Genomic DNA, 72089 nt, shown 5'->3' with positions numbered 1-72089 from the left:
CTGCCTGGGGAAAGGCCTGGAACGTTGGGACCGGCTGGCAGGCAGCTGTGTTGTTGGGCTCTGGATCCTTTGGGGCACCGGTCTCCGCAGGGAGAGACGCCTCCATGTGGTGTCTCCACTCGGATCCATCGGCCAGTCCGACCCTGTAGGAACAGGGGCCGGTTATGGATACTATAGAGGTAGCCACCCACTTAGGTTCCCCCAAAAAGGACCATGCCCAGGCCAGGTCCCCCTGATGGAAAGAGCGGGGAGGGGTAACCCCCAGGTTGCATGGCTGATCCCCCGAATAGAGCGGGTGAAGCCTTTCCAGGGGGGTCCGCAGGCGCCGGCCCATCAAGACCTCCGCGGGGCTTTTGTTGGTCATTGGGCAGGGGGTGGAGTGTTGGCTTACCAGGTAAGCCGCCACCCTCGACTGCCAATCGCCCCAGTCCATTCGGCCAAGTGCCTCCTTTGCCGATTGGACCACACGCTCCGCCCGGCCATTGCAGGCCAGATGATATGGAGCCGTGGGCGCATGCCGGATTCCCTGACAGGCCAGGAATTCCTGGAAGGAATTAAATTCTTGGTGGAAGTAAATTGGGGCCCATTGTCAGAGACAATTACATCCGGCAACCCGTGGGTTGCAAACAAACAGCGTAGGGCCCTGACCATACTCTCAGCTGAGGTGGAGGTCATGAGAACCAGTTCCACCCAGCGAGAGTAGGCGTCCACCACAATCAGGAATGTCTGGCCATGGAAGGGGCCGGCAAAATCTACGTGTAGGCGGGACCACAGGCCTCTCGGAGCCTCCAACTCATGAGAAGGCCCGGCTGGGGGGTTAAGCACATAGAGCTGGCACGTAGTGCAGCGGCCCACATAGACCACAATCTCTGCATCCAGCAAAGGCCACCAGACATAGCTGCGTGCTAATGCTTTCATCCGCACTATGCCGGGGTGATCTTTGTGGAGCAGAGGCAGGACCTGGCCACGCAGCGTGGAAGGGATCACCACCCGATCCCCCCAAATAAGGCACCTGCCATGCAGGGAGAGTTCGGCTTGCTGGCCCTTAAAAGGCTGGAAGCAGTCAGCTATCTTCCCCAAAGGCCACCCCCAAAGAACCCAAGAGCAAACTTGGGCCAAGACAGGATCAGCCTTAGTGTGGGCCGCGACGTCCGTGGCTGAGAGGAGCAGGCCGGAGGAAGCAATCAGTAAAACGGACAGGGAAGGCACTGGGGCCGGGTCGGAATCCGGCAAGGGGCAGCAGCTAAGGGCATCTACATGCCCCAGCTGCTTGCCTGGATGGTAGAGCAGCGTATAAGAATATGCTGCAAGGAACTCCATCCAACGTGTCATCCTGGGAGAAAGGATGGGGGGGTCGGCTTGTCGCCCGGCAAAAGCCCAAAGAGCGGCTTATGGTCAGTGACAAGGGTAAAGTGCCGACCATACAAATAGTCGTGAAACTTTTTAACCCCGGACACTGCAGCCAGAGCCTCCTTATCTATCTGGCTGTAATTGCGCTCCGCTGAGGAGAGTGTCCGGGAGTAAAAAGCCACGGGGGCCTCTGAGCCATTGGGGAGGACATGGCTCAGGACCACCCCCAGACCGTAGGGGGAGGCGTCACAGGCTAATGTCAGCGGCAGCTTGTCATTGTATTGCACTAAGACAGCTACTGACGTAAGCGTGTCTTTGACAGTCGCGAATGCATGCGCTTCGCGGCTGCCCCAGTGCCAGGCCATGGATCGGTCTGGAAGATCCCCGGGGCCACGGAAACACCAAATTGGAGGTGGCGGCAATGAAAAGCCCCACGATGGGTGACGATGGTTTGGGCGGCTGCTGCATCATCATCCACCGGGAGCTGTTGGTAGGCCTGCACCATATCCAGTTTTGCAAATGTGTAGCCCCGCCCCAGGGAATGGAGCCAGAAGCTTATCAAGCTCGGCATCAACCTTGGCCCTCAAGGCAAAAGGCACCCTGCGAGCCTTCAGCCGAATTGGAGCAACCTGGTGGTCGAGGTTTAGGGAAATAGGGGTGCCCTTGTAAGAACCCAGCTGGCCATTGAAAATGTCAGAGAATTCTGTAAGGACATCTTCCAGGGAGGAGGGAACCACCCTATGGACCCCCCGATAGACAGCCCCAAGGCAGGGAACCAATCAAGCCCCAATAGAGCAGGCAGAGAGTTTTTGACAATAAGAACAGGCAAACGGCCGTGAAAATCCCCATAGTCCACCCAAATGGGAAAAGACCCCAGGGTGGGTATAAGAGTTCCCTGGTAGTCTGTGAGGGAAGTGTCCACGGGTTGCAGCTTGGCACAGGAGATGTGGGGACACAGGCGGGAGAAGGTGGCCCAGGAGAGCAAAGAGCGGGAGGAGCTAGAGTCCACCTCCATTCGGCAGGGCTGACCTTCCAGCTGGAATGCAGTGGAAACTTTCTGGGCCCCGGCGGACACTTGACTGACCGACTCCCCGGTGACTTCAGGCTGGTTAACAGTCTTCAGCCCGCCTAGCGGGCCACGGCAGCTGGTGGCGCAGCTGCGGTTGAGGTGTGGCAGGCTGCTGGAGGAAAGAAGGTGCAGGCAGGGAGGTGCGGCAGACCTGGGCGATGTGGCCCTTCTTGTCGCAACGGCGGCAAACCGTGCGCTTGAAGTGGCAAGCTGTGCAGGCATGGTGGCCGCCGCAGCCCACACACCCAGACGTGGCAGGGACACCTGGCGGAGGTGGTGGGCGCCTAGGCTGAGCTCGGAGCTGGCCAATGTGCTCAGAACTGGGGTCTTCGAGTGGCACCAGCTCATCAACGAGGCAGGCTTGAGCGGCAGGCGGAGGGCACACAGGGAGCACCGGAGGAGGCGGCGGAAGAAACTGCAGGCATTGAATGTCGGCCGTGGACTGCTCAGAGAGCTCAGCTGCTCTGGCAACTTCCACGGCCTGTTGCATGGTGATGTCGGGGTGCTGCAGGAGGCGGCTTCGTAAGTGAATGTCCTTTACCCCGCAAATGAACTGTTCGATGAGGTTCTCGTCCAGGTCGTGGAAGTCACACTGAATTGCCATTACGTGGAGCGACTCCAGAAACTGGCTGATGGTTTCTGCCGGTTTCTGGACACACCGGCGGAACGCGGAACGGTGAGCGATGTGGGATGGCGACAGGGCGTAGTGGTTCTTCAGCTTGGACATTAAGTTGTCCCAGCTGAGCTGGTACACCGGTCACGGAGGCTAAGGCTCTGGCAGATGCGAACATCGCAGGCCTGCAACAGCTCAAAAAGAAACTACATTTTTCTTCCTGGGGTTGGTTGTGGTTCTTCGAGGCTATGAAGTAGCACTCAAAGCGCTCCATGAAACCTTCCCAGGTTTCGCCAGCAGTCCCGAAGGGAGTGAAGGGCGGTAAGGCGGATGCCATATTTGCTGCAGGAGATCTCTCGGATAGGTAGAGCAAGAGAGGGAAAACGGAATCGGAGAAAAAAGTCAGCGGTTCACCGCACCGGCGGTTTGACCTGGCTTGAGCGGCTAGAGGCTGAATTTCTTCTCGCTCTGTCCTAGGCTCTGCAATCAGGAATCGCTGGATCCCACCTTCATCGCCAGTTTAATGGATCGAGGGTAGAGACGACACGAGAGCCAGGACTTCAACAACAACAACAGGTTTATTTGTGAGATGTTTGACAGCAATTCAAAAGTATCTTTTCCGCGCCAAGGTATTTATACAAGCTGTAGAATAGAAGGACCAATGGGCGCTCTAGGATTGTCTGGCAACTACTGACGCTGCGCCCCAACCAATCAGACTGGCTCGGGTGGCTAGCAACAGGTTATGCTGCGCCCCAGCCAATCAGGGCACAGTCTGGTCTGTTGCTGGCCTCCCAGTCTTAACTACAAGGACTTATGAGTCCTTAACAATATTCCTCTTTATCAAACCTTCTAAACAGACCTCTTTAGAAAAAACCAAGGTAGTAAGCATTTTCAATCTTATTGTGGTCCCACTGCTGAATCCTTTCATCTATACACTAAGAACAGAGATGTCAGAGATATTTTGAGGAATGTATTTAACAAGTGATGGGCAATATGCTGGTTCAACCTGAAATCCTCAAAAATAGTCCATGCTGAAGTGGACATTTTGAATTTGAACTCTTGCAGAATCATAACCCCTGTTTGCATCAACTAGCCTAATTGGATTTTCATTCTGAAGTATATGTTAACATTTTTATTTTTATTTTCTTCTGAATTTTTTTAATTTCAGAAATTAAATAAAAATGTTTTGAATCACTTATGAAAACCATGTGGAAATAAAAGAAATGGGATTATCCTTTTCTTTTTTATTTTCAATATCAGATTCCTGTGTTTATTTTCTAAATGTAAAAGAATCTCAGGAAAATAACCAGTTATCTGTTTATGAAAATGTTGCATTTACTCATGTATTAATAAAATGGGTACAGAACATGGGTACACCCTGCAAAATTCTGTTTACTTGATGTGTATTTTATTTATGAATTTAGTGTCCACATGTTGTTATACATATGGTGATACACTAAAAGAAATAGAATGATGTGTTAGATGTGATTGGCAAGCAATCGGCAAGCTAAGCATAATTATCAAGAACAAGCCTCCCTTTTCCTGAAGAGAATTTTTTTTTATCAGTATGTGCTTTAATATATGCCAGTACAACATGGACACAAACCTGATGCAAAGAATCATGGAAGGATACATGCTTGGCATTACAAGACAAGCTAGAAAGACTTACACACGGATTAGAGAACAAACAAAAGAATACAGTATCATCAAGAGAGTCAAAGAATTGAAATGGAAATGGGCTGGTCACATAGCAAGAAAAATTGATGGCAGGTGGACCAAGGCAGTCATAGAATGGATCCCATTTCATCAAAAGCGAGAGAGACCTAAAACAAGATGGATCAATGACATCAGCAAGTATTGCAGGCCCAATTGACAAAAGAAAACACATACCATATTGGTTAAAAACATGTAGAAAAGACCTTTATCCTGCAGTGAATATAATTAGAGAATGGCTAAGATGAAGATGATGATGATGATGATGAAGAAGAAGAAGAAGAAGAAGAAGAAGAAGAAGAAGAAGAAGAAGAAGAAGAAGAAGAAGAAGAAGAAGAAGAAGAAGAAGAAGATATAAGGATTTCTGCAATCATTGTTTTACAAAATGGAACAATATTTGTTCCTCTGATGGACTTCCCAACTCTTTTATTTCCTTCAGCATTTCTCTAACATAAGACATCAGGAAAGTTGCAAATGTTGGTCTATCAGATTCTCCCCTCAGGTTAGCTGATTAGATAACACTAAAACTACTAAGGAAAAACAGAAATCTTCAACTAATGTATGACTGGCATTTAAAAAATGTCATGAATATTCACAGAGAAATCTGCACACTCAGAACTTCCAAATGGAAATAAACAATTTTACTTATTTAGGTGGTAAACATTTCAGATTGCCCTCTGTCAGCATTTCAGGTACACCAGATATTAATTACCAATTCCCATAAAACATCCCGCCCCCTCACACAAACACTTCTGGTCATAGTTATGCTTCTAAATAAAAATATTACATTTTATAAATATTTTTGTTTTTATTTTCTATGAATCCATATGGGGTTTCTGATGCAATATGGGAATAAAGGATGATTCTAAATACTGAATATCCAACTTCAGTGGTTATTTAATTACTAGATGTCATTGTGATTGAATAGCAGTGATAGCAAGGTTCATCCAGATGAATACTGTATGTATCAGTTAAGGACTGGTAGTGCAAGTTCACATAGGCCAGCACACTTCAGACTTGTAAGATAAAATCACACATATTTCTGAAAAAAAATTAATATGAGGAAAACCCAACTCTAACCGAGGCTAATTAATTAATCAAAGCACTGAATGACACCAATCATATAGTCAATCTTATTAATTAAACTCTTTTCATTTACCAGTCTACCAGTATGTCAAAAACTATTCTCACCTTTTAAAATAATATTTTTGCAAAAGAAAAGCTTTAAAAAATCATGAAGTGTAGAACTGGAGAAGAGGAAATTTAAAGTCAGTGGAAGAAGTGGAAAATAGAGGTGTATCTGTCTATTTTACAGATACTTTGTTATTGCTTCATGATTATTATTTAAAATATAAGGTGAGTGTAATTTGAACCAAAATAATATATGCCACTGTAGAACTCTGGTACAATATATTAAATGCAAGGAAACAAAACAAATGAAAAAATATACAGGGAAATGTTCTGAGTGAAATCATTTTCTGCAACATTAGCAACAAGCTGCTACATAAAGAAGAGATGGGGGAAATATTCATTATTATTCCTTCTGGTACTTCTGTTAGGCCCATTTTTTGCTCTCCCCAGGCTCCAAAGGCTTTCCTCGAGCCTCTGGGAGGGCAAAAATGGCCTCCGCCAGGCTCCAGAGGTTCTCTGGAGGCCAGAAATGGACCCAATTCCAGACTTCTTGTACTTTAGTTTTTTGCCCTCCCAGAGTTTCTGCGTGGGTCCTGCACTTACCTGGCATTCAAAATGGGCCATGTAGAGATTCCTGGGAGGGGAAGGGTGGGCGGAGTCAGTCAGTCCCAGTAACCACTGGTTCAGCAAACCAGATTAAAATTAATATCTGTTTCACCTAAACGGTCTGAACCAGTGAATCCCACCCCTGGTGTGTGTGTGAGTGTGTTTGTGTTGGTGTGTTTGTGTGTCTGGCTATTTTAGGATTTTTAAGTCTTATCTTACCTAGACATCATTCTTGCCCTAGTGGTCAGACATTGATTGAATACAATTTAAGTTCTCAATGTTATCCTTTAAAGTCCTAAATAGCATAGAATTAAAGTATCTGAGGGACCACCTTTCCCATTAAAATATATCAGCCAGGTTCCCTTGAAGAACTCTATGAGGCTAGACCAGGGCCGGATTTAGATGAAAAGAGGCCCTAGGCTATTCCACTTAAGAGGCCCTTTCACCTCCCATTTTTAAGTTTGTAAATTACATGACAGACAATAAAATACATCATTACTGTGATATATATCAATATATACCAATATATATAGCTGGCCTCCTGACGGAGGGTGGCTCTGCTTTGCGGCAAAGGCAGCAAGGCCAGCCACCTCCCCTGCTGCGCTCAGCGGCCTGGCTCGGCCCCCTCGCCCTCACCTGCCTGGCCGCTGGTGGGCTCCGCGTCGACAGGGCGGCTACTGGGAGCGGCCACGCCTCTCACCCGACCGCCGGTGCCGGGAACGTGGGCGGGCTCCCCAACTGCTGTGGCGCTGGAATGAACTTAACCAATACATTTTTATGTTTGTTTATTAGTCATATGCGTAGAATTTCTCCTTATTTTCGGTTCAGTGTTTTAGTGTTCACTGTTTTTAGAATAGCGTAATTTTAATTTTGCTAACAATTTGAATGTAGGCCCCTCTTGATCTTGAGGCCCTAGGCTGAAGCCTAGTTAGCCTATAGGAAAATCCGGCCCTGGGCTAGATACTATCACTTAACACTTTTCTTCAGCATTGTTTCCTATTATGAAATAGACAGAAATGATGGACCTCTTTCATCAGAGTTTTCTTAATTAATTTTATCTTTGGGCTAAAAAATATATATTGACCACTTGGAATTTCCCTCTAAATACCACTAAATTTTCCTATATTATGTAGCATATTGGACTGTCTGTCTGTCTGTCTGTCTGTATGTATGTATGTATAGCAGGAGGGAGGGAATAAATGGAGGGTTTGGGAGGAAGGGGAAGAGACAGGAGGAGTGCAAGGGGAGGAAGGAGGGGCTGGCAGGGGAGGAAGCATGAAGAGAGAAAGTGAGAGGAAGGGGGGCCCAAGCCTGAGGGAAGAAATGAATAGGCTGGCAGAGGTTTCTTTGGGCTAAGCCGGAGGGGAAAAAGAATAGTATAGCAGAGGCTACTGTGGGCCAAGTCAGGGGGGAAAAAGAATAGTATAGCAGAGGCTGCTGTGGGCCTAGCCTGAGGGAAATAAGGGAATACTATAGCAGAGGCTTCTGTGGGCCTAGCCTGAGTGAAGTAAGGGAATACTATAGCAGAGGCTTCTGTGGGCCTAGCCTGAGGGAAATAAGGGAATAGTATAGCAGAGGCTGCTGTGGGCCAAGTCAGAGGGGAAAAAGAATAGTATAGCAGAGGCTGCTGTGGGCTTAGCCTGAGGGAAATAAGGGAATACTATAGCAGAGGCTTCTGTGGGCCTAGCCTGAGGGAAATAAGGTAATAATATAGTAAAGGCTTCAGTGGGCCAAGTCTGAGGGAGAGAAGAGTGAGTGAAAGGAGGCAAGCAGAGGAAACAACGAAGGAGCAGAGGCTGTGGAAGGAGAGCTCAGCAGGCAGTTCAAGCGAAAGTGAAGATAGAGAAAAAGGAAGAAGCTCCAACCAGCCACATGAATACCACCCTATCTGTGACCTGCCTGCTGAGGGGAGGTTGACCACCACCCCATCAGTTGACCATGGTAAGTAAAAGTGCATCAGATAGGCAACGTTGGACTGGCAGCCATACGAAGAGGGCCAGGAGAACCCAGACTCCAGCGGCCCTTGCGAGGGTTAGCGCTATATATATACATGTGCACACACTTGTGCACTACTGTCCTGTAATGCTCCAGCTGCTTGGCAGAATGTTGCGGAGGTGCCATATGCTGCGTGCCCATGAGCAAATTTTACCTGGTTGGGTAAAATACAGGTAAGGAGGGCGGGCGGGCCCTCCAAACCACCATACCAGAACGGTACCTGATGCTCCCAGCAGGCACCGGTATGCCCAAACCGGGGCGTACCAGCTGTAACCCACCACTGATATGTATGTATGTGTTTGTTCATTTATTTATATGTGTATATTACCTTGGTAATATATACTAATATAACCCAGTATAGTACATAGTATTATTAATGTTGCAATTATCCATTTCTAATTTGTAACTGTTCCTAGAACCACACAAATTAAGTCACAATCCCTTCCTCCTTGTTTCAAACTTGAACCAGAAAGTTCAAGTTTGCTATGGAATTAATACTTCATAATGCCTCACTTTTCTCAAAATTTCATGGAGTGTGAAATTGTTTCCTCTGTGTATTTTATCCTCTCTAAATAGTTTACTTAGATTGTTAAAGTGTCAATAGAAACATCTCTCAGCTGGGATTAAATTAACCATGACATGAATATTTTTAAAATATTTTTAGTTAATGTACTAGAATCCAGTTTGATAAAACACACCAATTCCAGTATTTCTGGATACTTTTGCTTTCCATTTGTTAATAAAATGCTAAGAAAGTTTAATGATCTGCAAATAGAAGAAAGATAAACTACAAATCAGTGTGCAAAATTTATATAGGTTATTTCATGGATTGTTGAAAAATTCACTCAGAAAATAAGGGTATCATTAGAAAAAGGGTATCATTAGGAAGTTTTACTGCTAAAATATACCAAAGATTTTGTGTGAAGGTAAGATAAATTTAATAATAATATTTTTCCATGTAACATTTTTTTCTGATTTTCTCTTATGTTTTATAGTTTCTGATTAGCTGTAGTTAATTTTAACAGAGAATTTCCATATTATATTTTTCTAAAGCAAGCAGAACTTCTCAAATGGAAAATTAATTAGGGAAGATATTCCTGACAGTTTTGATCTACATTTGAATGCCTAATTTATCTTTTCTGCACCTTTCTTCCAAATTTGTTTGGCTTCAATATATCCTGTCAATTGGGAAAAAGTGAATGATTAGGATTCTGAACAATCATATAAGGAGAAAAGACAGGAAAAAAAACTCTTCTCTACACTTCTCCCAAATCCAATAATATTGGTGTGATAAGATATTGCATTTATAGCCACATCAATGGACTTCTGTGTTAGAATTTAAACTTGTTTGGTGATGATGGTTACTCCATTGTTACCAGTGCGCTGCTCCAAAAGGCATTAATCCAAAACATATTTTCCCTGTTTGGAAATTGTATCCTCACTCTATATATCATGCATGCCTTTATTATCAAGATATAATTTCCATAAATTGTAGTCATCTTGAAGAAGCAAATTGGACCAATCTATTCATATTTCTTTTTAAAAAGGTTCTATTTTTTCCAATTCTATAATACACACTGCGCAGAACTAATCCAAGTGAAGAATGACAATAAATAAAATGATTTCTCCATGCATTGGGGTTTTTAAATTCAGGATGCTCAGATGTACCTTCTATGAGAACAATAGGATGCATTTCTCTGTAAGTGTGAATATCCGGATATAAAATGCTGCTTCTCTTTCTCAACATTAACAACTGCTGCCAGCAACATAAATCCATTGTTAGTTGGAAAATTCCCCCTCTCTTCTATAGCATTTAAACAATTTGTGAACATTTTCCTCAGTATTAAAGTTGAGTAAAAAAAAAATAGGACTCAATGTATGATGTCTATTTCCTGCCTATTTCTGCTTTTTTTCTATTTCTTCAATAACAAGAATGAATAGTTTAGACAGACTAATGATCACATTGATTGGTATGAAGCAGCTTTGTATTATTATCATCTAAGCTTGTCTAACTAGTAGTACGGCTGATAACCATTCTCGACAACATAGCTTGGTTCTTTAAACAAAAGGAAACTAGGTCAAGCCACTTTGTAAAAAGTAAATATTGCAAAACTCCATCTATATACATTTTTCCTTCCCATGTTTGACTCCTACAATTTTTATATTCTCACATCCGCAAACATCAACATTGGACTTGGCCTACTCATACACAATCCGTTAAAGAGGAAGGATGGAATACATTTTTGCATGTCCAATTTTTGTTTTATGACCATACTTTGACCTAGATTTTAATAAATTGTAAACATAATTTCCAGGTTTCTAGTTCAATTATGCATTACAAGGGATTTGTCAAATCTGAATTGACTATGAGCTAAACTAAGTTTTCTATAACTGATTTTCAAAGCTCCATATAACTGTTTAGTGGAAATAAGGATGATCAAGAAAAATACTTATTTTTGCAGTTGCCCTGGCTAAACCAAACCTAAACTTGAATTAAGCATTATTTTGCTTTTAGTGGATATATTCTGAAATGGGTTTTGATATTCAAGCAATTGCATGAGATATCCAATCTGAGGTTAAGGACTGAAATATGGGAAAGAACTAATCCATACATTTTGAATTATTAATGCAGCTTAGTGCTTTTTTTCCCCCTGAAAGATAAAAACTGATATATTGTATATGAGTTGTATAATTATGTTCCCTTATTTCAAAATGTAACCACACACTTGGAAAAGAGAGCTATGAATTCCTATTTTATTAAACCTTAGCACATGAAAATAATGAAATTGAATTGACAGTGCTAAAGCAACTTTTATTTCCTTAGCTGTTGCCTCTTTGAGTTCTTTGAATACAATTGCTTAGAAGAATTATTGTTTATTATTTAACTTTGGGTAGAGAAATTGGAAAAATTACGGGTGCTCCTTTTCCTCAAAGTTCCATGCTGTTTTTTTTGTTCCAGCCTACTAATTAACTTGATAAAAGACTAGGCTGAGATTAGTGTTCATTTATAATTAAATATATCCCACCATTCTTCCAGAATTGCCCTATACATTTTTAAGGATCTATTCACCATCCATTTTCAAATATTTCAGGGTATAACAATACAAGTGCAACCAATGATATTATAATTAGATAATCTTAATTAATCAATACATTTATACAAGTACTTCTAATTATCCATATATTTTGGGACCTCATATTGTGTTTTTAGTCTTGGTTTTTTAAATTCCATATATTTTCCAATTCATTCTTTCATTCATTCATTTTAGAGGATTTCAGTTCACAACTCTGGGCACATAGAAAACAATTAAGTGCATATTCACTCTCTCACACAATAAACAGAAAAACCAAGTGACAAGCAAAACACTAATAATCAATATACTACCATGATTCCTAGAGAAGTGTTCAGTCAACACTCTGACCCAACACCAAAGAGAACATCAGGTCTTCAGACAATAAAAAATGGGCAGTAATATTGGAGCCAACCAAATCTCGAGATTCAAGTTATTTCACTAGGTGGGCACCTTGGCAGAGAAACACATTTCTGGGCCCCTTCATATCAAGGCTGACAGATGCATCAGGGCAAGCAAAGCTAAAATGAGATAAGTGATTCTACTAATAACTCAAGCCTATGCTATGAAGTGCACAAATAATAAGAATATGTTGAATTGTACCCCGAAATTACTAGAAGCTAGTGCAGTTTATAAACTGATGGTGTCCTTCTCACCCAGATTCCCAAAACTTTTAGACACTCAGATAGAATCTGGAGTACATCACTTAGTTGAAAATAAACAGATAAATATAATTTGAGTATCATCATTAAGAGTACTATATAGATGATAGCTTAACCCCATAGCAGTGGAAGACCCAACCCACCAATTATTGTATTGTTGCTATGTCATGAGGTATATTAACTTTTTTGGCCAGTTTCTGACCTCATCCCAAGAGAGGAATATTGTTAAAATCTCTTCTTCAATTTTGGAAGGCAAATGTGCAAATGTCCCATATTCAGAAAAGCCATGCCATTTTATTGCAGGGTTGAGGGTTTTTTGATATACTATCAATTTTATTAAATTTTATTAAATATCATTATACTATATTGTCACATTTTATTGCATTATCGCAAATAAGACAGAACCATGTTATGTAAAAGAATTTCAGATAACTTGGTTGATAAATATATTAAGTATCCTTTTCTTTTAATGAAAGGCCTTTCATTAACTTTCATTTCAAATCCTGTCAATAACAAATATTACTCTGTTGGCATTTCTAAAAATCATTTTGCTTTTGCTCATAAAAATATCAAAGTGACTAATATAGATCATGATAAATTAAGATATCCAAAATGAAAAGTGCAGAAAAATGTAATATTGTAAAATAATTCATATTGGTGGTGCTGATGCTATAGCATAAATTAATATTAGTACTGTTACATTTTAGTGAAATCTTCTATTCATAAATTTGGTATTTTTTTTCCCATTTCAGATGGAAAAGCTGAACCACGGACAACTAAATACCACAAGGGTTACAGAATTTATTCTTCTTGGCTTCCCAGGCTCACCACATTTTCAGCTCTCCATCTTCATAATTTTTTTAATCATATACTTTCTGACCATCTTAGGAAATCTCTCCATCATCCTTCTCATAGTAACATATCAGCATCTCCACACTCCCATGTACATTTTCCTTTATAATCTTGCTTTATTGGAAATATGGTTTACAACAGCTTCCATCCCCAAGATCCTTGCCATCCTTCTAGGGGGGAGCAGAAGTATATCTTTCCCTTGCTGCATTCTGCAATTATATTTCATTTTTTCTTTTGGATGCACTGAACAGTTGCTATTAGCTGTGATGGCTTATGACAGATATTTGGCTATATGCTATCCTTTGCATTACAGCACTATCATGACTATCAACTTGTCTTATAAGATAGCTCTTGGATGTTGGTTGGGGAGTTTCCTTCTTATTTGCATACCCACATATATGGTTACAACACTGTCCTTCTGTGGGCCCAATGTTATCAATAATTTCTATTGTAACCTTGATGCTTGGATCATACTGTCATGTACAGATACACGTTTCATTGAGCTAACATTTTTTTTCATGGCTATTGTTGTTGTTATAGGCTCCTGTATGATGACTCTTCTTTCCTATATGTACATTATTTCCACAATCCTATGTATCCCTTCCACCAAAGGTCGACAAAAAGCTTTTTCCACATGTTCTTCCCACCTTGCTGTTGTGATCATTTGGTATGGTTCCACCATGTTCCTCTTTGTCAAGCCTTCTAAAGAAATGTCTTTAGAAAAAAATAAGTTAGTAAGTGTCTTCAACGTAATTTTGGTCCCACTTCTGAATCCTTTTATTTATACATTAAGAAACAAAGACATTAGGGATATTTTGAAGAATGTATTTCACAGGTGATTGATAAATTATTGACTGATGTAAAAGACTCATAAATCTTTAAAATAAATGTTCTCCTCTGCGCTGCTTGGAGAATCCAAGCATGGGTTAACACAGTCTATCTGCCCTAGGACTGAGTAGATTTTTCTTTGACCACACCTCCTTTTGCCTCATTGAGATCAGTTTAAAAACTCATTCTGCCCATTAAGACTAATTTTGGGGAGCTCCTCAGTTATAGGTCAGATAGATTGGACTCTCCAAATTGTGCATAGAGAATTATCTTCCTTTTTTATTTTTGTATAGAATTTTCTTTAGATAGATATAGGCAGGCAAAGCTCAAAGGAAAAAACTTATACCTTTGAATTGCTGAGGAAGGCTGCCGGATTCCAGAGAGCTGCTGGTCGCATGCAGATGAGAAAAAAGGCAGTTGCTTGTCCGGTGGCTGCCGGTGAGCAAGGGATGGTGGGAGGCTTCCTGTCCGTTTTTCCCCAGCCGCTGCTGTTAATAGTGCCACCTGGAGTGATTGAAGGCTCTGGTGATGTCGGCGGTTTCTCCTCAGCCTAGCAAGTGCGGTGGCCATTTTAAAGCATTTTGCGTGCTTTTTGCTGTTTGCTAACTGTCATCTTGAACTCAGAGAGCGGCGGCGAGCAGCAGCAGCCATTTTAAAGTGACAATTTTGCATAGATCGCCGTTTGGAGCCACAGGAAGAGGCAGAGCAAATCCCCTGAGCAGATGGACTCATTGCCATGTCCACCCTTGGGCCAGATAGAAGAGAGAGAACCTGGTTCAACTCAGGGAAACAGGTCCCCCTCATTAATTGGGGAGGAGTCACAGGAGTCTTCCCCCGATGCCTCCTGGGACTACCCTGAATCACCCACTTCGTCACTCAGAGAGGAACTGGACCCCTTTCAGGGCATCCTTCCAGTGGAGGAGGGAGCTGGCTTGGTTAGGAACAGGGGCCAGGTCGCTCTGTATAGGGCTCGACCCAGGGATGATAAAGGTCTGCAGAGATGAAAGAAGTGATTGCCCAAGCCATCTCCCAGGGCATAGCTGAAGGGATCCGGCAGAAAGATGCCCGCACAGAGGGAACATCTAAATCAAGCCCTCCAGTTCAGGTCAGGGAGCAGGCCCCAGCTTCTCTTGGCACCTCTGTTGCCACAGATGAATCGGTCTGGGAGGAGGAGGAGGAGGAGGCCGAGGAATTTGAATTATCTGAGAATAAGGATCTTCCTCCCAATAAGCTTGCCTTCACTGGGTTATTTAAGCCATCCTTGTTTAAGGCCATTCTACCCAAGGCCAAAGCATCCACCAAGCTAGGGCTTACTCCTAACAGTATGACCGTGCCATCCTCCTCCCCTAAGGACCCCAAAGAAGGTCTTTTCAAGGAGAATGTTCCAAATCGAACTGATTCCGGTTCCAGATTTATTAATGGATGTTGTCCAAAAATAATGGGCACAGCCTAGTACTTTGACCAATCCTAGCAGTGGGGATAAATCTCTGTATTCTGTAGAGACTAGGATGGAGGATATTTTGAAGTTACCTAAGGTGGATTCCCCGGTGGTGTCCTTGACTTCCAACTCAAACCTGCCGGTGGACCTGCTAGATGGTCTCAAGGTGGAAGACAAAAGATCTGAGAAGGCCTGTCATAAGATGCATCAGGCAGCTGCCTGGGCCATCAAGGCATCTACCTCTGTCTCTTTTTTCACCAGGGCTTCCCTCCTCTGGCTGAGACAATTGAGAGCCAAACCTCCCTCTGAGGGATCTTGACGGTGTCACGATCTCAGTAAAATTATCATCGCAGTGAAGTATTCGGCCGACCCCCTGCGCTGAACGTGGTGAAGTTCGTGTCCTGTGCGTTGGCTTCCAATGTAACTTCACGCCACCTGCTGTGGCTTTGCCACTGGCAGGTGGACATGAAGGCAAGTGGAAGCTTGCTTCTTCTCCCTTCAAAGGGGGACCGCTCTTTGGGGATGCTCTGGACAAATTTGTGATTGAAACGAAGAACAAACGGTAGGTCCTTCCAGCCACTCTGAAGAAAAATTACCCTAAAAACTCTGGTTCTTTTAGGAAACAGACCTTTTGAATGCAGGAATCTGCTCAGGTGTCCACCTCCTCTTCCTACCATAGACCCTACTCTCAGGCGGGTGACAGGGCTCAAGGCAACAACAGCATTCCTTTTGAAAGCCATTTTGTGGCAGTTCCAACTCCCGCCAATTCAGACATGACAAGTGACCATCACGGCGTCCTTCACATAGTTGGCCAGCTGCAACTTTATGTCGACAAATGGGAGGAAATTACCACAGACTCGTGGGTTCTCAACACAATCAGGAGGGGTCTAGTCTTAGAATTTCTGTCATTTCCCCAACGGACATTCATTCATTGTCCAACTCCCAAGAATCTCCTAAACAGATTCCTCATGCAGGCGGCGATTCATCACCTTCTCCAAATAAGGGGCCCTAGAACCCTTACTGAGGGATCAGGAAAAGCAGGGATTGTATTCCATTTTTTTCCTGGTCCCGAAAAGCTTGGGGGGGGTGGAGGGCCATCTTGGACCTGAAGCGCTAGAATCAACACCTGGCCTACAAGCAATTCAAGATGCAATCCCTCCACTCTATCCTGGATTGCATTGGTATTTGGTATTTTATTAATATTTATAGGCATAAGGCAAGGAAACCTGCTCACCTCCATAAACTTAAAAGAAGCTTATGTGCAGTTCCCATTCATGCAGCGCACAGGAGGTTCCTGCGGTTCCACTACAATGGGAGGCATTACCAGTACAGGGCTCTCCCCTTCGGCCTCTCATCTGCACCCAGGACCTTCACAAAGCTTCTGGCAGTTGTGGAGGCCCACCCTCAGTCCCATCTGATTCAACTGGAATGCTACCTAGACATCATCATTCAGTCCTCGAGCCATGACCTGGTGTGACGAGACGATACGCATCTTGCAACAGCACGGTTTTTCAGTGAACTGGAAAAACAGTCATCTGAGCCGACCACACGAATCCAGCACCTCAGCACCATCATAGATTCGGTTTCTTGCCAGGTGTTTCTGTCCCCAGATCGTCCGCGCAACCTCAGGAGCAAAGTACATCAGTATCGGCAGCTCAGGTCAGTGCTTTCACAACTTTCACAAGTTCTTGGCATCATGAACTGCCTAAAGGTAGTTCCTTGGGCACGTCTTCATGTGGTTCCTCCTGCCGATGCAGAGGTCAAAGGACAGCAACTCTCCAAGATGAGTCCGTCTGCTACAGAGGGTGATCCGCTCCCTCAACTAGTGGTGATCAGCAGCAGTATAGAAGGGGTGCCAGTTCAAGGAGCTCGAAAGAATCATGGTGACTTCAGATGCCAGCCTCTACGGATGTGGGGCACATTGTCAGGGTCAGCTGACACAGGGCAGATGGATGCAAAGGGAGGCAGCCCTTTACAAACATGTTATGTATAAAATGAACATTGCTGCATGCTATCATTATCAGTACATCAGAAATTAATTATCAATCTCCATTTATCCCAAAGGTGTTTTTTTTTTTTCAGGAGGCAACTTGACTTGTTTTTTGATGACCAGCTGTATGCAAAGAGTATAAACTCTTCCATTCCTTACTATTCTGTCAGAGCTGAAGAAACTTCTTGGATGAGAAGTGAAATGTCTTAAAAGAAGAAATAAGAAAGTTCAGTTGCCTCCTGAAAAAAGCACCTTTGGGATAACCATAACCTGGGTGACTGAAAATCTCTACCATTCCCAGTAAGGATATGGATAGCTGATGAGAGCTAAATTGCTTGAAATAGATATATACTAGTCTCCCTTTATTGATTTATCAGTGCAAATGCAATACACACAGAGACACACACACACTGTACATACATACAAACATACATACACATATACCATATTTTTCAGAGTATAAGACTCACCGGAGAATAAGATGCACTAAGGTAGTGCAAAAAAACGGCCCTATGGGCAAACCAAAGCTCAGGAACAGACTTCCGGATTGCTCTTAGGGCCAGTTTAAGCCGTCCGGAGACTTCAGGGGCCTTCCAGAAGCTTCCCTGGAAGACTGTTCTTGAACTTTCAATTTGCTGGTAGGGCCAGTTTTTTGTGCTCCGGGGGCTTCAGGAAAGCTCCCCAGGCCCCTGGGGGGAGGCTGTTTTTGCCCTTCCTAGGCTCCTATAAAGCCTCTGGAGACTGGAGAGGGCAAAAAAAATGGGCTAAAAAAAAAAAAAGGCTAAAGTCAGCTGGCCAGCACACGCATGTGCTCTGGGCAGCTGACAGGGCAACACCTCACATGTCCTGACAAATGGCTCTATGTGCCACTAGTGGCATGCGTGCATAGGTTAGCCATTCCGGCATTAAGGTTTTGAAGAGGCAATTTAAAAAAAAAAGTTTTTGCACTTTGCAAACCTCCCCAAAATGGCCCATTATTCATGAAAACGGGTCCGTTGTTTTTTTTAAAGGGCATGAGTAGCCTTTAGGAGGCTTGTAGAGTGCATCTGGGAGGGGGGAAAACAAGTAAAAATCAGCCCATTTTTTGCAAAAAATCATTTTTTGTCAAAAGAAAGGGCATAGATAGCTTTGGGGGGGGGATTGAGAAAAAAGTCAATTTTTTGCTCATTCCTGCCCTCCCCAGGTGCAAAATGGCTATGCATGGCCATTTTGGTGAAGGGAGTGGGCTTTTGGGAGGCCAAAAATGCTGTATTCAGTGTATTAGATGCACCCAGATTTTCAGCCTCTTTTTTGAGGGGAAAAGGGTTCTCTGAAAAATATGGTACATATACATATATGTATACATATATGTATACACACACACACACACACACACACACACACACATTAATTAATTACAAAATGTTGGTGTTGATTTTTAGCAACCATCTAATAGCTAGATCTATTCCCAACCTAGTCCCAACCCTCATTACGGAGTCCATCAACTTTCCTACTGGTCATCTTATTCTCTTTCTCATATAAAGGAAGACAGAAGAGATTGAAATAATGTGTGTAGACTTCCTCTTTCACCATTCACCACAATCATCTGTAAGGTATGCACTCATGAAAGATCACTGTCCAAAAACAACCCAGTAAATTTTCACAGAGGAGACCAGATTGGAACTAGAAGAGTCACAAACAAAGATTCAGAGTTATGGCTCTTGATAAATTAGTTTCTCAAATACACATTTGCTAATAATCCAGTACTTATGATTTATATTAATATTGATTGTTTCCTGATTGCTTATTTGTACCCTATGCCTATCATTAAGTGTCATACCTTATGATTCTTGATGAATGTATCTTGTCTTTTTATGTACACTGAGAGCATATGCACCAAAGACAAATTCCTTGTGTGTCCAATTACACTTGGCCAATAAATAATTATATTCTATTAAATGTGCTAATTATTAAATTTTCAGAGCATTATAATAATTTACTCTCAACCCAGTCCTACCTGATCCAAGCTTGGAGCAACAGTTGTAATTTCATGCTATTGTAATAATACTTCATAAAGTAAACTTTTTTGAAAAAGTTTTATGAAGCAATCAAATTTCTTTCTTCTGTTTATTTTCTCCCCGTGCCCCCAAAAAGTTTACTTGGACGATATGACACTAATTAGAAACAGCTCTCAACTGGGATTAAATTAATTGTACCATTAATGTTCTTGAAATACTTTTGGTCAGTGCACTAGAATCCAGTTTGACAATGCAGACCAGTATGCCCAATATTGGTAACTCTGAAAACTTTTGTGTTCCATTTGTCAATGAAATGCTAAGAAAATTAGCTTTTCTCCAAAAAAATAGATGGGGAAAATACAAATCAGTGGAAAGCTAAATATATCTTTATGGTCAGAGATTTTCATGGATGAAATGGGTTACTGAGAACTTCACTTAGAAGATCAGAAAGGAAAGTCACCAGGAAATTTTATTGCTGAGACATTTTATATGAAGGTAAGATGAACTTAATAATGTTTTTCCTTGTAACACTTCTTCTGGAGATCTCTTCTTAAATTTTATAGTTTCTTGGTATCTGTAGTTTCTTAATCAGAAAATGTATACTTATTTTGAAGCAAGCACAATGACTCAAATAAGGAAATGATTTGGAAAGATATTCCTGACATTACTTTGATCTAACTCCTTCCTTTGAATGTTTATTTTTTCCTCTTTTTTTACTTTTCTCAATCATCCCTCAAGATTTTTGGTTTCACCAAATCCTGTCAATTGGAGAAAGGTGAATCATTATGATTCTAAACAGTAGCATAATGGGGAAAAAACTCTTCTCTGAATTTCAGAATTTTAAATTCAATAAAATTGATATCAAGATGTATTGTGTTATACCCACAACAATGGATTTCCATATTAGAATTTAAACTTATATGGTGTTGAGTGTCTTCAAGGTCACTCAATTGCTACCAATGGTCAAAAAGGCATTAATTTAAAGTATAGCCCTATCTATGTTGAAACTATACCCTCACTTTGCATATCATTCATGCTTTCCCTGTCAAACTAGATTTTCCATAAATTGCAGTTCTTTTCTAGAAACAAATTACACTAGAATTATCTTGTTCACATTTCACTTAAAAATAGGTTTCCCCCAATCCTTACATATGTATGTATGTATGTATGTATGTATGTATGTATGTATGTATGTATGTATGTCTCTCTTTTTTTTCTCCAGTAGAAAGATATGCATATTTCTTCCAATGTGTGTACTTCTGTCTTTCTTTCTTTTTTCAACTACACAAATGAGTTGCCTACAAGGACTGCTGCAATTTCAGTATTAAACAGCATCTGTGTTATTGTCTTCTAAGCATGACTAGCTAATAGCAAGACTGATAGCCATCCTAGAAAACAAGAGTTTGGTTTTTTAAACCAAAGGGAAGCATGTTCTGGATGTTGTACAGAATAAATATGCTAAAAATATTTCTTGCCCTTTTAGGTTATTTTCCCCCTGATTCATACTATTTTGATTAATTTTTTTCCACTCCCACATCCCCAAACAGCAAAATTTGAGCTGGCCCACACTTAGGCAAGGTCTGTTAAGGAGGAAGGAGTAAATATTTCCTGGGAAATGGGGTACTCATTCAGTACTTATTTATGACTATAGATTGATCTAGATGTCAATTCATTTATCAGGTAAATTGCTAAATCTGTGTTGATTGTTGATTCTGCAATCTGGTTTGCAGAAATGCAGATAACTATTAGATAGTACCAAAAATGGACAGAAAAGATTAATTTGTGCAGTAACTCAAACTAAAACATAAAAATAGACTGGAATGAGGCATTATTTTGATTTTAATGGAAGTATTTGGTAAGTACGTATGACTAAAATGATCACTTAAAGGGTCAGGGGCTGGCTACTCTCAAACTCTTCATAAAGCTTAATGATTTTTATTTAATGATTGATATAAACTGATATATCTATGTGTAAGTATGTTCCCTAGTTTCAAAGAATAATCATTTGCTGGGAAGTTATCTATGCATCCAGTATTAATATTCTTTAATATATTCAAATAAAGACAGTCCTTGTTAGTGGCTATTCATTTATAATGACTGTTCAGTTATAATAGTGCTGAATGCAGAAGCTTACAGTCAATCAAAATTGTAGCCATTGCTGTGTCCCCATGATCAAATAATGATGATTGGAAAATTGGAAAATGGTAGGTTACAACTACTGCAGCATCCCAGAAATCATGTAATTGCAATCTGCAATCTTCACCTGGCCACAAGTAATAGTTTCATGTATTTAACACCTGCAACCAGGAATGCCAGAGCTATCATTGCACACATAACTAAGTTGCACAGTTATGTGACTTTGTTTTGTTTTATGATCATGTGACTTAGTGACAGAGTTCCCAAGTCTAATTATAGTCATTAACTGATGAATACCTAATCTATAAATCATAAATCACTCAATCCATGCCTGGCATCCCCTTTTTGTTGCATGTTGTACAATGTCAAAACATGGGCCATGATAGCAGTACCTATGAAGTGTCATTACAATGCTGGGAAATCATGGGATGTATTTCTTAAAGAAATAAAAGAAAATAGGAGCTGTTCATCCAATAGGACCCCAAATTATGTATCAGTTCATGCTCCATTCCATTAAGATCTAAGGGTAAAAAATCATCAGCCTCAGGGGAACTTAAAACTCATAACCATTCATCCTTATTAGACTTTACTGAAATGTGTTCATCTCCACCCAGACTCCCACAATTATTTAGGTATTGAGACAGAATCTTGATGGCATCACTTAGATGATAATCTGAAGATCATCAATGTGCTGATAATACTTAATCTCATGCCTAACCCAGCAGTTTAAGATAGATTAAATAGGACTGGGAGAGAGTAAAGTTTTGAAAAGCCACTCCGTATAGGACCTGGCAGAAGGCTAGAACTCTGCTCATCAATATAATGAAACAAGCTTCAGTGGAAAAAAGAATACACTGCTGTGAGTGTCATTTCTGTCCCTGAATTGATCCCAAAGAAAACTATGACTAATGGTACTTTTAGCCACTATTAGAAGTGCTCTCTGAATTTGGCTGTTTTCTTAAAGACAGTTCATTAACCAAATTAGGAAACATCATCTGTGCTAATAAGTGGGGTTTTCTTTCCGTTTATTTTCTAGTGGCATGCCCTGTCAGTATTGGTTGGGGTGATCTTAGAAATTATTTGCCTATATAAATCCCACCCTTTATTAGCACTGATTATGTTACCTAGTTTGAGTAATGAAACATCTGCAAGAAAACAACCAAATTCAGAAAGCACCAACCCTGAGCTACAAATATTCTCCTTTAATGGAATATTTGGAATTATCTTGGAAGACAGAGGTTTTCTGCCTATGTATTGATCAAATAAAGGAGGGAGGAGGAATGGGCAGAGAAATTATTTAGAAAATATTTTCTAATCCTCTCCATCACTAACTAATCAATTGTTAAAAAGAGAAGGCAGGAGATTTGACTTTCCAAATTTCTAATACTTACGTTAGCCTCCCAAGTAGACAGACAGAAAACACACCAATGTGAGATAATTGTATTTTATTATAAAGCTATATCAAAATCTGGGAATTTTGAAAATATAAATCTGTCGTATCTTTTTATCACCTGATAATTTGGGTGGATCCTTTCTAGCTTCTTTCACTCAAGTCCTCCCCCCTTTTCTTCCTGATTGTTATCTTGGCAGAATCTCTCCCTCCCTCCCTCCCTCCCTTCCCTCCCTCCCTCCCTCACTCTCACTCTCACTCTCACTCTCACTCTCCACAATTTCAAGGACTTTGTTTGCTTCCCCAGGACCAACAAGTTCAAACACCTTTTAGAAGAAACAATACAATATAGTCAGATTGTGTCCTATTCAACTCCATATAATCTGCACAACTAGAATCTATTGCAGTATGGACCTACCAGATGCTTCTAATGTGGCCTTGAAAATAGCTCTCCCTCCCTAGGATGGTCTGAGTGATCTAAATTGGCTGCCTAGCTAGGTTTTGTGAACAACATCTTGGAATAGTCTGACTTTAATTGCTGAATTTATTTGTTTGTTTTCATGGTTAATTACTTATTAAATTGCTTCAGTTGACATTTTGTTCCAGCCTCACCTGATTTAATTCTTTATTGATTTTTAATATATATATTTACATTAGATGTTTACTGAGCGACAGAGGAATGAAACTTCCATCACGGAATTTATACTCCTAGGATTTGGGAATCTTCATGGTCTACAGATCATCCTCTTTATGATATTCTTGGCTATATACATAATAACTTTATCTGGTAACATCCTCATTTTGCTTGCTGTGTCAACTAATCGAGGCCTCCACACTCCCATGTATTTTTTTCTAGGAAATTTCTCCTTCCTTGAAATCTGGTACACAACTTCTATTATACCAAAGATGCTGAGAACACTCTTAACAATGCATGAAGCTATCTCCTTCTCTGCTTGCGTTGCTCAATTTTATTTCTTTGGGTCTATGGCAGTCATTGAATGTTACCTTTTGGCAGTGATGTCATATGACCGTTACTTAGCAATCTGCAATCCGCTTCGTTATACAACTATCATGAACATCAAAATCTGTTTTCAGATGGCAGCTGGTTCCTGGATAAGCGGATTCCTGACTTCTATAGCCCCCATTGTACTCACTTTCAGTTTGCCATTTTGTGCCTCCAATGAAATTGATCATTTCTTCTGTGATTTAGCTCCTGTCACAAAGCTTTCCTGTTCTGACACTTATGTTGCAGAGATAACAACCTTCATTTTAGCATCAATGGTAACTATAGGCCCCTTTCTTCTCACAGTAGCTTCTTATGTCAATATTATTTCTACTATTCTTAAAATCCCCTCTGCCCAGGGGAAACAGAAAGCATTCTCAACATGTTCTTCTCATCTCATTGTAGTGACATTATTTTATGGTACTCTAGGTACCATTTATGCAGCCCCTTCAGCCAAACAGTCTCCGGTTCTCAATAAACTCTTCTCTTTGCTATACACTGTGATTACCCCCATGATGAACCCCATGATTTACAGTCTGAGGAATAAAGATGTCAAAGAAGCTCTGAGGAAGCTTATCTGTAAAAACTCCTATTGTACCTGTGTCAATAACACGGTGGATCAAGAAACAATGTTTAAGGAAATACCAATGGAAGTTGAGAAAAGCTGATACCTGAATGTTGAAGCATGATCCTATCCTTTAATTAAAGTTACATGTGTCTTTTATTTATTACTCTCACTATTTTAATGTGTGTATGGAATTAGCACATTTGCTGAAAAACGTTGAATGTTAATAATCACAATTTAATCTCTGGAAACCAGAGAAAATCATTTTTTTAAATTGCAACCAATTTCATTGTATTTAAGTACAATGACAATAAAGATTATACTTATACTTATAATTATGCAAGAACACCTATACAAGGAGTGTACCTGACATATAAATTATTTAACTCATATCAAAGTATTTTATATGATTATTCCAATCCCAACCAAATAAGAGGGATTATTATTATTTTTTTTGCCAAAAATGGGTCCTGGAATTCATTCAATTTCCTTAAAGTTTTATGTTGAGTCAAATGACTGGGTGGAGGTGATCCTAGAAAAAGGAACTGTCAAAGTTTTTCTTAGAGGAGCATATTAGAAATTTTTTTTTTAAAGAATTTTGGGGGTGCAGGACTAGATGTAATTTGGTTTAACTCTTCCCTTTATTTTTTTCTCAGCATACTAAATGTACTGCATCTTCCTTAAATTCAGTTAAATTACTATTGCATATTAATATAATGGCAAAATCCATATTTTTAAGATGGATTAGACAACCATTTGCCTGAAAATGTATAGGATTTCCTACCTGAACAAGGGGTTGGACTAGAAGACACCCAATGTCCATTCCAACTCTGTTAATCTGTATCCTGAGTTCTGAAAACAAAGGAGTACAGGGTCTGACACTGTTTTCTGTTCTCAACTTGGAGGAATATGTGCTATAATCTGTTAGTTTCTATAGTTCCCAATATACAATTCCTTCAAGATACAAATGTGTTTATTTTCTCAACCTGGGTCCCATAACTATTGTTAAAAATATCACAAGATTTCATCTTTCATTTTCTTTGCTGCTTTTAGGGTTCAGGATCAGTCTTTTGATCATGTATAATCAGCTGCCAATTCACACAGCTCTTAAGTTATAAAAAGTCACTTTGTGATATTTTGAATTTAAGATGGGCCACTTGAAAATGTACTTATAACTTGGTTCTGAAGTTCTGACTCTGCCTGTTCTATGGTAATGTGATCAGATTTCTGGAACTAGCCCATATTAATCTCCATTTGCAATCTCCTGCAGTCACTGCCATAAAGAAGCGTTTATTTTGCAAAAAATGCCACATAGTGAATATTTGATTCACTTAGAGATTGCAGTGTTCACTTAACTACCATAGCAGTTGCTTCAGAATCACAGTATTGGCTCTTGGCTACTACAAAACAGGAAGTCATAAAATCAGGTCAGTCATATGAAGACCCATATGTCAAGAACTATCTATACTAAAGAACAGTAATTGCCACTGATTGCTGAATTCTGATGGGCAGTGGGTTCAAGGATTGCATGTCTACCTCAGTTTAGTTTCATATAGCTCGTGGCCCATCTTCAGACTCTTCCAACTTGGCTATGGCTTAATTCATATTTTATACTGACTATGCTTCAATTGGAAGGTAATTCTCTAATTGGATTTATCTCAAATAAATGTTCTTGACTCAGAAGGTTTTCTACTATTTCCCTAGAATGCAAAAAGTTGCTGGCAGGGAAATTTATGTATTTATTTAATTTGTTTATATCTATCTATCTATCTATCTATCTATCTATCTATCTATCTATCTATCTATCTATCTATCTATCTATCTATTTATACACACATATACATATACATATATATATATATACATATATATATGACTGCCCATCTCAAGGTGTTATGATGCGCAGCTGAACACATATATGATGGCTGTCAAAAAAGTCAAGATGGCAGCTGCAGCCATGCAATTGAGACACTTCCTTCCTCTTTTTAATTTGGCTTATCAAAGAATTAAAGGCATGTAATGATAAATTGTTATGCTCTTGCACATTTACTGATAATTTCAAACAGATTTTCCTCTTTGAGGACCAAACCATCTCATGTTTGTTATACAGTGCATTCAGAAAGTATTCAGACCCCTACACTTTTGTCAATTTTCTTATGCTGCAGTCTGATTATATAGTTGTTAAAATTCTTTTTCTCTATCATTAATCTATACTTAATACACTATAATGAAAGTGAGAACAAATTTTTAGAAATGTCTATAAATTTATAAAAAAAGGGGGGAAAAAAACAACCATAACATTATGTTGGCATAAGTATTCACTTATTGTAATAAACTTGAAATTTAGCCTCAGGTGCCTCACAGTTATCTTGACCACTACTGACATGTTTCTGCACCTTGATTGGAGTCTACCTGTGGTAAATTAAATTGATTGGACATGATTTGGAAATGCACACGCCTCTCTATAGAAAGCTTCACAGTTGACAAAGCATACTGTAGCAGGGCAAAAGCCATGAGGTTAAAAGAACTGCTTTCAGAGTTCAAAACCAGGATTATTGCAAGGAACAGATTTGGAGAAGGCTAAATTAAATTTCTGCTTCACTGAAGTTGCAGAGCACACTGGATACCAAAGAACACATTGGACATCGTAATTCTCAAATGGAAGAAGTTTGGCACAACCACGATTCTTTCACGAGCTGGTCATCTGTTCAAACTGAGTAATCAGGTGAAAATTGCAATCAGATAAACTTGATTGTGCTCCAGAGATCTTGTGTGGAGATGGGACAGAGTTCCACAAAGACAACCATGTTGCTTCACCAATCTAGGCTTCATGCAAAGTGGCTGGATGGAAGTCTTTCCTCAGTGGAAAACACATACAAACCTGCTTGGAGTTTGCAAAAAACCAGAAGGATTCTCAGACTGCAAGGAGAAGATTCTCTAGTCTGATGAAATCAAGATTGAACTGTTTGGCCTCAATTTAAAACATATCTGGAGAAAACGAGGCACCATTCATCACCTGCCCAATATGATCCCAACAGTGAAGCATAGTGGTGGCAACATCATGCTGTGAGTGTGTTTTTCAGCAGCAGGGACTGAGAGACTGGTCAAAATTGAGGGAAAGCTGAATGGAACCAAGTACATTTGCTTCTTCTCTAAACAGCCCCTTGCTTTATCACTTCAAAGTACCGTATTTTCACGACTATAAGCCGCACTGAAAATCCTAAAATTTGATCCAAAACCGGCAGTGCGGCTTATAACCCGGTGCGCTTTATATGTGGAAAAAGATCTCCCAGCTGCTTTCGCGGTTTCCTGGAGCGCCAAGAACCTTCACGCTCTTCTCCGCTCCTCGCGAGTGCAATAGATGTCCAGAAGCAGCTTTTGGGGCTAATGGGGATTGGATTTCCAGCTCGATAGCCCCTGCCGCTTCTGGACGTCTATTGCAGTTATGAGGAGCCGAGGAGAGTGCGGAGAAGAGCGCGGAGGTTCTTGGCGCTCCAGGAAGCCGCGAAAGCAGTTGGGAGAGGCGCACGGCTTGGTTTCTCCTCCCTGGACGTCGCAGCAGCAGCCCCAAGCGCACCGATCTCAGTGTTTTTCGCATCGGGGTGTGCTGCAAGAGCATGCCCCGATGCGAAAAACACAGAGTTCGGTGCGCTTGGGGCTGCTGCTGCGACGTCCAGGGAGGAGAAACCAAGCCGTGCGCCTCTCCCAGCTGCTTTCGCGGCTTCCTGGAGCGCCAAGAACCTCCGCGCTCTTCTCCGCACTCTCCTCGGCTCCTCACAACTGCAATAGACGTCCAGAAGTGGCAGGGGCTATCGAGCTGGAAATCCAATCCCCATTAGCCCCAAAAGCCGCTTCTGGACATCTATTGCAGTCGTGAGGAGCGGAGAAGAGCGCAGAGGTTCTTGGCGCTCCAGGAAGCCGGGAAAGCAGCTGGGGGAGGCGCACGGCTTGGTTTCTCCTCCCTGGATGTCGCAGCAGCAGCCCCAAGCGCACCGAACTCTGTGTTTTTCGCATCGGGGCATGCTCTTGCAGCACACCCCGATGCGAAAAACACTGAGATCGGTGAGTTTGGGGCTGCTGCTGCGACGTCCAGGGAGGAGAAACCAAGCCGTGCGCCTCTCCCAACTGCTTTCCCGGCTTCCTGGAGCGCCAAGAACCTCCGCGGTCTTCTCCGCTCCTCCTCGCGACTGCAACAGATGTCCAGAAGCGTCGGGAAATGTGCGGCTTATAACCCGGTGCGCTTTATATGTGGAAAAAGTTTTAAAAATTAACGTTAATTGATACTGCGGCTTATAATCCGGTGCGGCTTTTGGTCGTGAAAATATGGTATTGTATAATTCCTTAGTTTAATTTTCTGTTATTTTCTGTAGTATACATTTGATCTTCAACTTATTTCTTTAGGTAATTTTCCATGTAGATCCTACTGTATTCAATCACTACTAAATTGGTTTATTCACCATGCAGTATGTCAATTGGGAAGGTGAAAGAAAGAAGAGGGTAAGAATGCAAATGAAATAGGGGAAAAACTGAAAATGAAAGAGCAAAATGCTAATGCTCTGAAAAATTCTCTCTCTCCCTCTCTCTCTCTCTCCCTCTCTCTCTCTCTCTCTCTCTCTCTCTCTCTCTCTCTCTCTCTCTCTCTCTCTCTCTCTCTCTCATACACAGATGTCTATAAATAATGGAGGAGAGACACAGATAAAAGAACATGTTAAAAACTATTAAACAATTAGAGATTAAACAATGGATTTTTTTTCAATGTAACTACAAGAATACTAATGCTTGAGTGTTCATGGTTTGTTTGGATATCTTAGTGAAGTGACATAAATACTGATAAATATATTTTCAAGGACACACAATAGATTTTATTCAGAAACTGTTCATACTAAAACATGTTTTTTTTTAGCCAACAAATAGACATACTTTAATTTCTATTTGTTGGTTACAAAAAATTAACCATTCCAATGCAATGAATGTCTAAATGTCCCCTTTACTTCTTCGTTCCTTAGCGTGTAAATAAATGGATTCAGCAAGGGAGTTACAACTGTGTTCAAAATGTTCACTAATTTGGTCATTTCTAAAGAAGTCCATTTAGAAGGTTTAACAAAGAGAAAAATAGTGGAACCATACCAAATAATGACAACAGCAAGATGGGAGGAACATGTAGAAAATGCTTTTTGCTGCCCTTTGGCTGAAGGAATACGTAGGATGGTAGAGATGATATAAATGTAGGAAAGCAGAGTTATCATACAGGATCCTAATATAACAAAGAGAGATATAACAAAAGCTGTAATTTCAACATCATAGGTACTGCTGCAGGCCAGAATTATCCAGGAATCAATGTTGCAATAGAAGTGATTGATCACATTGGGTCCACAGAAAGTCAACCTTGCGATCAGAAAAGTTGGTATGAAAATAATGATGAACCCGCAAAGCCAAGAGCTAGTTGCTAGCATGCTAGACAAATGAAAGTTCATGACTGTGCTGTAATGCAATGGATAACATACCGCCAAATATCGGTCGTAAGCCATGATAGATAGCAGGAAGTATTCTGTGCAACCCAAGGCAAAAACAAAGTACATCTGCATAAGGCATCCAATGAAAGATATGGTTCTATTCCATCCAAGAATGGTGGCAAGTGTCTTTGGTACACAGGCTGTTGTATACCAAATTTCCAGAAAAGAAAGATTGCAAAGGAAGAAGTACATGGGAGTATGGAGACGTTGATTTATAGTTACGATGATGATAATGGCAACATTTCCTAAAATTGTTAGAGTGTACATGATAAGAAATATTATAAAGATGAACATTTTTAGATAATGAGATCCAGGGAAGCCAAGAAGAATGAATTCCATAACTTTTGTTTCATTTTGGGCTCCTTCATTGGTCTTTTCCATTTATCCTCAATTTGTCTTTGCTGAAATTGGGGAAAAACATACTAATTGGATTCAGGCTTTTAATCTCTGAGACTTCCAAGATCTCTTTCAACCCTATGATTCTATGTTATATATTCTATACTTGAAACAACCCATTTTTTCATTATGTTAGTAGGTTTTTCCCTAAGTTTGATTTCACTTACAGTACATGAAATCACAATTATAAAATCATTTTAAAATAATGAACTCTTTCTTAAATTTGAATACTGGGATCACATTCAGCCTGCCTCTGTGATAGCTTCCTAAAGATATTGGGAAGATACTTTTACTATCTGAAATATAACTGTTATCTAGGGCAAATTCTCCATTCTACAGTAAGATGATTTTCCTAATTATGCTCTACCACAGTCTGATGTTCTACTTCACATTTTTAGCCTTCATTCACTAAATAGCCAAACTAACAGACAAAAACTTGTTGCATACAAACAGACAAATGTATATAGGCATTATTGTGTATTAGTATGTCTGTATATATTATATATCTATTAATATTTCTTTACAATTTAGGTTGTGTCACTTTGAAAGATTTGTATCCACTACATTGTAGAATAAATTTTATACAAACTATAAATTATGACATATAGAATATTTTCCTGTTTTTAAATCTATATCTATTATGTAGCAGGAATTGGGAAAAAATAAAATACCATATTTTTCCATAATATAAGACACTCTGGAGTATAAGATGCACCATAGTTTTTGGGGAGGAAAAGAAGAAAAAAATTCTGCTCTGTCTACCAGATATTCATCTGGCTAGCATCCTTAGCCTGGTCAGCTTCAGCACATTAGTTCGCTAGTTCTGAGCACCCACAGAAAGTATCTGTTGAACATGCAATTTTGGAATAACACATTTATATAAAGTTGAAATGTTCTAAACTTTTATTCTTTGACCTAAAAAACAAAGACCACTTATCAAAGTATTTGCTACTTGGGTTCTTAATCTGAAATGCACTTGTATGTCTATTTTAATCATTTGCAATTCCTCTTCTATCTAATAATTATTCATTTTTTTCATTATAAAAAGAAATGATGATATAATAGAGATAACAAGATAGAAATATGTAAATAAGCTTACACTTTTCCAATATAGTAAGTAGATTATTTTTTCATGATTTCTAGATCAAAATAATGTTTTTGTATATTGCAGTTTGCAACTAAGCTCTAATTTGAATGAATAATATTTATGTCATCATAATTTCAGACTTATTGAAATACTACAAGAGTTTAAAATATTTTCATATGTTTTATTTTGTTATCATTGGAAATAATCCCAAAGGTCAAATGTTTTCTTGTTCAACCTCCTCACAGGATTTATATTGCTCCCCCCCCCCTGAGATCACTCAGTAAAAGTTATTTCACAGAAACCAAAGAAATCTTCATAAGAGTAGATAAGTCATATGGGACCTATTATTTTTTATTTAAAATTTGTGATTGATTTAGTGTTGTACTTGATCATTATCAATATAAATTATTTTGACTGAGAGCCATACTTATGTCTCCTGGGGCCATACTCTGCACAGTGGGAAGTCCACTTTAAATCTGTAATATCCAGTATCATATATCACACTACTGCCAATAATAAATACATAAACAAACAAACAAACAAACAAATAAACAAACAAAATTATGATACATTTTTTCCAGTGAAATAGTTTTTTGTTTTCAGAACAAATCTGTTATCAACTTTGGAAGTGAAATTTTAAATATACCATACTTCAAGGAATAATAAAGGCAGCTATTTGTCCCATTAAATCTAAAATGGAAATTGAAGTAGAATAAGTGAATTTAAAAAATCATAAGATAAATATTAGTTGTGTTATGAAAGACATTCACTGACCAATCAGTCCGCAAGGACCGGTAGGAACCCACCCCTGGTTTAGATATATGTATAACAGTCAGGGGTTTCAAAATTTTTTAGAACCTCTTCTATAGATGTGGCCTGCTTTGTGGGAGTGGCTTGCTGGCCATGTGACCGGTGGGGTGGCTTGACAGCCATGTGACTGGGTGGGCATGGTCAACTTGTAAAATGTGATGAAACTCATTTAACAACACTTTTGCTTAGCATCCAAAATGTTGGCTCAGAAACTCTGGCATTTGAAGCACACAAGTCTTAAAACTGTCAAGTTACAAGACCCTTGCATCTCTAACCCTTTAGAAAAAAACCGAGGGGTGTTCAAACTTGACAGCTTTAAGACTTGTGGACTTCAACTCCCAGAATTCCTCCTCTCACTCTTCATCTTGATGATGTGCGGACGGGTGGGGGGCAGGAGCTGAAACCGGTTCTAAACGGCACTGTAGATTTGTGGAACCTCTTCTATAGAAGAGATTGGAACTGGCAGGAACCCACCCCTGATGTATAGACATGCACAGAAAGGAGTTTAATGCTTTTCAGAAAATGCATACATAAATCCTGGAAAAATCCAATTTAGTTTCTATAGTGATTTTTCTAGGGGATTTGTAAGAGGAAAGAGGGAGAGACAAAATTTGATTGGCTGCTTTACAGTATTTGGATTCTGATTAACTTCTTAGTTAAAAATAAATGTAATTAAAAATATAAAAGTATTTGTTGAGGAAAATTTTAAACAAAGTGCTGAGCGTCATAACTACATAAATTGGCATCAGAAACTATTTGGAATGAGTTTTCCTATATAGATCACTTTTAAAAACTGTTTGGGAATCTCAGATGTTTAAAGCAATTGGGTAATTACTGCACAACTCTAATTCACATCCTTTACTAATACTATTGTTGCAAGAACCTGTTCCAGCTTTACTAGCTTGATCTATGATTGAGCATGGGATATACATTTCTTAACTCCAACCAGTTCTCATAACATCTAATAAATGTATTAATATGATGGTTGCACAGTTAGCCAGATGTTTAGACTCAGTTTGTCATTTTATCTACCATTTTATTCTCCCCAAGGACCTGGGATTATTATTTATCTATTTATTTAAATTTATAACAATAGTTTTAATATAAAAAGTATTTCGAGAGCAAACTTACATAGAAATTCCATGTATCCTATTTGGAATTCGATTAAAATTGTGGAAATGAACTATAGGATAGATTAGAGAAAGAATGCCCCCAATAATCACTTCTTCTGGTCTGTATAAGTTGTCTTGCATACTCAGAGAGTGACTACACTTTTTGGTTACATTTTCACATGCAGGAGAAGGAAGCAGCAATACATCAGTAATAGCATCTACTAGAAGTTTCCATTCTTAAAGATGCCAAAGTTGTGCAGTCGTATCTTTAGTCATACAGAATGCTGCAATGCTCTGCCCATCAGGATTCCAAATTAGTAAAAAAAAAAAATTCCCACACACTACACACACACACACACACACACACACACACACACACACACACACACACACACACACACACACACACACACACACACACACACACACACACACACACACACACACACACACACACACACACACACACACACACACACACACATATATATATATATATATATATATATATATATATATATATATATATATATATATATATATATATAATATTGTGTCACAACTCCTGGCATACCCAAATATGGGAGGCAGCATACTGCTTCCATTTCTGTCTATTGGCTCACTCTGGGAAACATCCAGGCAGAAAGCCATTTCTTTTAATGTTGCCTTTGTTAGATTTGTGTTGCAATTGTTCGAATCCCAGTAAGTGTAATTGCTGTATATATATATTTGGGCATACCAGGGGTTGTGACACTAAATACATACCTATTTCCCTGGCTCAGCTGATAAAGGAGGAGGACCTTGTGGCTTAGTGGTTAACACATCTGCCTTAGATGTAATACAGCATAGGTTCTAATCCCAGTAAGGGTATGGCTAGCTGATGAGAGCTAAATAGCTTGAAATAGATCTATACTAGTCTCCCTTTATTTATTTTTCAGCACAAATACAACACAAATGTAACAAAGGCAACAGTAAAAATATTGGGTTTCTGTCTGGAAGGTCTCTTGTGACGAGCCAATACACAGAGAATGGAAGCAGTAAGTTTCCTCCCATATTTGGGCATACCAGGGGTTGTAACACTAAATACACACACACACACACACACACACACACACACACACGTATATAAAGATGGCAAGCATACATAAGACTCCTTCCTTTTCATATTTCCCCCCTGTGAAATTATTAAAGCTGACAGAGAGAGCAGTGTCATTCCATGTCAAGTCATATCATTTCAGAAAAATTTCCTGCTTGAATATCACGGATTTCGATGAAATTTGGTGTGAACAGGCATACACATCCTCAGTGAACATTGGTAAAGTGTTACATTTGCCAATGCAATACTTGCAGATATATAGACATTTGTTTGACCCCATACTGCACCCTTTACAGTATGACTCTTGTGCTCTGTTAAATAAATCAATAAAAAACATTCTCATGAGTGATCTCCATCTAGATAATTTAGAGCAAAGTTGGGTTTGCTTTGTTCGAGCTGTAGTAATTTTCAGCCAACTCAGTACAGAATGATTAGAAAAATGCTGGACAAAATAAAACTAAAGGGTAGTGACTAGATGGGATAAATGAAAAAAAAAAAAAAGGTATGGCATTGCACACAAGCCACATGTATTATTTCATACAACATCAGATCACTCTTACAAAAAGGCAGATTTTGCTCTGTAATATGATTCAGATTTTATTTTTTCCATTTTATTGCAGTGTGTACCAACCACCAAAACTTCCCACTCTCCTCCCACCATAGTATTTGTTCCTTCTTGTGGAAAGACTGGGACTGTTCACTCCCAGATGATCTGTGTGTCATCAGCTTGAGAAGAAACCTCTGTACTACTCAACCACTGGGAGGAAGGTAGAAAATTTTATCTTGTACAAATGTTTCTGTGCTTGTAGTACTTTAGCTGAAAATCTTTGATTTAACTGATGTGAGATCAAGTGACTCAATGCAGAAGTGTCAACAACACTGACACTATTTAAACAGTTCAAACAAGAAAATTGATGTGGTCATTAAGATGTTGTGCAATCCAGAAGTCTTGGATTCAAGTACAGGAACTAACTGAGTGATTATGACTGATGATTCATGCCCTGCCCAGGGTTTCCTCTCTATTCTACAGATATCCTACAATATTACAACTATATCTTACAATTGCGTTACAATATCAAATTGCTTCCATGAGAAAGTAGATTGCATCAGTGGTGGGTTCCAGAGCCCGTCGCAACCAGTATGCTGTGACAGGGCCAGGCATCCACCATGTGCATGCATGCTGTGCATGCATGCTGTGCATGCATGCACACCCACCACCCGAAACACTCCAGCTGCTTGGTGGAGGGTCGCGCAGGCGCCCCATGTTGCGTGTGCACAAATGCCCCATTCGGCTCAAATAGAGGTAAGGAGAGCAGGTGGGCGGGTGGGCTTTCCAAAGCACAGTACCTGAACAGTGTCTGCTGCTTCCATACCTATACTGGGGCGCACCCACCAGAACTCACCACTGGATTGCATGTCTGAGTCTAAACCTGCAGTCTGACATAAAACCTACATTTGCAACCATGACATTGTGTTCTCAATATGGGACAGGGATTAAAAATCCCATCCAAATATTTTTAAATAGACTATAACAGCAGATGAGAAATAAAGCTTTCTTCCTGTCATCGACTTTTAATTTTTGTCTTTCTTTTCTTCTACATTTCTATATTATAAATCCTAGTATCTATTAGATTATTAAAATCTCAATGTGGTTATTTTAAAAAAATGACATAAAAACAGAATTAGATGTAAACTGTCTATAAAACTATTCAAACTAAAACCTATTTTTATAACCAACAAATCAAACTTCTTTAATGGAAACATAGTGTATTTTTAAATGCCTCTTTTACTTCTTTGTTCCTTAGTGTGTAAATGAAGGGATTCAGTAAGGGAGTTACAACTGTGCTCAAAATGTTCACTAATTTAGTCATTTCTAAAGAGGTCCTTTTAGAAGGTTTAACAAAGAGAAAAATAGTGGAACCATACCAAATAATGACAACAGCAAGATGGGAGGAACATGTAGAAAATGCTTTTCGCTTCCCTTTTGCTGAAGGAATACGAAGGATGGTAGAGATGATATAAATATAGGAAAGTAAAGTTATAGTGCAGGGTCCCAATATAACAAAGATGGATATAACAAAGGACGCCATTTCAACAGCATAGGTGCTGTTGCAAGCCAAAACTATCCAGGAATCAATGTTGCAATAGAAGTGATTGATCACATTGGGTCCACAGAAAGTCAACCTTGCGATCAGAAAAGTTGGTATGAAAATAATGATAAACCCGCAAAGCCAAGAACTAGTTGCTAGCATGCTAGACAAATGAAAGTTCATGACTGTGCTGTAATGCAATGGATAACATATCGCCAAATATCGGTCGTAAGCCATGATAGATAGCAGGAAGTATTCTGTGCAACCCAAGGCAAAAACAAAGTACATCTGCATAAGGCATCCAATAAAAGATATGGTTCTGTTCCATCCAAGAACGATGGCAAGGGCCTTTGGAACAGAAGCTGTTGTATACCACATTTCCAGAAAAGAGAAATTGCAAAGGAAGAAGTACATGGGAGTATGAAGATGCTGATTTGAGATCACGAGAATGATGATGACAATATTTCCTAAAACTGTTAGAATGTACATGATAAAGAAGATAATAAAGATGAACATTTGTGTATAATAAGATCCAGGGAAGCCAAGAAGAATGAATTCCATCACTTTTGTTTGGTTTTGTGCTCCTTCATTGGTCTTTTCCATTTGTCCCATATTTGTCTTTGCTGAAATTGAGGGAAAGCATACTAGTTAGTCTCTGGCTTTCCTACTTGAAACAGACCAATTTTACATTTTGTTTAAGTCTTCCCTAAGTCTGATTTCCCCTACATGACATGGCATTATAATAACTTTCAAAAATATTTTTAAAAAATATTGTTTCTTGAAATTTGAATACTGGGATCACATGCAATATGCCACGATGATAGTTCCCAGGTAATATTCTATAAGTACAATACTTTTACTATCTAAAATAGAAGATTATTCAGAGCAGATATTCCATTCTAGTCTCTTGCTTCTAAAAGGCTTTTCTCAGCTTTCCAATGCCTGTCACACTCATTCAGATTTTTAATCTACAATTACTGAATTAAACCAGCAGACAAACACATGCAGCTTACAAACATAATTTCATGCTCAATCTTCTTGATAGATTTATGTTGCTATTTATCCAAGAACTCTCAATAGAAGTAGTAACCAAAGGGAAAAAGTATTATCAAATTAGATAAGGCATATGGGACTTATTATTTTTAATTTAACATTGGTGATTCATTAAATTTTGGAGTGGATCATTATACTTCATTTTAACAGAAACCCAGACTTGGCCTTTAAGTTTTTTCTCCTGGGGCCACACTCTGAAAAGTGAGAAGACTTCAACTGTACATAGGCTATTTACACTACTGCCATCAAATTAATTTTAAAGGATTTATTTATTTTTATTTGTTTTGTATTTGGTGGCTGTAGAACATGTATTAGGTGATAGTAGTAGAAAGGTTCATTTTTTTTGGTGCTTCTAAAATTTCAGTGGGAAAGGGAGTGACAATAGGGTCAATATAGTCTATATGAGTAACAATCTTCAGTTGACATTGGTAAGTGGTGCTTGATGGTAAAGTTGAAATTAGCAGTGACAATATTAACCCCTTCGACAACATTTTCTCAGCTGAATTCCTGACAGTCCCTGAGAATTTAAAAAAGAAAGCAATGGTAGTTACCATTGCCTGACTCTGGACTGTTGGAAGACTTCAATTGGTTCTGCAAGCTACTTTTGCAATAATGATGAAGTGATGTTATTGGAGATAGGAATGAAGAATTTGAAGTTATTTGAATGGGAGATAATGGGAAGAAACAAGTGTGTTATTGTTGTGGCCCAGCAGCTGCCACCAGACTCCGACAGCGAGGGGCCCTATGAGTCAGCTCAGGAGGATGTGGAGGACCCTGGACAGGGTTCCGACTCTGAACAGGGTGCAGAGAGATTGGTTGGCCTGAGCCTTGGACCAGTGGGGAGGAGACAAGGGAGAGTGATCCAGAAGCCAGCAGTGAGTTGTTCCTGGATGCACACCATTGAAGAGCTACTAGGCGTCAGGACAATTCCACAATTACAGGAGCTAATTGCGCTCAGATGGTGGTCATTAGGCTCCTCTCCAGACTATAAAAAAGACTGCTGGTACAACGGCCCTCTTGCAGAAGGCAATACATTGACTAAAGAGAACTGTTATAACTAACTTGGCAGGCTGGCTTGCTGCCAAGGTTTGTCTGAGTTGCTGCCAAGGGTTGTCTGAATTGCTGCCAAGGTTTTTATCTGTTTGTTTGCTTGGCTTTCAGCCACCAAGATTTTGGTCTTGCTATTCAAGGACATTTTAGTTAAGTTTGTCTCAGCTTTCGTTACTGGATGGATGAGGGGGTCAGAACAGTTATACCAATTTCATAAAATTTAAAATATTAAATATTATTAAAATATCATAAATTCATAATAGATAGATAGATAGATAGATAGATAGATAGATAGATAGATAGATAGATAGATAGATAGATAGATAACTTAAATACTTACTACGTTTGAGGGGGTGTACTCACATCTGTGATATACTGTATCTGTGTGTGGGGGTGTGGGGGTTTGGGTGTGTAAGTGTGTGCATGTGTGCTTGTATGTATAACTGAACTTCCAGTTTGCTCATTGGGTCATTTTTTAATGCTCCAGAGCCTTCAGAGAAGCCTCCAGAAGACTACGCAATGGGGGGGGGGGAGGGTCAAGCACATAGCATTATAGGTGTGGGCACACCTGTGTATGATTACTCTGCAGTCCCCCAACTTTTGGCACATGATCCAAAAAAGTTTAGCCATTAGTGGTTTAGATAATCATTTCATTCAGAAGTCTAACCACCTTCCTCAAAAAGGAAAGATTAAAGAAAGGTCAAAATTATCCAACAGGATGGAATACAGTGATGGCTTCTTAAGAAGATAGCATATCACAGCTTTCTTAAAGTACTAAGGCATTACCCCCTACTGCAAGGAATCACCACTGGAACCCAACAACTTCTCCCCAAAGGAAGCTTGCACAAGCCGGGAAAGTCATGAATCTAAAACAAAGGTGTTTGCATTCATAATCCCTAAAATTCAATTCCTTCAGAACAACAGGATGAAACTGTTCCCAGATAACAGGGCAAGGATCTACCCAAGGTGCCTCCATGCCCACATCTAACCTGGAACAAAGCCAAGAAATTTTGTGTTTCAGAATATCAGAAAATTCCTCATGTGCTCCTTCATGTATCTATATCCTCCTTCCTCAGGAGGAGATGGCACACCTTAAAGAGGGTTGGTTGATTATCTGCAGATGCAATTAGTATGGAGAAGTATTTATGCTTCATTGCCAAAATTGCCACATGGTAGGCCTTAATAGACGCTCTTATCTGTGTTTGATCAAGTTGATTATTATTTTCCACAAGTGGAGCTCTAAAAATCTCTTTATCTGTTTCACCCCTCTCAATTCCTCCATATACCATGGAAAACAAAGAGGTCCATGAGAGTCACATGGGTGTAATCCTTTCCAGAGCCCCAGTCACTTTCCTATTCCAAACAATGATTAAGAACATGACAGGTCCACAATTTCAGGTAAAATAGGCATTGCTCTGACAAAAACACAAATCCAGTGTGAGACCACTATTCCTAGTCAGGCTGCGGATCATCTGAGACAGGCCCATAGAAGTCATAGTTTCCATGAAATCCCAGACTGCCCATGACACCACCATACCCCAATCCCCTGCACATATGCCCATGACCCCCACATGTGCCCTGCCCCCCTGCATATGTATGCAACACCCCACATGTGCTCCAACCTTCCACATGTGTGTATGCCCCCTGCATGTGCCCCACCCCCACACATATCCCCCACATGTACTCTGCCCCAGCACATGTGCACATGGCTCCCTCATGCACCCCACCACCTGCACATGTGTGGCAGAGATCCAAAACCCAGCTGTTCAGTGAAAGGTATGCGCACATGCACGTTGAAGCTGAACTGGTATGATGGCTGGCCTGGTCGCAGACAAGACTGCGACCTGTGGCAGGCATGCCATAGGTTCACCATCATGGCCCTATGGGGTCAAAATTGCCCTGGAGGTATGATGAATGAAGGAGAAAGATCACTGATCATGAGGAACCACAATTTCCTCATTGATCTGAAGAAAACGGCAGCAGGGATGATGGCCATTTTTGGCATTTTATATATATTGACAGAGAATGGAAGCAGTTAGCTTCCTCCCATAATTGGGGTTTACCAGGGGTTGTGACTTTATATTTATATTTATATTATTTATATTTATATTTATATTTATATTTATATTTATATTTATATTTATATTTATATTTATATTTATATTTATATTTATATTTATATTTATATTTATATTTATATTTATATTTATATTTATATTTATATTTATATTTATATTTATATTTATATTTATATTTATATTTATATTTATATTTATATTTATATTTATATTTATATTTATATTTATATTTATATTTATATTTATATTTATATTTATATTATTTATATTTATATTTATATTATTTATATTTATATTTATATTTATATTTATATTTATATTTATATTTATATTTATATTTATATTTATATTTATATTTATATTTATATTTATATTTATATTTATACACACACACACACACACACACACACACACACACACACACACACACACACACACACACACACACATATATATATATATATATATATATATATATTCCATTCAAGTAGGTATACTGCAAAGACTTACAGATCACCAAATGGTGGTCCTATAATATGAACAACAACAAGAAAAATTCAATGGTTCCCACATCATAGAAAATGTATTGCTATATATGAAATTTGTCAGTGAAATAGTTTTCTGATTTTTAAACAAATCCATAACGAACTTTGGAGTGATATTTGATGTATTCCGTACTTCAAGAAGTAATACATTACTGCCCTCTCTCTCATATATATCTCAAAACAGTGGAAAGAATAAAAGTTGTAATTCCTGAATTACTGTAGATCAACAAAGCCAAGGAGCATTAACAAGTTTTGTGAAGCTCCATTTCTACCTCTAAAATATCCCATTTGTCAATCTAAATTTTGAACAAATGGAAGATGATGATGTAAAAATAATGCAATGTTATAATACTTTATATATATGGGACAAATTATTTAAATATAAATTTGAGTTGTTTAATGCAGTCTGAAATTGAAAATGACACAGAATGAGTGAATTAAAAAATAAAAGAAAAATATTACGTGAGCTTGTGGAAAACATAAATTTTATATTACTTGTTAATCAGCTTTTCTGCAGGGGCTTTTATTTCTATTATTTCTAGCTTCTTTTTGTTTCTTTTATAATTAGGATTTTTATCTCATATTTTATATTTGTCCATTTTATTCAAGTTTATTCAAGTTATACAATTTCATGGTAATGCACTCCTATATCAGATAGGACTTTTTAATTCAGGATTTATAAGAGTTGGACAAATTGTGTAAGAATTTTTCTCACACATTGTGCCTATCTAATTGCTGAAATGATTATAAACTGCTAATTAACAATAATTAACAGAAACTATAATAAATATATGGATATAATAAAAAGAAAGAAAGAAACCTCAAATTTCCATTCTGATTTAATAGGTCCTTTTTTCAGTGAACCTTTTTGGTATTGAGATCAGGCCTAAAAATGATGATATAACACTTTGGAAAGAAGATGCAGGTCAAGAGACTAGTATTGGAAGACAAGATAGCAAAAACCTCCACAATCACAATCTTCTTCCCAGTGATGCTCAGATAAACTGGAATAAAGGAGATCCAAACACTGCAAAAGACCAGCATGCTAAAAGTGATAAACTTGGCTTCATTGAAAGTGTCTGGTAGTTTGCGGGCTAGGAAAGCTACAATAAAGCTGATGATGGCCAAAAAGGCCAAGTAGCCCAGAACATAATAGAACATAGTGATGGAGCCTTCATGGCATTCTACGTCCATTTGCCCACTTGGTGAATCCAAGTTAAGATGTGGAAAAGGAGGGGAGATAAACAACCTAGCAGCACAAATAGCTACTTCAATGAAGGAGCAAAAAACAACAATGGCATTTGCCACTTTTTGTCCTAGCCATTTTGCAATCCTGTTTCCTGGTTTAGTAGCCATGAAAGCCAGAATAACAATGATTGTTTTTGCCAACACACAAGAAATTGCAATGGAAAATATTATGGTAAAAGCTGTTAGCTGAAGGAGGCAGGACACTTTAGTAGGTTTGCCAATAAAAAACAGGGAACAAAGATAAGATAGAAGTAAGGAAATAAGAAGAATCCAACTGAGATTCCGATTGTTAGCTCGCACAATGGGTGTGTTCCAGTTTTTTATGAAAACTATTATTACCAAGCCTGTGACAAAGGCAAAGGATATAGCAAAAGAAACTAAAGCAGCTCCTATAGGTTCATGGTAAGAAAGGAAATTTAAAATCTTTGGGATGCACTGATCTTGATTGATGTTTGGATATTGATCTTGGGGGCATGGAATACAATGAGTAGCATCTGAAAGGAAGAAAGAAATATGTTCCTGAGTCAGAAATGTCAATGCCTTTTTAAAGAAGTAAAGATTATTTTTATCAATTGGCTATCACAGGAAAAACTTCAAATGGATGACCAGAATTGAAAAGAGGAAATACGATCACAGCCATCATGCACATATTTTTCCCATCTCTCCATCCACCGGTGCAAAGATCTAAGAAAAGAAATATAGAAGAACCTAATGCTAAAGTATGGCTAACATTTTATCTATCTTTTTAGTTCATCTGAATAGATCCAATTTTATATTTAATATTACTAGTTCCTGAAATCAAGGTGCTTGATGATGCCTTCTATCTCAATTATTACTGCCTGTAAGCTACAGTGAATCTGTTTTCAAAGAATGTGAACAATAACATGCTGTCATATTAAAGGCATTTATCTCATTGATTGTAATATTGCAGTTTTACACCTGCACATATAATTATAGTAAGATAGGGATTAGAAGATACTGTTCACTCAGAAAGTATTCAGACCCCTTCACTTTTGTCAATTTTATTATGCTGCAGTCAGATTGTACAGTTTTTGAAATTCATTTTTCTTCATTAATCTTTATTCATAATGATAAGGGGAAAATTGAATTTAAAAATGTCTGTAACTTTATTTATTGAAAAAAAAACCTGAAATATCACATTGCCATAAGTATTTAGACTCTTTGCAAAAACACTTGAAACTTAGCTGTGGTGCATCCTGTTTTTCCTGGTTGTTCATCACAGGTTTCTACATATTGAATGGAGTTGACCTGTGATAATTTAAATTGATTGGATATGATTTGGAAAGACACACACCTTTCTATAGAAGGCATCACGGCTAACAATGCATCCTGTAGCACAGCAAAATCCATGAAGTGAAAGAAACTGCCTGAAGAGCTCAGAGACAGGATTTTTGCAAGGCACATTTCTGGATTTGTCAAAGGATACTTACATTTTTTTCTCAATGGTTTTTTTATATTACTACAACTGCCTTTGTATGGGTGCTTAGATTTGATGGAAAAACGCTAGGAGATTAATATTTTCCTTCTTTTTTTTCTGATCAGCATATCTTGCTTTCTACAAATTGCATTACTAACCTAAAAGCTATATATGTGCATAAGTACAGACTATATTACCAGACAATTGAATTTCTTGCTCAGATGTTCCCTATAGATGTTCAAATTTAATTAACAAGCATATGTAAGCTGTCACTTACCTGTTTGGTTAGAAATCATATCTTTTGAACATGGAAAGCAATCATAGCAACATATTGGTTTTCCTTCTTGAAGTATCTTGCATTGTCCAACATGACAACTTTCTACACATAATGAATGGGGAGGTACTTAGTTTTATATAAGATGTAGTAAGCATTATCATTATCCCATTTTAATCCTATGTATTTATGAACTTATTCAAGTTCAGGGGTTTCCACAAAGAAGAAGGAGTCAAACTATTTTGCAAGGCACCTGAGGATAGAACAAGAAGCAATGGGCGGAAACTAATCATGGAGAGAAGCAACTTAGAACTGAGGAGAAATTTCCTGACAGTTAGAACAATTAATCAGTGGAACAACTTGCCTCCAGAAGTTGTGAATGTCCCAACACTGGAAGTCTTTAAGAAGATGTTGTATAGCCATTTGTCTGAAATGGTGTAGGGTTTCCTGCCTAGGAAAGGGTTGGACTAGAAGACCTCCAAGGTCCCTTTCAACTCTGCTATTGTATAAGGTGGCTTCCATTTAGGGCCACAAGACTGTATAGAATATCATGGCTGTATAGAAAGCACTAAGACAGCACCTTTAGTCAAGACACTTGAGATAATGATGAATATTGCCACTCCTAGTAATAATCCAATAATATGAAATTCATCCCATATCTTATTGTATATGTATCTCAAAATCAAATCTGTACTTGCATTGTACAGCACAGTTCTTTATTTGTTCTACCATGCTATACCTGAATACATGTGGAATTTCCCCCACTGGAAAGTTATCAGAGAGAAACAAAGACTGAACAACAACACAAAAGCATCCATTCATTACTGATATTTACAATGTGATGCTTTTTTTTTTACCTTCTTCAATCTGGTATTCCACTGAATTGCATTTTCAGAGATAGTGAATTTTTGTGTTGATGAAAACTTTCCCACGGTGACTTTAGAGTATGTATTATTAGAAAAAGTGATCCAGTTGATGAGGTCCAAGCCAGCAAGGAATTCCCCCTGATCAAATGAGATTTCATGACCAGCACTATTGTTAAATTGGATATTTCTCAGGAAACTTTGGAGCTAAAATAGTAGAAAAAAATATATGAATAAAATGCCTTATCCTAGCACAAGGCTTAATACTTTCTTTAATTTCCCTTCCATTTATTATGCTGTAGTAAGTTAGCATCTGTTTAAATTCATTGCTGATAACTTCTAAAAAAGGAATATTTAAGAATATTTTTATCGGTGTATTCCTCATGTTTCTTTTATTGTAGGCTTACATGATCTTATCCCAGGAATGTGTGATTGAATAATTGAATTAGTAATTGAACAGTAAGCGTTTCTATGTGTATATGTGCCATCCTCTCTGAAATTTTAATAATGAAATGAAGTAATTTCCTTTACATCACACAAATAAAAATGTTGAATACACACAGATATTTACAATCTGTTATTTACCTGCCATGGTTGAACATTGAGATGCCTGCATTGGAATTTTCTACAGAAGGTTTTTTGCTTAGAGAGATATATGGCATGTAAGGCATGTGCTATACCATGAACAGCATTGTAGATTGTGTAGCTTTCACTAGACATAGCCATCTCAAATATATATGAAGGGAGTAGGTCCAGTTTCTCTTCTTCGCATTTTTTACAGGAACCAAATACAGCTTCCCAGAACTTACAGAAGAAGTTGTTGGATTCTTCATTTACGTTCATGTTGTCAAGGAACTCTTTAAATCCCGGCACAGTATTTGCTTGAACTGTGAAAGAGAAGGAACCATGAAAAATATTTCTGCCACGCAATTCATTTTTCTCTGTGATACTAAAATACCATTGGACTGGCATGATCCAAATTTTTCCCAAACGTCCTTTGATCATTAATTCAATGGATTGCTAGGATATTAATTACTTGAGTGCTCAGACTGAGAATAACTACTTTGGCATCTGTTGAGTAAAGTGTTATTATTAATTTTATATTTTTTTCACTTGAGTAAATGGTGTTTACTTTTTCTCTTTTCAGGAAGGCAATGCATATGCCATTCTGGTCCAGCATGGGTATCAGTTTTTCCGCATTCTCTCCATTATTATCATCAGAAACAAGGAGGCCAATCCATTTCCATTGGAAATGCAGGAGTAACTGGATTATCCCTTTATATTAGATTCTCTGGGTACCATCCAATATAAAGCTGGGAAATCAGATTTACTATTTGACTCATGTTGATATTCACCATAAGTGAGCTAGTGAAGGAAAAAAATAGAGAAAATAAAATTCCTGAAATAATGCACTCCTGATTACATGGTGCAGAAGTACCAAAATGAATTGTATTTAAAAGCCAATCTTTAACATAATTATTTCTTAAATATATCTCCACCAGACAAAGCACAAGGCATGTGCAATCATATAAAATAAAATATAACAATTAGTAAAACACATTGTCCAACAGATCTACATAAAACAGCACTTAGATCTCCAAATAAGATTTATGAATGCTTTGTATATTTATGGTTGTCTAAATAAAGTACAGCAGCAAACTGTTCATTAGAATCTCTCTCTCTCACTATAGATAGTATTCTAGCAAAATTACACTTTCCCCCCCAAATTATTTCACTATATATTGAAAACAAATTATTGAGTAACTGGTATAGACAAATTGTTCCTATTGTTATTCTTATTCTGATGTAATTTAAGAGAAGAATGATTAAATTCACATTTTTTGTAGGATTTGAGAGAGCAGTGTAGATTAGTAGGTCCAATTGTTAAACTGTACTATCCTGATAACTGATTTACATGAATCTCAAAATGGATTATTGTTAGTGGGACATTTGTAATTATATGGAAATTGTAGACCACCCAGATAGCTGATAGTAGTTTTAAAAGAAAAATAAGTGGTAAATGCAAAATTGAAATTCTAAACAAATTAAAAACTGAAGGTATATCAACATTAAGTCAACTACATCACACAATAAAAAAATAAAATAGCTTCAAATAAGAACCATATGCTCATTTTTACCCAGAAATAAACGTCTCAGTGCAATAAAACTTGCTCTTAAATAACTTTTTGGAGTGCATATTCAATTATTCTAAGCATTAAAATTCAGGAAAATGCAAAAAAACGCTGGAGCTAAATCTCTTCCATAGTAGGCAATAACCAAATCTGGACACAGAGGACATTCCGCATTACATTTCCTCCACCAAGACTCCACACCTTTTAATCCTTCAGCATAAAACTCCCCAACAAGAGTGTATTTTACTGATGAAATGGTTAAATAATCTCTCAGCCATCAAAAAATATTTTCATTTGAATATTTAAACCCAACTTTCCCATACAAAATCAAATCTAGTAAAATGAAGTTATGGTGTCTAGCTTCTCTGTGTTTATAAGTTAAAAATAATGTTTTTAAAATTAAAAGTCCCTCCCCATCAAGAGAGTTTGAACAGCATATAGTTAAGCACTAAGAAACTCTGTTCATAAAAAAGATATAAATATAATATAATTGATTCTGCAGAAACATACACACACCTGTGGAATTTTGTTGATACTTAATATGGTGGCCATCTGGATGCTGTTTTCAACAGTGAAGCTTCCAATAGCAGTTAATATAGTTTTTCTATCACATTTGTAATTGGGAACATTCTTTTCGTTTGAGAACAATAAGTCCAGAACCGTCTCATATGTTGTCTTTGAATCAAAGAAATTGTCATAAATATGAAAACCCAAAGTGGTGTTGGGCAGGAGCTCTAGATTCTTATTAATTTCATCAATTGCAAAAATCAGGGCAAGGACATGTTGGTAATGTTTCATCTTTACACTGCAAAAACATTGAGATTGAAAATCAGAAAAATGACCTCATGATCAATATATGATGGTTTATAACGCATAGGAAGAAATTCTGAATTTTCTTCAATGGAGGGAGATGTTCATTGTTTTGCCTGCTGGAATCTGATTGTTCTATTCTTGTGATTCTTCATTTGGCACCCACCTGGCATTTTTAACCTGTAGCTTGCAAAAATTCTAGTGCTTTTTTGGGTAGCTGAAGACTCACAAGCTGGAAAAAAAATGAATGGAAATGTTTTCTAGCGACTAGAAACATTCTAGTAAAATGTTTGTAGGACTTATCAATAAATAAGACTTTATACCCAAGTTTACCCATCCAGAGAATTTTGAACATCATATAGTTAAGCACTAAGAAACTGTTCATAAAAGAAATATAAATATAATGTAATTGATTCTGCAGAAACATACACACACCTGTAGAATTTTGTAGATACTTAATAAGGTGGCCATCTGGATGCTGTTTTCAACAGTGAAGCTTCCAATAGCAGTTAATATAGTTTTTCTATCACATTTGTAATTGGGAACATTCCTTTTGTTTGAGAACAATAGGTCCAGAACCGTCTCATGTTGTCTTTGAATCAAAGAGATTGTCATAAATATGAAAACCCAAAGTGGTGTTGGGCAGGAGCTACATTTCTGTCTGTAAAATTTTCCATTTATTAGTCTAAGTTTTGAAGAAATGGAAGATGATAATGTAAAAATAATGCAGTGTTTTATTATTTTCTATACGGAGGGGACCAATTATTTAAATATAAAAAGGCAACTAATTGTTCCATTCATTCTGAAAGTGAAAATGACATAGAATGAGTGTTTTTTTTTTAAAAAAAGATAAAATATTAGTGAGTTTATGGAATACAAACTTCTTGTTGATCAGCTTTTCAAATTTAAACTTTTTTTTCTGCCTGGTCTCTTATTTCTATTATCTTTCTTTCTTTTCATTTCTTATGCAATTAGGATCATTTTACGACATATTTTATATTTGTTCATTTTATTCAAGTCAGATCCAAAGCAACTTCAAAAAGGCCTATATCAGAGAGGCCTTTTTAATTTAGGATTTATTTCAAAGAGTGGGAGAAATTATATGAGCTTTTTTCTCAGACATTGTGTGTCAGCATTCCAAACATCATGCAGAATTAAATCAGAGTCCAAGGCAGAGCTATCTTTAAAGTTCCAATTTAATAAGACAGACATATTGGCATTTTGCTGTGAAATCCCAATTCTGAATAGCTTCCTGGGATTCCACCCAGTTGATAGTTCATGATCTTGTCCCCACACCCACAAATTAAACACATGGAGCAATATTCTCCTTCCATGCTGGCATTTCCACCCAGCTGGTTCCGGTCAGGTGTAGAGGTGCAGAGACAAAAGATGACCTTATGCTTCTAGAAAAGAATGACAATAACACATTCCACATTTCAACTCCTTTCTATTCCCCCCTCCCAACTGCTACACTAATAAAACAGCATAATGAAATAAGAGAGAGTGTGGCAGGCCAAAGTTCCTAAAAGGAATATAACTGCAGGCCTGACATTATGCCTATCTAACTGCTGAAATGATTATAAGCTGCTAGTTAAAATAATTTACAAAACTATGATAAATATAAGAATATTTTAAAAAAGAAGGAAAGGACCTCAAATTTCCATTCTGATTTAATAGGTCCTTTTTTCAGTGGACTTTTTTGGTATTGAGATCAGGCCTAAAAATGATGATATAACACTTTGGAAAGAAGATGCAGGTCAAGAGACTAGTATTGGAAGACAAGATAGCAAAAACCTCCACAATCACAATCTTCTTCCCAGTGATGCTTAGATAAACTGGAATAAAGGAGATCCAAACACTGCAAAAGACCAGCATGCTAAAGGTGATAAACTTGGCTTCATTGAAAGTGTCTGGTAATTTGCGGGCTAGGAAAGCTACAATAAAGCTGATGATGGCCAAAATGGCCAAGTAGCCCAGAACATAATAGAACATATTGATGGAGCCTTCACGGCATTCTACGTCCATCTGCCCACTTGGTGAATCCAAGTTAAGATGTGGAAAAGGAGGGGAGATAAACAACCTAGCAGCACAAATAGCTACTTCAATGAAGGAGCAAAAAACAACAATGGCATTTGCCACTTTTTGTCCTAGCCATTTTGCAATCCTGTTTCCTGGTTTAGTAGCCATGAAAGCCAGAATAACAATGATTGTTTTTGCCAACACACAAGAAATTGCAATGGAAAATATTATGGTAAAAGCTGTTAGCTGAAGGAGGCAGGACACTTTAGTAGGTTTGCCAATAAAAAACAGGGAACAAAGATAAGATAGAAGTAAGGAAATAAGAAGAATCCAACTGAGATTCCGATTGTTAGCTTGCACAATGGGTGTGTTCCAGTTTTTTATGAAAACTATTATTACCAAGCCTGTGACAAAGGAAAAGGATATAGCAAAAGAAACTAAAGCAGCTCCTATAGGTTCATGGTAAGAAAGGAAATTTAAAATCTTTGGGATGCACTGATCTTGATTGATGTTTGGATATTGATCTTGGGGGCATGGAATACAATGAGTAGCATCTGAAAGGAAGAAAGAAAAATATTCCTGAGTCAGAAATGTCAATGCCTTTTTAAAAAAGTAAAGGTTATTTTTATCAATTGGATATCAAAGGAAAAACTTCAAATGGATGACCAGAATTGAAAAGAGGAAATACGATCACAGCTATCATGCACATATTTTTCCCATCTCTCAATCCACCAGTGCAAACATCTAAGATAAGAATTATAGAAGAACCTAATGCTAAAGTGTGGCTAACATTTTATCTACCATTTTAGTTCATCTGAATAGATCCAATTTTATATTTAATATTACTAGTTCCTCAAATCAAGGTGCTTGATGACTCCTTCTATCTCAATTATTATTACTGCCTGTAAGCTACAGTGAAGGTGTTTTCAAAGAATGTGAAAAATAACATCCTGTCATATTAAAGGCATTTATCTCTTTGACTGCAATATTTCAGCTTTACCCCTGCACATATAATTACAGTAAAATAGGGATTAGAAGATACTGTCCACTAGGAAAGTATTCAGACCTCTTCACTTTTGTCAATTTTATTATGCTGCAGTCAGATTCTACAATTGTGGAAATTCATTTTTTCCTCATTAATCTTTATTCATAATATTAAGATAAAAACTGAATTTAAAAATGTCTGTAACGTTATTTATTATAAAATAACTGAAATACCACATTGGTTTAAGTATTTAGACTCTTTGCAACACTTGAAACCTAGCTCTGGTGCATCCTGTTTTTCCTGGTTGTTGATCACAAGTTTCTACACATTGAATGGAGTTGACCTGTGATAATTTAAATTGATTGGATATGATTTGAAAAGGCACACACCTCTCTATAGAAGGCATTTGAGTCATTTGAGTCATTTTATTAAGACTTATAGGCCGCCCTTCTCCCTGAGGGGACTCAGGGCGGCTTACAATCATAAGGGAAGGGTGTGCAGCAACAAGGGACAAACAATAAGTGACTAAAAATAAAATAAAATAGTAAAACCACAACATGCATTCAACAGTCAACACTCGGGCGGGTAAATTAGAACCTATCCCCAGGCCTGCTGGGAGAGCCAGGTCTTGAGGGCTGTGCGGAAGGTCTGGGTGGTGGTGAGGGTACGAATCTCAACGGGGAGATCGTTCCACAGGGTCGGAGCTGCAACAGAAAAGGCCCTCCTCCGTGTGGTCGCCAGTCGACATTGACTGGCGGATGGAATCCGGAGGAGGCCCAGCCTGTGTGATCTAATCGGTCGGAGGGAGGTAATCGGCAGAAGGCGGTCTCTCAAGTATCCAGATCCACTACCATGGAGTGCTTTAAAGGTGGTCATCAGTACCCTGAAGCGCACCCGGAGACCGACAGGTAGCCAGTGCAGCTCGCGGAGGATGGGTGTAATGTGGGCGAACCGCAGTGCGCCCACTATCACTCGCGCGGCTGCATTCTGGACTAACTGCAGTCTCCGGATGCTCTTCAAGGGCAACCCCATGTAGAGCCCCATGTTAGCATCATGGCTAACAATGCATCCTGTAGCACAGCAAAATCCATGAAGTGAAAGAAACTGCCTGAAGAGCTAAGAGAGAGGATTTTTGCAAGGCACTGTTCTGGATTTGTCAAAGGAAACTTACATTTTTTTCCTCAATGATTTTTTTATATTACTACAACTGCCTCAGTAGGTGTGCTTAGATTTGATGGAAAAACTAAGAGATTAATATTTTCCTTCTCGTATCTTTTTCTGATCAGAATATCTTGCTTTCTACACATTGCATTACTACCCTAGAAGCAATATATGTGCATAAGCACATAATTATTACCAAACAATTGAATTTCTTGCTCAGGTGTTCCCTACAGATGTTCAAACTAAATCAACAAGCATATGTAAGCTGTCACTTACCTGTTTGGTTAGAAATCATATCTTTTGAACATGGAATGCAATCATAGCAACATATTGATTTTCCTTCTTGAAATATCTTGCATTGTCCAACATGACAACTTTCTACACATAATGAATGGGGAGGTACCTAGATTTATATAAGATGTAGAACGCATTATCATTATCCCATTTTAATCCTATGTATTTATGAACCTATTCAAGTTCAGGGTTTTCCACAAAGAAGAGGGAGTCAAACTATTTTGCAAGGCACCTGAGGATAGAACAAGAAGCAATGGATGGAACTTAGAACTGAGGAGAAATTTCCTGACAGTTAGAACAATTAATCAGTGGAACAACTTGCCTCCAGAAGTTGTGAATGCCCCAACAATGGAAGTCTTTAAGTTGATGTTGGGTAGCCATTTGTCTGAAACGGTATAGGGTTTCTGCCTAGGCAGGGGTTGGACTAGAAGACCTCCAAGGTCCCTTCCAACTCTGCTATTGAATAAGTTGGGTTCCTTTTAGTGCCACAAGGCTGTATAGAATGACATGAGAAAGCACTCAAGACAGCATCTTTAGTCAAGACACTTGAGATAATGATGAATTTTGCCACTCCGAGTAATAATCCAATAATATGAATTTCATCCTATATCTTATTGTATATGTATCTCAAAATCAAATCTGCTACTTGCATTGTACAGCACAGTTCCTTATTTGTTCTGCAATGCTATACCTGAATACATGTGGAATTTCCCCCACTGGAAAGTGATCAGAGAGAAACAAAGACTGAACAACAACACAAAAGCATCCATTCATCACTGATATTTACAATGTGTTGCTTTTTTTTACCTTCTTCAATCTGGTATTCCACTGAATTGCATTTTCAGAAATAGTGAATTTTTGTGTTGATGAAAACTTTCCCACTGTTACTTTAGAATATGTCTGATTAGGAAAAGTGATCCAGTTGATGAGGTCCAAGCCAGCGAAGAATTCCCCATGGTCAAATGAGATTTCATGACCAGCACTATTGTTAAATTGGATGTTTCTCAGGAAACTTTGGAGCTAAAATAGTAGAAAAAAATACATGAATGAAATGCATTATCCTAGCACAAGGCTTAATACTTTCTTTAATATCCCTTCCATTTATTATGTTGTGGTAAGCATCTGTTTAAATTCATTGCTGACAACTTCTATTTTTATCAGTGTATTCCTCATTTTTTTTTTATTATAGGCTTAAATGATCTTATCCCAGGAATGTGTGATTGAATAATTGAATTAGTAATTGAACAGTAAACTTTCTATGTGTATATGCACCATCTTCTCTGAAATTTTAATAATGAAATGAAGTAATTTCCTTTACATCACACAAATAAAAATGTTGAATACACACCGATATTTACAATCTGTTATTTACCTGCCATGGTTGAACATTGAGATGCCTGCATTGGAATTTTCTACAGAAGATTTTTTGCTTAGAGACATATATGGCATGTAAAGCATGTGCTATACCATGAACAGCATTGTAGATTGTGTAGCTTTCACTAGACATAGCCATCTCAAATATATATGAAGGGAGTAGGTCCAGTTTCTCTTCTTCACATTTTTTACAGGAACCAAATACAGCTTCCCAGAACTTACAGAAGAAGTTGTTTGATTCTTCATTTACATTCATGTTGTCAAGGAACTCTTTAAATCCCGGCACAGTATTTGCTTGAACTGTGAAAGAGAAGGAACCATGAAAAATGTTTCTGCCACGCAATTCATTTTTCTCTGTGATACTAAAATACCATTGGACTGGCATGATCCAAATTTTTCCCAAACGTCCTTTGACCATTAATTCAATGTCTTCTATATAGATTGCTAGGATATTAATTACTTGAGTGCTCAGACTGAGAATAACTACTTTGGCATCTGTTGAGTAAAATGTTATTATTAATTTTATAATTTTTTCATCTATGTAACTGGTGGCAAGATGACTGTTTACTTTTTCTCTTTTCAGGAAGGCAATGCATATGCCATTCTGGTCCAGCATGTGTATCAGTTTTTGCACATTTTTTCCATTATCATCATCAGAAACAAGGAGGCCAATCCATTTCCACTGGAAATGCAGGAGTAACAGGATTATCCCTTTATATAGAATAGATTCTCTGGGCACCATCCAATATAAAGATGGGAAATCAGATTTACTACTTGACTCATGTTGATATTCACCATAAGTGAGCTAGTGAAGGAAAAAAAATAGAGAAAATAAAATTTCTGAAATAATGCACTTCTGAATACATGGTGCAGAAGTACCAAAATGAATTGTATTTAAAAGCCAATCTTCAAGATAATTATTCCTTAAATATATCTCCACCAGAAAAAGCTCAAGGCATGTGCAATCGTATAAAATAAAATATAACAATTAGTAAACTACATTGTTCAACAGATCTACATAAAAGAGCACTTAGACCTCCAAATAAGGTTTATGAATGCTTTGTATATTTATGGTTGTCTAAATAAAGTACAGCAGCAAACTATTCATTGGAATGTCTCTCTCTTACTATAGATAGCATTCTACCAAAATTAAACTTTTCCCCCCAAATTATTTCAGTATATATTGAAAACAAATTATTGAGAAACTGGTATAGACAAATTGTTCCTATTGTTATTCCTATTCTGATGTAATTTAAAAGAAGAATGATTAAATTCACTTTTTTTTGTAGGATTTGAGAGGGGAGTGTACATTAATAGTTCCAATTTTTAAGCTGTACTATCCTGTTAACTGATTTACACGAATCTCAAAATGGATTATTGTTACTGGAACATTGGTAATTATATGGAAATTGTAGACCACTCAGATAGCTGATAGTTGTTTTAAAAGAAAAAATAGTGGTAAATACAAAATTGAAATTCTGAACCAATTGAAAACTGAAGGTATATCAACATTAAGTCAACTATATCAGACAATAAAAAAATAAAATATCTTCAAATAAGAACCATATGCTCATATTTACCCAGAAATAAATGTCATAGTGCAATGCAGCTTGCTCTTAAATAACTTTTTAGAGTGCATATTCAATTATACTAAGCATTAAAATTCAGAGAAAATGCAAAAAAGCTCTGGAGCTAAATCTCTTCCATAGTAAGCAATAACCAAATCTGGACACACAGGACATTCCGCATTACATTTCTTCCACCAAGACTCCACACCTTTTAATCCTTCAGCATAAAACTCCCCATCAAGAGTACATTTTACTGATGATATGTTTAAATAATCCTTCAGCGATCAAAAAGTATTTTCATTTCAATATTTAAAGATAACTTTCTCATAGAAAATCAAATCCCGTGAAAAGAAGTTATGGTGTCTAGGTTCTCTCTGTTTATAGGTTAAAAATAATGTTTTAAAATATTCCCATCCAGAGAATTTTGAACATCATATAGTTAAGCACTAAGAAACTCTGTTCATAAAAAAGATATAAATATAATGTAATTGATTCTGCAGAAACATACACACACCTGTAGAATTTTGTAGATACTTAATAAGGTGGCCATCTGGATGCTGTTTTCAACAGTGAAGCTTCCAATAGCAGTTAATATAGTTTTTCTATCACATTTATAATTGGGAACATTCCTTTTGTTTGAGAACAATAGGTCCAGAACCGTCTCATATGTTGTCTTTGAATCAAAGAGATTGTCATAAATATGAAAACCCAAAGTGGTGTTGGGCAGGAGCTCTAGATTCTTACTAATTTCATCAATTGCAAAAATCAGGGCAAGGACATGTTGGTAATGTCTCATCTTTACACTGCAAAAACATTGAGATTGAAAATCAGAAAAATGATCTCATGATCAATATATGATGGTTTATAAGCCATAGGAAGAAATTCTGAATTTTCTTCAAGGGAGGGAGATGTTCATTGTTTTGCCTGCTGGAATCTGATTGTTCTATTCTTGTGATTCTTCATTTGGCACCCACCTGGCATTTTTAACGTGTAGCTTGCAAAAATTCTAGGAACATCACAGTGCTTTTTTGGGTAGCTAAAGACTCACAAGCTGGAAAAAAATGAATGGAAATGTTTTCTAGCGACTAGAAACATTCTAATAAAATGTTTGTAGGACTTATCAATAAATAAGACTTTATACCCAAGTTTACCCTTTAATTTTCTGGCAAATTTCAAATTATTCAACTTTGCCTTATACTGTTTTAATAACTTCATTTTTTAGATTCATCTGCTGAAATATATGTAACAAAGATGTTATAAAATGATAAATAAGAATGGGATAAATGAGGAAATAATATCTATGGAAAAATTAAAGGTGATTTGTTTTATAGGAATTGTTATAAACACTTTATTTTAAAAAAGAGACTACTGTATCTATATTTTCACATCTTAATGACCTAAAATTGAAGTTAATACAGGACAGTTTTGCATATACAGTGAATGAAAAACTAGAGCTCTATTGTGAGTTAAAATTATGGGGAAGCTGCAGAAATTAAGCTAGATATTTTCCCATAATTTGACCACCCTAGCAAAGATAGTGGAGCACTCACTCCGTTATGTATATAGATATGTGCATAGAGAAATGCACAGAACAGGGTTTAACATTTCACAAGGATGACTATAGGAACCTTGAAAAAATGCAATTGTAGAATGATCCTTCCAGGGGATTTGAAAAAGGAAAGAAGGACAGAGCAAAGGTTGACTGGCTGAATTACATTGCCTTAATATGGAGAATATTTGAAGCCAAATTGAAATGAGGGGCCTTAGTGCCCTCTGAGCTTGGTTCTTTTCTTGAATCTAGCATCTTGCTAGAACTGAAAATGTTACCTAGTTTGCATAATGAAAGTTGTGCAAGAAAACTACCAAGTTCAGATAGCACTCAAGACACCTCTATAATGAGCTTGCATTCTCATTAATTTGTTAATTTAAAAAAATGACTAAATGAGAAAGATGTTCATGAAGAGAAGGAAAAATAGAGTTATGGAATATAAAAACCATCAACATTGGCCCAGGAGCAATTTAAATGAGTTTTTCCTACCTCACAATTAAAGCTAACTGAGATCTCAGATTTTAAAGCTGCTTGGTAGTTGTTGCACCACTTTAATTCCCGTTTCTTTATTAATGATATTGCTCGAAGAAATTTTTCAAACTTTCGATTATACCTGGCTGTTGTTGTTGTTGTTCATTAAACATGAAAGTCCATCAACGGAACATTTAAAAATGTATCACTAATATCATTGACTAGCTCTAATAGTTGATACCGGTTGCTACCAGCATCTTAGGTATCAACCAAGTATGTTCTTAAAATTTACATTGTATCGAGTAGCGGAGTCTTTTGCAGTCTGCTGGTGTTATTGCATGGTTTATTATTGTTGTTATTGTTGTTGTTTTGTTATATTATTAGTACTATTAGCATTGTCATTATCATTATCATTTTAAATTGATTAAAAGAGTTTTTATGTTAAAAATAATTTAAGACAAAATTAAATTATAAGTTTTGATTTGGCATTCTTTTCCACCTATAGTGTCCTTACCCTGCACATTTGCTTGATTGATTAATTGAATGAGTGACTGTTTATTTATTCATTATAGTTTAAATTGAAAAAAAAAATAACTTAAGAGAAACTTACCTAAAAATCTTATATATCCTGCTTGGAATTATAGTAAAATTGTGGGAATGAATTATAGGATAGAGCAGAGAGAGGATGCCTCCAACTATTACTTCCCCTGGTCTGTATAAGTTGTCTTGGATACTTGCATAATGACTACATTTCTCTTTTCCATCTTCACATGCAGCAGGAGGGAAAAGCAGCTGTAACAGCAGCAATAGTAGCCATCTGAAGTTATTCTGCTTCAAGATGCCACAGTTATACATCCTCATCTTTAGTCACGCATAATGCTGAATATCAGACCTTCAAATTACTCCTAAACCTCCATTGCCCATTATCATCTGAGTGTCCAACTATATCTTCAGCAAAAGAAGCTATATCTCTTTGCCTGATTTGCCTGAATTGTTTTTGCCTGTGAGAAAATGAATAAATACCAGTGATTTCCTTAATTACAGAGTAGATAAACACCTCTCAGATGTAAAAGGTCTTCCATATGTGTTCTTGGGGGGGGGGGAGATATTTCCATTGTAATTTAATTATCCACATCCTTTTTGGTGGAATATTTTCTAAAATCTTTTAATAAAGATTTTCAAACAAGGTTTTTTTAAAAAGGTTTTTTAAATCTCACTTTATTATTATTTTTTATAAATAACTCAAGATGGCAAACATACATAATACTGTACTTCTTCCTCTTCTTATATTCTCCACATGAGCAACCTTGTGAAATGAGTTGGGTTGAGCATGTGTGAACAGGTCAAAGTCTCCCATCTGCTTTCTTGTTTATTGCAAGACTAGAACCCACATCTCCTGGTTTCTAGGCCACCATCTCGACCATTAAGTTATAGCTACAGTTGTATTATAATAACATTGCTTATAGAATAGAGTTCTTTAAGCCAATCTGGGCCAGTTCTAGAACTATGGTTTTCAACTTCCAAAATTTCCTAGACATCTTATCCACTTTGAGAATTCTTAGAATTGAAATCCGTATACATGGACTCTAAGGTATCTTTATATCTATATGGGAGGGTCCCAAAGAAACCTTATAAATTTTAAGCACCACAACTGTTTCATGCTCTCTCATTGTAGATCCAGCACAATCAAAGCACGTTGCTAAAGAACTCTGCTTTTTTCTTTGCTCCCTGTTTGCTTTGTATTTTACATGAAACTAAGATTTTGCTCTGAGCTTTCAAATCTTACCTTGCTTTGGGTTTCTCACACTACACAGGACTTAAATGGCAGGATTTATGTGAACATTTTTCTGGTTCCTCAATTATTTGAACTATAAGATTCTCATTATCTCCGTCCTCATCCAACTTTAATGAATTATAATTTCATTTGAGCACTTTTGAGTGCCAAAGAATCACATTTTAAGGAATGGTATTAAAATCATTTTTAATTCCAGTAAAAAGTCATCCATATTATTTTAAATTTTGGATTATTGTCATTACAAACTAAATATTAAATGGATTCATTTTCTGGATAAATGTCAGAAAAGTTTATCAATAATAATGGCCAATGTGATTGGCATGCCAAAGAATTAAGGAATTGAAAGTAATGTAGTTTGCCCCAAAGCTAACAGAAAATCTAACACCCATATGAAACTCACAGCAAGAGCAATAGTGCATCAAAGAGGTAAACTGCAGTAGCTTAAAGATCACCAAATAGCAGTCATATAACATGAACAAAATCAAGAAGCATTCAGTGGTTCCCACATAATAGAAAATGTATTACTATATATGAAATTAGTCAGTGAAATAGTTTTTGGATTTTTGAATAAATCAATAAGGACTTTTGTTTGAGGTTCTTATTGTTTAATGAATTCCATACTTCAAGGAGTGATAAATTACCAGCCCTCCTCATCATATAATTCTTACAAAATAGTGGAAAGAATAAAAGTTGAAATTCCTGAATTTCTGGAGATCAACAAAACAAAGGAACATTAACAGATTTTGTGAAGCTACATTTCTGTCTCTAAAATTTTCCATTTATTAGTCTAAGTTTTGAAGAAATGGAAGATGATAATGTAAAAATAATGCAGTGTTTTATTATTTTCTATATGGAGGGGACCAATTATTTAAATATAAAAAGGCAACTAATTGCTCCATGCATTCTGAAAGTGAAAATGACATAAAATGAGTGTTTTTTTTTTAAAAAAAAGATAAAATATTAGTGAGTTTATGGAATACAAACTTCTTGTTGATCAGCTTTTCAAATTTAAACTTTTTTTCTGCCTGGTCTCTTATTTCTATTATCTTTCTTTCTTTTCATTTCTTATACAATTAGGATCTTTTTATGACATATTTTATATTTGTTCATTTTATTCAAGTCAGATCCAAAGCAACTTCAAAAAGGCCTATATCAGAGAGGCCTTTTTAATTTAGGATTTATTTCAAAGAGTGGGAGAAATTATATGAGCTTTTTTCTCAGACATTGTGTCTCAGCATTCCAAATATCATGCAGAATTAAATCAGAGTCCAAGGCAGAGCTATCCTTAAAGTTCCAATTTAATAAGACAGACATATTGGCATTGTGCTGTGGTATCCCAATTCTGGATAGCTTCCTGGGATTCCACCCAGTTGATAGTTCATGATCTTGTCCCCACACCCACAAATCCATCACATGGTGCAATCTTCTCCTTCCATGCTGGCATCTCCACCCAGCTGGTTCTGGTCAGGTATAGAGATACTTCACTGTGGGATTTTCCTTATTTTTCCATGATTGTGCATACAATAATCTTGCTACAGTTACTATATATAATCTACCACAAGGTGTTTTTTTCACATTTATTAAGTCATAATAAAAAAAGTTTTGGTTTGTTAGCAATATTATTCCTTCAATTGCTTTGCATCATTGTGTGAATCCAAATGTTATAACTGTTAGTGTTCCAAGTATCATGCAGAATTAAATCAGAGTCCAAGGCAAAACTATCCTTAAAGTTCCAATGTAATAAGTCAGACATCTTGGCACATCTGTAGAATCCCAATTCTGTAAGTTACCTAGGATTCTCACCCAGTTGAAAGTTCATGATCTTGTCCCCACACCCACAAATCCATCACATGGTCCAATATTCTTCTTCCACACTGGCATCTCCACCCAGATTGTTCCGGTCAGGTGCAGAGGTGCGGAGACAAAAGTTGACCTTGTGCTTCTAGAAAAGAATGACAATAACACATTCCACATTTCAACTGCTTTCTATTCCCCCCTCCCAACTGCTACACTAATAAAACAGCATAATGAAATAAGAGAGAGTGTGGCAGGCCAAAGATCCTAAAAGGAATATAACTGCAGGCCTGACATTATGCCTATCTAACTGCTGAAATGATTATAAGCTGCTAGTTAAAATAATTTACAGAAACTATGATAAATATAAGAATATTTTTAAAAAGAAGGAAAGGACCTCAAATTTCCATTCTGATTTAATAGGTCCTTTTTTCAGTGGACTTTTTTGGTATTGAGATCAGGCCTAAAAATAATGATATAACACTTTGGAAAGAAGATGCAGGTCAAGAGACTAGTATTGGAAGACAAGATAGCAAAAACCTCCACAATCACAATCTTCTTCCCAGTGATGCTCAGATAAACTAGAATAAAGGAGATCCAAACACTGCAAAAGACCAGCATGCTAAAGGTGATAAACTTGGCTTCATTGAAAGTGTCTGGTAATTTGCGGGCTAGGAAAGCTACAATAAAGCTGATGATGGCCAAAAAGGCCAAGTAGCCCAGAACATAATAGAACATATTGATGGAGCCTTCACGACATTCTACGTCCATTTGCCCACTTGGTGAATCCAAGTTAAGATGTGGAAAAGGAGGGGAGATAAACAACCTAGCAGCACAAATAGCTACTTCAATGAAGGAGCAAAAAACAACAATGGCATTTGCCACTTTTTGTCCTAGCCATTTTGCAATCCTGTTTCCTGGTTTAGTAGCCATGAAAGCCATAATAACAATGATTGTTTTTGCCAACACACAAGAAATTGCAATGGAAAATATTATGGTAAAAGCTGTTAGCTGAAGGAGGCAGGACACTTTAGTAGGTTTGCCAATAAAAAACAGGGAACAAAGATAAGATAGAAGTAAGGAAATAAGAAGAATCCAACTGAGATTCCGATTGTTAGCTCGCACAATGGGTGTGTTCCAGTTTTTTATGAAAACTATTATTACCAAGCCTGTGACAAAGGCAAAGGATATAGCAAAAGAAACCAAAGCAGCTCCTATAGGTTCATGGTAAGAAAGGAAATTTAAAATCTTTGGGATGCACTGATCTTGATTGATGTTTGGATATTGATCTTGGGGGCATGGAATACAATGAGTAGCATCTGAAAGGAAGAAAGAAAAATATTCCTGAGTCAGAAATGTCAATGCCTTTTAAAAAAAGTAAAGGTTATTTTTATCAATTGGATATCAAAGGAAAAACTTCAAATGGATGACCAGAATTGAAAAGAGGAAATACGATCACAGCCATCATGCACATATTTTTCCCATCTCTCAATCCACCAGTGCAAACATCTAAGATAAGAATTATAGAAGAACCTAATGCTAAAGCATGGCTAACATTTTATCTATCTTTTTAGTTCATCTGAATAGATCCAATTATATATTTAATATTCCTAGTTCCTGAAATCAAGGTGCTTGATGACTCCTTCTATCTCAATTATTATTACTGCCTGTAAGCTACAGTGAAGGTGTTTTCAAAGAATGTGAACAATAACATCCTGTCATATTAAAGGCATTTATCTCTTTGATTGCAATATTTCAGCTTTACCCCTGCACATATGATTACAGTAAAATAGGGATTAGAAGATACTGTCCACTAGGAAAGTATTCAGACCTCTTCACTTTTGTCAATTTTATTATGCTGCAGTCAGATTCTATAGTTGTTGAAATTCATTTTTCCTTATTAATCTTTACTCATAATAATAAGATAAAAACTGAATTTAAAAATGTCTGTAACTTTATTTATTAGAAAATAACTGAAATACCACATTGGCATAAGTATTTACACTCTTTGCAACACTTGAAACCTAGCTCTGGTGCATCCTGTTTTTCCTGGTTGTTGATCACAAGTTTCTACACATTGAATGGAATTGACCTGTGATAATTTAAATTGATTGGATATGATTTGGAAAGGCACATATCTCTCTATAGAAGGCATCATGGCTAACAATGCATCCTGTAGCACAGCAAAATCCATGAAGTGAAAGAAACTGCCTGAAGAGCTCAGAGAGAGGATTTTTGCAAGGCACAGTTCTGGATTTGTCAAAGGATACTTACATTTTTTTCTCAATGATTTTTTTATATTACTACAACTGCCTCAGTAGGTGTGCTTAGATTTGATGGAAAAACGCTAGGAAATTAATATTTTCCTTTTCATATCTTTTTCTGATCAGAATATCTTGCTTTCTACACATTGCATTACTACCCTAGAAGCAATATATGTGCATAAGCACATAATTATTACCAAACAATTGAATTTCTTGCTCAGGTGTTCCCTACAGATGTTCAAACTAAATCAACAAGCATATGTAAGCTGTCACTTACCTGTTTGGTTAGAAATCATATCTTTTGAACATGGAACGCAATCATAGCAACATATTGATTTTCCTTCTTGAAATATCTTGCATTGTCCAACATGACAATTTTCTACACATAATGAATGGGGAGGTACCTAGTTTTATATAAAATATAGTAAGCATTATCATTATCCCATTTTAATCCTATGTATTTATGAACCTATTCAAGTTCAGGGTTTTCCACAAAGAAGAGGGAGTCAGACTATTTTTCAAGGCACCTGAGGATAGAACAAGAAGCAATGGATGGTAACTAATCAAGGAGAGAAGCAACTTAGAACTGAGTAGAAATTTCCTGACAGTTAGAACAATTAATCAGTGGAACAACTTGCCTCCAGAAGTTGTGAATGCCCCAACAATGGAAGTCTTTAAGTAGATGTTGGGTAGCCATTTGTCTGAAACGGTATAGGGTTTCTGCCTAGGCAGGGGTTGGATTAGAAGACCTCCAAGGTCCCTTCCAACTCTGCTATTGTATATGTTGGGTTCCTTTTAGTGCCACAAGGCTGTATAGAATGACATGAGAAAGCACTCAAGACAGCACCTTTAGTCAAGACACTTGAGATAATGATGAATTTTGCCACACCTAGTAATAATCCAATAATATGAATTTCATCCTATATCTTATTGTATATGTATCTCAAAATCAAATCTGCTACTTGCATTGTACAGCACAGTTCCTTATTTGTTCTGCAATGCTATACCTGAATACATGTGGAATTTCCCCCACTGGAAAGTGATCAGAGAGAAACAAAGACTGAACAACAACACAAAAGCATCCATTCATCACTGATATTTACAATGTGTTGCTTTTTTTTTTTACCTTCTTCAATCTGGTATTCCACTGAATTGCATTTTCAGAGATAGTGAATTTTTGTGTTGATGAAAACTTTCCCACTGTGACTTTAGAATATGTCTGATTAGGAAAAGTGATCCAGTTGATGAGGTCCAAGCCAGCAAAGGATTTCCCCTGGTCAAATGAGATTTCATGACCAGCACTATTGTTAAATTGGATGTTTCTCAGGAAACTTTGGAGCTAAAATAGTAGAAAAAAATACATGAATGAAATGCATTATCCTAGCACAAGGCTTAATACTTTCTTTAATATCACTTCCAGATGCTGTAGTAAGCATCTGTTTAAATTCATTGCTGATAACTTCTATTTTTATCAGTGTATTCCTCATGTTTTTTTTTATTATAGGCTTAAATGATCTTATCCCAGGAATGTGTGATTGAATAATTGAATTAGTAATTGAACAGTAAGCGTTTCTATGTGTATATGCGCCATCCTCTGTGAAATTTTAATAATGAAATGAAGTAATTTCCTTTACATCACACAAATAAAAATGTTGAATACACACGGATATGTACAATCTGTTATTTACCTGCCATGGTTGAACATTCAGATGCCTGCATTGGAATTTTTTACAGAAAGTTTTTTGCTTAGAGAGATATATGGCATGTAAGGCATGTGCTATACCATGAACAGCATTGTAGATTGTGTAGCTTTCACTAGACATAGCCATCTCAAATATATATGAAGGGAGTAGGTCCAGTTTCTCTTCTTCACATTTTTTACAGGAACCAAATACAGCTTCCCAGAACTTACAGAAGAAGTTGTTTGATTCTTCATTTACATTCATGTTGTCAAGGAACTCTTTAAATCCCGGCACAGTATTTGCTTGAACTGTGAAAGAGAAGGAACCATGAAAAATGTTTCTGCCATGCAATTCATTTTTCTTTGTGATACTAAAATACCACTGGACTGGCATGATCCAAATTTTTCCCAAACGCCTTTTGAACATTAATTCAATGTGTCCTATGTAGATTGCTAGGATATTAATTACTTGAGAGCTCACACTGAGAATAATTACTTTGGCATCTGTTGAGTAAAGTGTTTTTATTAATTTTATATTTTTTTCAGTAACTGGGTAACTGATGGCAAGATGACTGTTTACTTTTTCTCTTTTCAGGAAGGCAATGCATATGCCATTCTGGGCCAGCATGTGTATCAGTTTTTGCACATTTTCTCCATTATTATCATCAGAAACAAGGAGGCCAATCCATTTCCACTGGAAATGCAGGAGTAACAGGATTATCCCTTTATATAGAATAGATTCTCTGGGCACCATCCAATATAAAGATGGGAAATCAGATTTACTACTTGACTCATGTTGATATTCACCATAAGTAAGCTAGTGAAGGAAAAAAATAGAGAAAATAAAATTTCTGAAATAATGCACTTCTGAATACATGGTGCAGAAGTACCAAAATGAATTGTATTTAAAAGCCAATCTTTAAGATAATTATTCCTTATATATATGTCCACCAGACAAAGCACAAGGCATGTGCAATCATATAAAATAAAATATAATAATTAGTAAACTACATTGTTCAACAGATCTACATAAAACAGCACTTAGACCTCCAAATAAGGTTTATGAATGCTTTGTATATTTATGGTTGTCTAAATAAACTACAGCAGCAAACTATTCATTAGAATGTCTCTCTCTTACTTAGATAGCATTCTACCAAAATTAAACTTTTCCCCCCAAATTATTTCAGTATATATTGAAAACAAATTATTGAGTAACTGGTATAAACAAATTGTTCCTATTGTTATTCCTATTCTGATGTAATTTAAAAGAAGAATGATTAAATTCACTTTTTTTGTAGGATTTGAGAGAGCAGTGTAGATTAGTAGGTCCAATTGTTAAACTGTACTATCCTGATAACTGATTTACACGCATCTCAAAATGGATTATTGTTACTGGGACATTGGTAATTATATGGAAATTGTAGACCACCCAGATAGCTGATAGTTGTTTTAAAAGAAAAAATAGTGGTAAATACAAAATTGAAATTCTGAACCAATTAAAAACTGAAGGTATATCAACATTAAGTCAACTATATCAGACAATAAAAAATAAAATATCTTTAAATAAGAACCATATGCTCATATTTACCCAGAAATAAATGTCACAGTGCAATGCAGCTTGTTCTTAAATAACTTTTTAGAGTGCATATTCAATTATATGCACTCTAAAAAGTGCATATAATTCAGGGAAAATTCAGGGAAAATGCAAAAAAGCTCTGGAGCTAAATCTCTTCCATAGTAAGCAATAACCAAATCTGGACACAGAGGACATTCCGCATTACATTTCTTCTACCAAGACTCCACACCTTTTAATCCTTCAGCATAAAACTCCCCATCAAGAGTACATTTTACTGATGAAATGTTTAAATAATCTTTCAGCCATCAAAAAGTATTTTCACTTGAATATTTAAACATAACTTTCTCATACAATATCAAATCCAGTGAAATGAAGTTATGGTGTCTAGGTTCTCTGTGTTTATAGATTAAAAATATTGTTTTAAAACATTCCCATCCAGAGAGTTTTGAACAGCATATAGTTAAGCACTAAGAAACTGTTCATAAAAGAGATATAAATATAATATAATTGATTCTGCAGAAACATACACACACCTGTGGAATTTGGTAGATACTTAATATGGTGGCCATCTGGATGCTGTTTTCAACAGTGAAGCTTCCAATAGCAGTTAGTATAGTTTTTCTATCACATTTGTAATTGGGAACATTCTTTTCGTTTGAGAACAATAAGTCCAGAACCGTCTCATATGTTGTCTTTGAATCAAAGAGATTGTCATAAATATGAAAACCCAAAGTAGTGTTGGGCAGGAGCTCTAGATTCTTACTAATTTCATCAATTGCAAAAATCAGGGCAAGGACATGTTGGTAATGTCTCATCTTTATACTGCAAAAACATTGAGATTGAAAATCAGAAAAATGACCTCATGATCTGTATATGATGGTTTATAACCCATAGGAAGAAATTCTGAATTTTCTTCAAGGGAGGGAGATATACATTGTTTTGTCTTCTGGAATCTGATTGTTCTATTCTTGTGATTCTTCATCTGGCACCCACCTGGCATTTTTAACCTGTAGTTTGCAAAAATCCTAGGAACATCACAGTGCTTTTTTGGGTAGCTAAAGACTCACAAGCTGGAAAAAGATGAGTGAAAATGTTTTCTAGTGACTAGAAACATTCTAGTAAAATGTTTGTAGGACGTACCTATAAATAAGACTTTATACCCAAGTTTACCCTAGAATTTTCTGGCAAATATCAAATTATTCAACTTTGCCTTATACTGTTTTCATAACTTTATTTTTTAGATTCATCTGCTGAAATATATGTAACAAAGATGTTAAAAAATGATAAATAAGAATGGGTTAGATAAGGAAATAATATCTATGGAAAAAATTAAAGGTGATTTGTTTTATAGGAATTGTTATAAACACTTTATTTTAAAAAAGAGACTACTGTATCTATTTTTTCACATCTTAATGACCTAAAATTGAAGTTAATACAGGACAGTTTTGCATATACAGTGCATGAAAAACTGGAGCCCTATTTTGAGTTAACATTATAGGGAAGCTCCAGAAATTAAGCTAGATATTTTCCCATAATTTGAGCACCCTAGCAAAGATAGTGGAGCATTCACTCTTTTATGTATATAGATATGTGCATAGAGAAATGCACAGAATAGTGTTTAGCATTTCACAAGGATGACTATAGGAACTTTGAAAAAATGCAATTGTAGAGTGATCTTGCCAGGGGATTTGAAAAAGGAAAGAAGGACAGAGCAAAGGTTGACTGGCTGCTTTACAATGCCTTAATATGGAGAATATTTGAAGCCCAATTGAAATGAGGGGCCCTTAGTGCTCTCTGAGGTTGGTTCTTTTCTTGAATCTGCTAGCATTGAAAATGTTACCTAGTTTGCATAATGAAAGGTGTGCAAGAAAACTACCAAGTTCAGATAGGTGTTTCATGACACCTCTATAATGAGCTTGAATTCTCATTAATTTGTTAATTTAAAAAAATGACTAAATGAGGAAGATGTTCATGAAGAGAAGGAAAAACAGGGTTATGGAATATAAAAACCATCAACATTGGCCCAGGAGCAATTAAGAATGAGTTTTTCCTGCCTCACAGTTAAAGCTATCTGGAATCTCAGATTTTAAAGCTGCTTGGTAGTTGTTGCACAACTTTAATTCCCGTGTCTTTACTAATGCTATTGCTAGAAGAAATTTTTCTAACTTTCAATTATACCTGGCTATATTTGTTGTTGTTGTTATTCATTAAACATGAAACTCATCAATGGAACATTTAAAAATGTATCACTAATATCATTGACTAGCTCTGATAGTTGATATGGGTTGCTACCAGCATCATAGGTATCAACCAAGTATATACGTTGTAGCAAGTAGCAGAGTCTTTTGCAGTCTGCTGGTGTTATTGCTTGGTTTGTTGTTGTTGTTTTGTTATATTATTATTATTACTATTAGCATTGTCATTCTTATCATTATCATTTTAAATTAATGAAAAGAGTTTTTATGCTAAAAAATAATTTAAGACAAAATTAAATTTTTAGTTTTGATTTGGCATTTTTATCCACCTATAGTGTCCTTATCAAACACCTGTGTTTGATTGATTGAATGAGTGACTCTTTATTTATTCACTATAGTTTAAATTGAAAAAAAAAATAACTTAAGAGAAACTTACATAAAAATCTGACGTACCCTGCTTGGAATTATAGTAAAATTGTGGAAATGAATTACAGGATAGAGCAAAGAGAGGATGCCTCCAACTATTGCTTCTCCTGGTCTGTATAAGTTGTCTTGGATACTTGCATAATGACTACATTTCTTTGTTCCATCTTCACATGCAGCAGGAGGGAACAGCAGCTGTAACAGCAGCAGTAGCAGCCATCTGAAGTTATTCTGCTTCAAGATGCCACAGTTATACATCCTCATCTTTAGTCACACATAATGCTGAATATCAGACCTTCAAATTACTCCTAAACCTCCATTGCCCATAATCATCTGAGTGTCCAACTATATCTTCAGCAAAAGAAGCTATATCTCTTTGCCTGATTCGCCTGAATTGTTTTTGCCTGTAAGACAATGAATAAATACCAGTGATTTCCTTAATTACAGAGTAGATAAACACCTCTCAGATGTAAAAGGTCTTCCATATGTGTTCTTGGGGGAAAATATTTCCATTTTAATTTAATTATCCACATCCTTCTTGATGGAATATTCTCTAAAATCTTTTAATAAAGATTTTAGAACAAGGGTTTTTTAAAAAGATTTTTTAAATCTTACTTTATTATTATTATTATTATTATTTTATAAATAACTCATGATGGCAAACATGCATAATACTGTACTTCTTTCTCTTCTTATTTTCTCCATAACAGCAACCTTGTGAAGTGAATTGAGTTGTGCGTATGTGAATAGCTCCAGGTCTCCCATCTGATTTCCTGTTTATTGCAAGACTAGAACTCACATCTCCTGATTTCTAGGCCACTATCTTGACCATTAGGTTATAGCTTCAATTATATTATGACAACATTTCTTGTAGTTCAGGCTTATGATATGCTTCTTGGTAAAGATTATGATGCATATAGAATACTAGTGCAGCTGCAACAATATTTTTCTATGAAGTTATTAGCTATATTCTAGACCAATATTTGCCATAACCCCCCCCCCAAATAATTGGGTTTTATTAAACCAACCTGGATCAATTCTAGAACTATGGTTTTCAACTTCAAAAATCTCCTAGACATCCAATACACTTTGAGAATTCTTAGAATTGGAATCGGTATACATGAACTCTATTGTTTGTTTTTTTGATTGCCAACATTTTTTTGGACTGCCAGAATGTTTTTTGGCTGGAAAAGAGTCAGAGAGAAACAGTCTTGTTTTCAAGGTACACAAGGGGAGAGGACAGGGTGCCCCATGCACAGGTGTCTCTCAGGCTGTGCCTGTATACACTGTCTTGAGAGTTAAAAAATGAGGCAAGGGGAGAAAAAAAGGTGATCTGTCAGGGCAAATCAAACAGCTGCTGCTCTGGGAGGACATGCACCATTTGGTCACTTTTACTTCTGCTCCATTAAAGTCCACACTTCAGAAAAGAGAAGAGGGGCATGCCTCGAACTCTGCAGGGGCCACGAGGGGAATGGCAAGCTCATGGGGGAGAGGGGAAGAAGAAGAGAGCTGCAACAAGAGATGGAGAAAAGCAAAAGGGGCAGTTGTGATGTTGGTGCTCAGGGCTGTGACACAGTCTGAAACCCCTTCCTGTACCAAGTAAGTGGATGGCTCTGTCCTCTATTAGGTTTGCACACATGTGCATGCACAATACACACACACACACACACACACACACACACACACATGAGAGGGGGGAGAAAGAGGAAGGAGCAGTTGTCTTCTATCAGACTTGCATGCGCGCACACACACACACACACACAAACATACACACACATATGAGAGGGAGGGGGAGAAAGAGAGATATGAGAAACAGAGAGTGATGGAGAAAGAGAGAATGAGAGGGAGAAAGAGAGAGGGAGAAAGATGAGAGAGAGGGAGAAAAAGAGGGGGGAGAAAGATGAAAAACATAAAGTGAGAGAGAGAAGGAGAAAGAAAGAGAGATGAAAGACACACAGAGAGAAAGAGAGATGGAGAAAGAGAGATGGGAAAAGGAAAGAGAGTGGGAGAAGGAGATGAGAGAGAGAAAGAGGGGCAGAAAGAAAGAGGTGAGAAATAGAGAGTGAGGGATCTTCCCAATGAGGGAGATGGGGTCCCCTCCTCCTTCTGGAGCCCATGACAAAGGATAAACTCTGGCAGCCACAGCGGGTGAGGAGGGATGTGTGCTGGGACTGTTGCTGCCACTGTTGCCACCACCTCTTCTTTACCGCTTTCCTCTCCCAAAACAGTTCACCTGTCTCTTTAAATTGCATCTCTTTGTCACCATATATGTTTCCTCTGAAATGAGCCTGTCCTCAGTAGAAAACATATGTGGCAGGCTCCTCTCAAGGGCCTAAGTGGGACAAAGCAATTGGGAAAGGTGTCAGGGTTCCAAATAGCATCCAAAAGTAAATCAGAGTCCAAGGCAAAGTATTGCTCAAAGTGCCAATTTATTAAGAGAGCCATGTTGGCATATCTGGGTAAATCCAAATCTGAAAGCTTCCAGGTTTTTCCCACCTAGATGAAAGTGCAAGATCTTGCCCAACACCCACAAATCCATCACATGGTGCAATCTCCCACAGCCATGCTTGCAGTTCCACCCATCCAGTTCCAGTGAGGTGCAGAGGTGCAGAGACAAAAGATGACCTTGGCTTTCTATAAGGAATTTTGTTTTGGCTACCTAGCATCTAACTCCATACAATCCCCCTCCCATTTTCCCACAATAGAAAAAAGGCATAGTAGAATAATAGAAAGTGTTGCAGGCCAAAGACACAAGAGAAATATGGCTGCAGGCCAGACAGGCAGCCTCTCCTCAGAAGAAAAGCGTAACCTTAAAAGAGAATAATGTAGGGGTTAACATAAGCATAACTAACCACCTCTTCCTGCACTCCCAGGGGGGGTCTTTGATTTATTGGGAAATTTATCATGGAATTGTTTCACTAACTTATCAGCTTTTA

The 72089-nt window shown here is 37.4% G+C and overlaps 6 protein-coding genes across 6 annotated transcripts; 2 read left to right on the top strand and 4 right to left on the bottom strand.

The window, feature by feature from the left end:
* Positions 1-12962: 12962 nt before the first annotated feature.
* On the top strand, positions 12963-13901 carry LOC106537677 (olfactory receptor 6F1-like). The gene has a single exon (XM_014051869.2). The coding sequence runs from the start codon at positions 12963-12965 to the stop codon at positions 13899-13901; it is 939 nt and encodes a 312-aa protein (XP_013907344.2).
* Positions 13902-14890: 989 nt separating this feature from the next.
* Positions 14891-24512, top strand: LOC106537676 (olfactory receptor 11L1-like). Its single transcript, XM_014051868.2, has 3 exons — positions 14891-15212; positions 16939-17315; positions 23499-24512. Exons 1-3 carry the CDS (start codon positions 14891-14893, stop codon positions 24510-24512), a joined length of 1713 nt encoding a protein of 570 aa, XP_013907343.2.
* A 4846-nt stretch (positions 24513-29358) lies between these two features.
* LOC148046102 (olfactory receptor 6F1-like) lies at positions 29359-30303 on the bottom strand. The gene has a single exon (XM_087714516.1). The coding sequence runs from the start codon at positions 30301-30303 to the stop codon at positions 29359-29361; it is 945 nt and encodes a 314-aa protein (XP_087570642.1).
* Positions 30304-33379: 3076 nt separating this feature from the next.
* LOC106537675 (olfactory receptor 6F1-like) lies at positions 33380-37116 on the bottom strand. The gene is made up of 2 exons (XM_087714515.1): positions 36195-37116; positions 33380-33459 (listed from the first exon to the last, which is right to left on the bottom strand). Exons 1-2 carry the CDS (start codon positions 37114-37116, stop codon positions 33380-33382), a joined length of 1002 nt encoding a protein of 333 aa, XP_087570641.1.
* A 2302-nt stretch (positions 37117-39418) lies between these two features.
* Positions 39419-56201, bottom strand: LOC148046101 (vomeronasal type-2 receptor 26-like). Its single transcript, XM_087714514.1, has 8 exons — positions 55920-56201; positions 53836-54642; positions 53271-53483; positions 52446-52572; positions 45743-45949; positions 44203-44304; positions 41205-41223; positions 39419-39605 (listed from the first exon to the last, which is right to left on the bottom strand). The coding sequence occupies exons 1-8, from the start codon at positions 56199-56201 to the stop codon at positions 39419-39421; spliced, it is 1944 nt and encodes a 647-aa protein (XP_087570640.1).
* Positions 56202-60769: 4568 nt separating this feature from the next.
* LOC148046100 (vomeronasal type-2 receptor 26-like) lies at positions 60770-67350 on the bottom strand. Its single transcript, XM_087714513.1, has 5 exons — positions 67069-67350; positions 64967-65776; positions 64405-64617; positions 63556-63682; positions 60770-62333 (listed from the first exon to the last, which is right to left on the bottom strand). The coding sequence occupies exons 1-5, from the start codon at positions 67348-67350 to the stop codon at positions 61447-61449; spliced, it is 2319 nt and encodes a 772-aa protein (XP_087570639.1). The 3' UTR covers positions 60770-61446.
* Between the last annotated feature and the right edge of the window lie 4739 nt (positions 67351-72089).

This window comes from Thamnophis sirtalis, unplaced genomic scaffold (genome assembly GCF_051295495.1).
Source record: "Thamnophis sirtalis isolate CommonGarterSnake01/CBP01778 unplaced genomic scaffold, rThaSir2_p1.2 scaffold_4, whole genome shotgun sequence".
In the NCBI taxonomy this organism is placed as follows: Eukaryota; Metazoa; Chordata; class Lepidosauria; order Squamata; family Natricidae; genus Thamnophis; species Thamnophis sirtalis.
The sequence above is the reverse complement of the archived record's forward strand: the minus strand, read 5'-3'. Positions and strand labels throughout refer to the sequence as shown.

Coding starts and splice junctions, on each gene's coding strand:
- LOC106537676 (XM_014051868.2), top strand. CDS start 14,891: ATGAAAGAAGTGATTGCCCAAGCCATCTCCCAGGGCATAGCTGAAGGG. Junction 15,213..16,938: donor GCTAGGGCTTACTCCTAACA/GTATGACCGTGC, acceptor TTCTGTCCCCAG/ATCGTCCGCGCAACCTCAGG. Junction 17,316..23,498: donor GCCCTTTACAAACATGTTAT/GTATAAAATGAA, acceptor TATTTACATTAG/ATGTTTACTGAGCGACAGAG.
- LOC148046101 (XM_087714514.1), bottom strand. CDS start 56,201: ATGAGACATTACCAACATGTCCTTGCCCTGATTTTTGCAATTGATGAA. Junction 45,950..52,445: donor TATGATTTCTAACCAAACAG/GTAAGTGACAGC, acceptor TCTCTTTCACAG/TTCAAGCAAATACTGTGCCG. Junction 44,305..45,742: donor AATCTACAATGCTGTTCATG/GTATAGCACATG, acceptor CATTATGTGTAG/AAAGTTGTCATGTTGGACAA.
- LOC148046102 (XM_087714516.1), bottom strand. CDS start 30,303: ATGGAAAAGACCAATGAAGGAGCCCAAAATGAAACAAAAGTTATGGAA.
- LOC106537677 (XM_014051869.2), top strand. CDS start 12,963: ATGGAAAAGCTGAACCACGGACAACTAAATACCACAAGGGTTACAGAA.
- LOC106537675 (XM_087714515.1), bottom strand. CDS start 37,116: ATGGAAAAGACCAATGAAGGAGCACAAAACCAAACAAAAGTGATGGAA. Junction 33,460..36,194: donor AGTAAAAGAGGCATTTAAAA/ATACACTATGTT, acceptor AGTATGCAAGAC/AACTTATACAGACCAGAAGA.
- LOC148046100 (XM_087714513.1), bottom strand. CDS start 67,350: ATGAGACATTACCAACATGTCCTTGCCCTGATTTTTGCAATTGATGAA. Junction 65,777..67,068: donor GTATCTACCAAATTCCACAG/GTGTGTGTATGT, acceptor TTCCTTCACTAG/CTTACTTATGGTGAATATCA. Junction 62,334..63,555: donor TATGATTTCTAACCAAACAG/GTAAGTGACAGC, acceptor TCTTCCTTTCAG/ATGCTACTCATTGTATTCCA.